This window comes from Conger conger, chromosome 14 (genome assembly GCF_963514075.1).
Source record: "Conger conger chromosome 14, fConCon1.1, whole genome shotgun sequence".
NCBI classification, from domain to species: domain Eukaryota; kingdom Metazoa; phylum Chordata; class Actinopteri; order Anguilliformes; family Congridae; genus Conger; species Conger conger.
Window position 1 is genome coordinate 7,925,684 of NC_083773.1, and position 62,952 is coordinate 7,988,635.

The following is a 62,952-nucleotide window of genomic DNA, read 5'->3' on the forward strand; positions in this document are numbered from 1 at the left end:
TAAGTGGCACATTCTGCAGTTCAGTTAAGAAACAAACAACTATAGCTTGCTTCATAGACTGCTTCATAAAAACTCAGTCAGAATAAAAGATTATCGTGGCAAAATAAAGGTCATCTTTTGTTAGATAAAAGCTCATTTTGGCTATTCCAAAAACAAGAACTAGCTCTTCCAAACAAACAAAAACTGAACAAAAAAATGAATTAATCAGTTCATTTAAAAACATTTCATTTCAATAATTGTTTTTACAAATGGTTGAATGCCAAAAGAGCTGACGCCACGCTTTAATCAGGAAGAAAAGGCGAGCTGAAGTCCGGTGGATGTAACCTTCAGCCAGTCCTGTCTCCGGAAGAGAAGCACAATAAGAAAATGCTACAAAAACAACACTGCTTAGGCCAGAGAATTAAGTGTAAATGTTTCTTGGTCCCATTTTAGTTTTTCCATTATTTGAACCACATTTTTGTCAAAAGAATTCCCTTGAATATCAGTGGTTTTAAGTCTTACTTAATTTTTTGCACATTTGTTAGTTTCTGTATTCAGGGGATGTGGCACTCCCCTGGCCCACATGGGGCCAACAGACCCCCAGTGGAGAGGGGGCAGCAGGGGGCATCAGGCCCAGGACCCCAGAGGCGAGTGGGGGCAGGGGAGGGAGCAGGGGGCAGGGGGCACGGGGAGCAGGGGGCATCAGGCCCAGGACCCCAGAGGCGAGTGGGGGCAGGGGGCACAGGGAGCAGGGGGCATCAGGCCCAGGACCCCAGAGGCGAGTTGGGGGCAGGGGGAGGGAGCAGGGGGCACAGGGAGGGGGCAAGGGGCATGGGGAGCAGGGGGCATCAGGCCCAGGACCCCAGAGGCGAGTGGGGGCAGGGGAGAGAGCAGGGGCAGGGGGCACGGGGAGCAGGGGGCATCAGGCTCAGGACCCCAGAGGCGAGTGGGGGCAGGGCAGGGGGCAGGGGGCACGGGGAGGGGGCAGGGGGCACGGGGAGCAGGGGGCATCAGGCCCAGGACCCCAGAGGCGATTGGGGGCAGGGCAGGGGGCAGGGGGCAGGGGGCACGGGGAGCAGGGGGCATCAGTCGGTGAAGCGCTGGCAGGCTTTCTTCCAGCGGCAGGCTGTGCACCACAGGTCCTTCTTCTCCAAGCCGTACACCTTGCGGCACTTCCTGGCCTCGCCGCGCAGCTTCCTACAGGGAGGAAGAAACCGCTTAAATCACGTCTCCCATCTCCCGCGAGGTCCACCGACGTCTCTCAAAACATCGGAGGCAAGAAACACGCAACGCCGTCGCCGAATCTCGACTCGCAGTTGATCTGCGAGGCCTAGTTTGAAAGTTTGAGCAGAGTCTGGTTTGCCAGGCAAGCTGCATTGACATGCACTGCAAGAAGACATTGCTGAATGCGCCGAATTCTCTTCTCTCTTTGGCTCTGTACTCCAGCCTGTTGGTTTTGAAACATGACTATGATGTGAAAGTGCAGACTTTGAGGGTATGTGCTTCCATATCTGGTGAATCGGGTAAGAATTATATCCACTTTTAGACATAGTCCCCCCATTTTACCAAAAGTAATTGGACAGTCCCAGCAGTTTCTAAATAAAGAAGACTAATCGGTAACAGCTGGGACTGTCCAATTACTTTTGAAGCACATACCCTCAAAGTCTGCACTTTAACATCATAGTCATGTTTCAAACCAACAGGCTGGAGTACAGAGCCAAAAGAAATTATACCAAATTCCAAATTCTAATGGACTTAAACCCTGCACTTGTACCCTGGATTTGACATTTGTGCAGGTACATACCTGCTTCCTGAGGAGGGCCTGGCTGTGGGCAGGGCAGGGGGGTGGGGCTTTGTGACAGGGGCCTGTTGGATTGGCTGTCTGACCTCTGTCACCTTAACACTGCAGATCTGGGTGGGCGGAGTCTGTGGGTGAGTGAAAGGTCAAAGGTCACTAAGGTCCCATGTCAGATCATTTGTGATAACTGTGTGTAACTTGCGATTTTGGTTTTTGACAGTTACAAAAATGCACCCAGAATTCAAGGGTCACAAATTATGCAGTGGCATAAGGGCAGGACGAGAGAGGAAGAGGTCAACGCCAATCCATAAGCACGGACATCTTAACACACATGGACACACTTTGATAATAAATATATGCACGTAGCATTCGGTATGTCAGGTACGTTGGGTGGCGATGGCAGGGAAGCTCCGGAACCTTCCGGAGGGACTCACCGAGGGGGGCGGCTGCCAGGAGAGGCTGGTGCAGCCGTCGTTCGGCCGGAACGCCGACGCTGTCCCGGGGATGCTCACCAGAGCCGTCGCCTAGGACACAGAGCGCGCACACGCATCAGATCTGGGCGACCCGGGAACAGAGAGGTGGGGCGGGGGGCCGCGGTCGGCCTCTTACACACACGCCCTGTATGAGCCAGAGAGCAGCAGGACCCCCCCAGACACGGCCGTCTGGGAACAGGGCCTCCCCGCCAGTCCAAGGGCGTTTCAGGTCCGAGCGAGCGTCAATCAAGCACTCTCTTTCACACGGCACGTTCACACACCAGCTGTCGCACAGCAACAGTTCTTTAGACAACACAAATAACACATCTCTCTTTATATGTATGATGCGAAAACCTGTGGCCCTAACTGAGCAAAAGATTGAATTATAAAATGAAGATCTGAGGCTGGAGAAAAAGGCAGCATACAGACACACCCTGCATGGCAGTTTCAGACCACAGCTTTAGGGTGTAAGATCATAAATATGTGATTAGGGCGTTTTGTCACTGAATATTCTAACACTGACGGAACTGGCTTCCACTCTGGCCTGCACAGGATCTCGAATCTAATTACCAGTAGTTTGAATTACCAGTAGTTTGAATTACCAGCAGTGGTAATTCAAACTTCAAAGCAAGCCCAAGATGGAGAACATCGAACACATTCCAAAACACCAACTCTTCAGATGGTTAAGGGTGACAGAGATCCTGTGCAAGCCAGAGTGAAAGCCAGAGGTCTGTTTCAAAGTGATGTTGAGAAGGCTATAATGCAGGATCGCAACGTCTGCATGAATCCTGCTCCTGCCCACTATTGCCCTGTATCTTTCACCTTAGACACCCCACTGTTGCCCTGTGTCTGTCACCTTAGACACCTCACTGTTGCCCTGTGTCTGTCACCTTAGACACCTCACTGTTGCCCTGTGTCTGTCACCTTAGACACCTCACTGTTGCCCTGTGTCTTTCACCTTAGACACCCCCACTGTTGCCCTGTGTCTTTCACCTTAGACACCCCCACTGTTGCCCTGTGTCTGTCACCTTATACACCCCCACTGTTGCCCTGTGTCTTTCACCTTAGACACCCCCACTGTTGCCCTGTGTCTGTCACCTTATACACTCCCACTGTTGCCCTGTGTCTTTCACCTTAGACACCCCACTGTTGCCCTGTGTCTGTCACCTTAGACACTCCACTGTTGCCCTGTGTCTGTCACCTTATACACCCCCACTGTTGCCCTGTGTCTGTCACCTTAAACTCCCCACTGTTGCCCTGTGTCTTTCACCTTAGACACCCCACTGTTGCCCTGTGTCTTTCACCTTAGACATTAAGATGCCTGCCCTGTCCCTGAAGCAGCTGCCAAACACATCCTCTTTGAAAGTCACCGATCTGTCCCCTTGTAGCTATGCTAGCCATAATTACCATGATGACCAGGCCTGTCGAGCATTTTTATACATGCCCCTGTGCATGCTGGGAAGTAAAATTCTTCATCAATGATGAGTCACACCTGTGTAGAAGTCCCTCCATACTCCCTCATTTATACAGGCGTTTCCATTTTTCATTTTGACGATTGTACGTAACGTTATATTGAATTTCGACAGGAAGCAGGGGTCTGAGCAGTGATGTGCTGAGACAGAACAGGGTGTAGAGGGGCGTTACCTGGTAGGTGTGGTCAGTGCGGATGTGGCAGAGGGCAGAGGGCGCTGACTGGCTGAGGGGGGAGGTGCAGTGGAGCTCGGCACGCTGGGACGGAGGCGGGCAGGAGAAGATGGGCAGGGCCTTGCGGAACGCGGGCGTGGTCGGAGAGGCGGGTGCGAGGCAGGACAGGCCCTCTGACAGAGTGTCCACATTCACCTCCATCTCAGAGTAGTAGAAATCCTCCTCCCCTTCACTGTCCTCCGAGTCTCCGTTCCTCCTGTGGCACGGAAACGCGCGCACACACACACACACACACACACACACACACGGACATGGACACACACACACACACACACGGACATGGACACATGGACACACGCACACACACTTAGAAGAGTTGCAGACTCCAGGAGTCAAGCTAACAGATATTGAGCACCACATTCAACTGTCCCAGTGACTTTACCAACACTTCAAAAGCAACAGAACTACCCCAATCCCCATATCACAGGCAAACAGTGCCTTAAAGACTAGGCCTTGATAGGGGACTAGTGAACCATTTCCCTGCTATGGAGCTCTCTGGCCACCAGATGGTAGCAAAGCAAAGGTTTGTCAGGACACAGAGGGCTAAAATAGACCTTGCCTAAAACACTTTCACACCGACCCCAGGTGAGCACACTGACACCAGGTGAGCCCAGCTGAGCCCAGGTGACCCCAGGTGAGCCCAGCTGACCCCAGGTGAGCCCAGGTGAGCCCAGGTGAGCCCAGCTGACCCCAGGTGAGCACACTGACCCCAGGTGAGCCCAGCTGAGCCCAGGTGACCCCAGGTGAGCCCAGCTGAGCCCAGCTGAGCACACTGACCCCAGGTGAGCCCAGGTGAGCACACTTACCCCAGGTGAAGGGTGCGCACATGTCTCTGGATCCCCGAAGAGGAGCTCAGCACAGTGGAGCAGTTCTTCCACAAACACTTAAACATCACCTTCATGGAGTTCTGCAAGAGAAGACATTTCCCCCGAACGTTTAAAAGGCGTCTCACAGCTCTGCCAACACGCCCTCAGTGGGCTGGATGGGACAGGCCCCGCGCCCGGCCGCCCCCCAGCTGAGCGTAGCAGCTGTGATCACAGGTACAGCGGGTAGTTACACGCACACGCTGCAGACACACAGCGGCGTGCGCCCGTGTTCAAGCTGGGTCCCCATTGTGCGCTCAGATCCATTCATCATTAGCGCTGCCTCTCCGCGCCGCTAATGGGCAGGTATCCAGGCAACCGTCTGCAGCCGATATGACAATACCCCCCCGCAGTACAGCGAACGCCCTGAATCCCGCACGCTCGCGAAACACCGCAACAGCAAAACCAATGCGCTTCTGACCCTGACCACCATAACACTGACTTTAAACATGGGCCGCTCTCATACCCAACCTCCTAACCCTAACCCCCAGCACAGCTCCTAACCCCCAGCTCAGCTCCTAACCCTAACCCCCAGCTCAGCTCCTAACCCCCAGCACAGCTCCTAACCCCCAGCACAGCTCCTAACCCCCAGCTCAGCTCCTAACCCCCAGCACAGCTCCTAACCCCCAGCTCAGCTCCTAACCCTAACCCCCAGCTCAGCTCCTAACCCTAACCCCCAGCTCAGCTCCTAACCCTAACCCCAGCTCAGCTCCTAACCCTAACCCCCAGCTCAGCTCCTAACCCCCAGCTCAGCTCCTAACCCTAACCCCCAGCATAGCTCCTAACCCCCAGCACAGCTCAGCTCCTAACCCCCAGCTCAGCTCCTAACCCCCAGCTCAGCTCCTAACCCTAACCCCAGCTCAGCTCCTAACCCTAACCCCCAGCTCAGCTCCTAACCCCCAGCTCAGCTCCTAACCCCCAGCTCAGCTCCTAACCCCCAGCACAGCTCCTAACCCCCAGCACAGCTCCTAACCCCCAGCTCAGCTCCTAACCCCCAGCTCAGCTCCTAACCCTAACCTTAAACTCCCCCCTGGGGAGAGATTCATCTGCAGGTCGATCCTTTACACAGATTCCACAAAAATACTTCAATAAAGCACACACTGGTGTTTTCTTGCTCAAGAAATCTTCAGGAGCCTCATAACTCTCAGAAGGGACAGTTAACGAGTTGGAATTTCCTTAAAGATGGCGGACCTTTATCGATTTCCGGGTCAGGCAAAGAATAAGAGGATAGGAGGTGAAAGATAAGTGAGTGGACAGAGCCCCTAGTCCCAACAGCCCAGCCTGCAGGCATAACCCCATCCCCCAATCACAGCCCTGCCCCCATCCCCCAATCACAGCCATACCCCCATCCCCCAATTACAGCCATCCCCCAATCACAGCCCTACCCCCATCCCCCAATCACAGCCCTGCACCCAGCCATCCCCATCCCCCAATCACAGCCCTGCCTGCAGCCATCCCCCAACATCCCCCAATCACAGCCACCCAAAACCTGCCTTCCTCTTCCGGGGAATGGGGTCCTCAAACAGGAAGTGCGTGGTCTCCGCCTCCTCTGTGAAGCCGTCGCCCGGAGACAAGGGCAGCGAGCCCCTGCTGACGTCCCTGCACAGAGGGGGCGAAGGCGTGGAGGGCACCGATTGGTCGCTGGCATCCCAGCTCCAGTTCCCACTGGTGGAGCTGCTGCAGCTCCCGGAAAGGCTGCTGGAGGATCCAGGAACTGCAGCTACATGAGGGTTAAGATGCAGCATTTCATAGGAATCAGGCAGGTCAACATAAATGAATGAATAACTCAACAACACTGGTCTGAACTTTAGCATTCAGGTAGGTGGGGGTACCTGTATGTGGGGGTAGGTGGGAGTACCTGTATGTGGGGGTAGGTGGGAGTGCCTGTATGTGGGGGTAGGTGGGAGTACCTGTATGTGGGGGTACCTGTATTTGGGGGTATGTGGGGGTACCTGTATTTGGGGGTAGGTGGGGGTACCTGTATTTGGGGGTAGGTGGGGGTACCTGTATTTGGGGGTATGTGGGGGTACCTGTATTTGGGGGTAGGTGGGGGTACCTGTATTTGGGGGTATGTGGGGATACCTGTATTTGGGGGTATGTGGGGATACCTGTATTTGGGGGTATGTGGGGGTACCTGTATTTGGGGGTAGGTGGGGGTACCTGTATTTGGGGGTAGGTGGGGGTACCTGTATTTGGGGGTATGTGGGGGTACCTGTATTTGGGGGTATGTGGGGGTACCTGTATTTGGGGGTAGGTGGGGGTACCTGTATTTGGGGGTGGCACCGGGGGGTTGGTGCTGGAGAGAGACGTCAGGGCAGCAGCTGCCATCACTTCTCTGTCTGCATGTCCTTCTGTTGCCCTACAGAACACAGACTGAGAGATCACTCACTCTGTACAGCCATCACATGACCTCACTCACTCTGTACAGAGATCACATGACCTCACTCACTCTGTACAGAGATCACATGACCTCACTCACCCTGCACCGAGATCACATGACCTCACTCACCCAGTACAGAGATCACATGACCTCACTCACTCTGAACAGAGATCACATGACCTCACTCACTCTGTACAGCCATCACATGACCTCACTCACCCTGTACCAAGATCACATGACCTCACTCACCCAGTACAGAGATTACATGACCTCATACACCCTGTACAGAGATCACATGACCTCACTCACCCTGTACAGAGATCACATGACCTCATACACCCTGTACAGCCATCACATGACCTCACTCACCCTGTACCAAGATCACATGACCTCACTCACCCAGTACAGAGATCACATGACCTCATACACCCTGTACAGAGATCACATGACCTCACTCACCCTGTACAGAGATCACATGACCTCACTCACCCTGTACCGAGATCACATGATCTCACTCACTCTGAACAGAGATCACATGACCTCATACACCCTGTACAGAGATCACATGACCTCACTCACCCTGTACAGAGATCACATGACCTCATACACCCTGTACAGAGATCACATGACCTCACTCACTCTGAACAGAGATCACATGACCCCACTCACTCCGAAGAGATCACATGACCCCACTCACTCTGTACAGAGATCACATGATCTCACTCTGTACAGAGATCACATGACCTCACTCACCCTGTACCGAGATCACATGACCTCACTCATAAAAGTGATCACAGAAACACACAGAAACACACAGGTACAGACATTGAAATAAAGTTTACAGATATCATATCTTTTCTCTTTCCCCCCCCTCCCCCCATTGTTTACGTAATGCTTCAGCAATGTAATATATATAATATTATCACATCCTTTCAGCTGGGAAAGTCTACAGAGACAAAAGTCTACAGAGACAAAAGACATATCACAAGCATGTATGTAAATGAAGTGCCCCTCCCGACAACCCAACTAGATCAAACCAGTTTAGACCGTGAACCAAAACCACAATCTGCAAATCTGTCAAAGCGAAGCATAAAAAGATCACTTTCTAAAACACAAAAATACTAAAACATAAGAAAAGCAACAAACAACAGGAGAAAAATCTGCAAAGCGGCACACAAAGTCAAACACTGAGTCTGGACTTCAATAAATTGCTGGTTCAGTATGGCTGGCTTAGATTCAACAATCCCACAATGCACTGCTCCCCGTTGTGGTCCTCCGCCTTTCTTTTACATGAGAATAAGAAAGGCTGAAACAGGAACTAAAGGAGAGATATTCCTCATTTACAATCCCACGCACTGCGCTCACTTTTCACCAGCACTTTCGCTTTACCGCCAATGTCAGTACATCAGCACATTTCTCTTAGCATGTTTACTCAGTCTCTCGCAATGTCTCTCGAAAATACACTAAATGAAAAGAAAAAAACCCTTAACTTTTCCCTATTTTTTTCTCGTTATAATAAATACAATATAATTACCTGAATTAACACCAAGGTTAAACGACCATCGGTGTCTAACAGACATACAGTACTGTGCAGAAGTCTTGGCAGCCTAGACTTTATTATATATATGTTTCTTTTTTTGTGTGTGTTAGTATAAAAGAACACATTTCAGATTTCCAAATATTCATTTTCCAAAATATTAAATTTTTAAAAGGTAACATATTACTGTAAGCAATTGACTACTTTTTACATAATAACTTGATCAAGGCTGTCTGAGATCAGAAGCAAGGAGCCAAACAAAGTCTGCAGACGAACTGTGGCAAGTTCTCCAACATGCTTGGAACAACCTCCCTGCTGATTGTCTTATAGAACTGCAGGACAGCGTTGGCTATCTCAGAGAAGTGATGCAGTTTTAACGCTGAAGGGTGGTCACAAAAAATATTGACTTGATTCAGTTTTTAACTATTCTGCCAAATTACTAAAATGTAATATATAATGTAGAGTAAATTTCTTTGGTACCTTTCATTTAATTATTTTTGAAAGAATCTTATCTGTGCAGAATGTTGTACAGGTGCCTAAGACTTTTGCACAGAACTGTAGACTAATAAAGTGCACGTCTGTGTGTGAATGTGTGTGCGCCTCTGTGTATTTGCGAGGGAGAGCCCTGCTCTGTGTTTTCAGGAAGATGTGTCACACTGTTTGGCAGCTGAAGCTGTTTATCATGAAAGCAAAGTGCAGAGTCAGCCAGTATTGCAGTTTAGAGCTTCAACACAGTTTGCTGGAGAAACCCAATTTCTCTCATTCTCCTGACCCTCCTCTCTCACTGAAATCACCAAGCCAAATATGCAGATGGTTTTCCTGCATCTCACAGTAATACAGTCATGAACAGCGCCTTTGAGTTTCCACGTGTTCCACTATGCTTCCAGATCATTTATTTACTGTGTGTTGCAAAGCATTTGTTAATGAATAGAGAACAGCGCCCAGAACAGTGAGATCCCAGCGGGGACACTTAGAGCTACACTGTGTGTGTGTGTGTGTGTGCGCGCGCGTGTGTGAGTATATGTGTGTGAGTGTATGTGTGGGCGTATATGTGTGTGTTTGTGTGTGTGTGAGTAAGTGTGTAAGTGTGTGTGTGTGTATGTGTGAGCGTATAGGTGTATGTATGTGTAAGAGTGTGTGTGTGTGTGCGCGCGTGTCGTGAGAGGTTCTCATTCGCCACGTGCATGTACAGAGTGTTTAGTGTAATATCTGGGGCCCTATGGCTGGTGTCAGTGTTTGAGTGACAGCTGTGTGTTTCTCCAGGTCTCCCCCTCACAGCCCCGTCATCAGCCCCCGCTCACCGCAGCGTCCTGAGGGGAGCTGTGCCAGTTTTCGTGGGCTGGATTTTTATTACTGCGACACTCAGGTTCCCGTAAAATCCAGCTGCTTTGAAGATGGAACTGCAGGGAGAAAACCTCTTCACACTTTCTGCTCTGAAGAATTTTATTGCTGGATGGACACACACACTCACACACAGTTGGCAGGGAGCAGCCATACTGTTGCAGAGGTGAGTGTAATAGTGTCTAATGTTGGGGGGGGGTGGTGTTAGTGACACACACCCTGAAACAAAGTTTAAACATTTACTTGTTATTTTGCAATATCGGGATTTTCTCTCCTGCAATTCCACCCTGCCGTAAGTCAGCTGAATGTCCTTGGAACAGTGCATAAACTGCCCGTTAGAATGCACATTTCCCGGTCCTGAAAAATAAACCAGTTACTCTGCTGTCCCTGCAGTAATGAGCTGGTCTACTGTTATTTTCATCATTATCGTCAATATTGTAATCATCACTAATTATCAATATCTTCCTTGACATTTCTAAAAGGTTATTTACACAGCTGTTGATTACATTCATAAGTTTAAAACTGAGTTTATTACAATACGCTTAGCCATGAAGCTAATTTGTAATAAGCTTAAATGTGAATTTGATTACCACTAATGTTGAAGTCTAAAATATAAGAACCTGGCAGTGTGTGTGTGTGTCTATGTGTGTGCATGTGCGTCTGTTTGTGTGTACTGTACATGTGTCTGTCTATGTGTGTGCATGTGTGTGTGTCTATGCGTGTGCATGTGCGTTTGTGTGTGTGTGTGTATGTGTCCATGTGCATGTGTTTGTACTGCACATGTGTGTGTGTGTGTGTGTGTCTATGCGTGTACATGTGCGTTTGTGTGTGTGTATGCGTCCATGTGCATGTGTTTGTACTGTACATGTGTGTGTGTGTGCGTGTGCATGTGTTTGTACTGTACATGTGTGTGTGTGTGTGTGTGTGTGTGTGCATGTGTTTGTACTGTACATGTGTGTGTGTGTGCGTGTGCATGTGTTTGTACTGTACATGTGTGTGTGTGTGCGTGTGTGTGCATGTGTGTGTGTGTCTATGTGTGTGTGTGTGCGTTTGTGTGTGTGTCTATGTGTGTGTGTGCGCACTTGAACACAAGCTGCCCATAGTCATATGAACACAGATAGAGGAGCAGACATGCGGGTGGTTGAGAATGCAGCTCTCTCTCTGTGGCCATTTCACCTTGGAGTGTGTGACACTGGAGGCTGGCTCCCCCACAGATGTGAGTGTGAATAATCAGAGTTATGATCCGTGACAGAGGCAAGCCGGCTCTGCACTAGAAAAACAAGCACACAATTTGCTTTATTGCTCACATGTTAACTGCAACCATAGCAACAAGCCCACCAATAAAAATGCAGGCGGCTACAATGCTAACTGCATAGGTTTTTTTTTTTTGTGACCTTAATTTTTATAGCAAGACAAATTCATGCTGCATTCTTGGAAAAGTGTACCAATACACACACGGATACACACATCACACGCAAGGACACACATACACAGTTCCACTGGTACAACACGTACGCGTATGTAGACACATACCTACAGTCACACACACAGCTCTCTTACAATCACACACACATACCCACACACAACAAGCCAGCATACACACACACACACACAAACACACAAACACAAAAGCGCACGCACAGGAACACACTTTGATTGCCCTTCCTTCCTCATGTACTCAGCCGGCCTGCAGATGTCCCACACTGACCCCAGGGAAGAGCAGCGACCCTACAACACAGTCAACGTCCCGCCGCTAATAACAGCCCCGCACCACGTCCACTTCTCTCCGCATTCTCCTTCTCTACTCTCATCAGGAAACAACGGGGGCATTACCTTTCAGGCTTGTGTGTGCGCGTGTGTGTGTGTGTGTCTGTGTGAGAGAGAGACAACCATCTTATGCTTATTTAAGCTAGACTCTTCCTTGAGCGCCAACACTCTCTTCTTCTCAAAGGAATCAGGCCCTCCGTCTCCTAAGCAACGGAGCCAGAGGAGCTGCTCTGACAGCAGTGCTACACGGTGACACACCGAGCAGGTCTGCCCAGTCAGAGGTGAAGGGTCAGAGGTGAAGGGTCAGCTGGCGAGAGATGCAGCGGGGCAGAGCCGGGCTGTTCCACATGGTGGGGGGGGTGGGGGGGGGGGGGGGGGAATGCGTTTTTACTGGCACTTTCCAAGTCCACCCAAACCGCAAACTATTATGCTAAACCCTCACAACGGACGCCCAGTTTCTGCAACACAAAACAAATATTGACACCGCGGTAATGTTGTGAGGCGGTGCTCCTCGCCCCAAATGACAGAAATGGTTCATTACCGGCTGCTCTTTTAACCCACGGTAGTGTGCCTGCATGTCAATGTGCACGAGTTCTGACTCGACCTCAAGAGGTTTAACCACCACACACCAGCCCAAACACAAGAGCAGAGCGGTAAACCCCAGCAAAGTACATCTGAGAAAGTGTGGGGACCATTTATGCATTGTAGTGAACGTGCCAATCTTGCAGATATTTTGGCTGATTCAGATGCAAGTTAATATCTGTGAATCAGGTGGGTAATAAATTATGTTTTTAGAAGTTCTAAAGTTACCTCTGCGATTCTTTACCTTTGTTACCACCAATTCTTGCATTGAGGAAACCATTGGGAAATGTTACGCTGATGTATGTAGATGACATGACATCTATTTGGGGAAGGAGGTATTATTACACCATAATATTCAACCTTCTACTGGAAGACCTTTGTATATTATAGTGAACCCCAGGGAAAGAGCTTGATTGGCTGGTCATGTGAAGTACAGGTGAGGTCCCTGCCTGGCCCAACAAATCTTTCCCTGGGTGCCTCTTCCTCACAGACCTGTGCGTGGCTCCTCTCTAAAACAGCAGAGATTGGGAAGAGAGATACAGGTGACAAGCACAGGAGAGAGGGAGGAAGAGTAGGAAAAAAAAAAAGAAGACAGACATGTCCTCATCTCATTAAGTCACACAGCTCCCCTGGTGGATGGGAGGCTAACTGCAGGGCTCAGCACCAGAAATGGGGCAGCAGGGAGACCGTTCGCCTGGGTGCTCAGGGCTGGCACAGAAGCGTCTGAGAGGGGTCTCTAGTGGAGGCCATAGGCCCGGCACACCCACAAAACCCAAAGAAAAACCTCAACGCCTGGTGTGAAAAACCTCAACCTCAACGTGAAGCACTGCGAGCGTGTGAGAGTGCATGTAGCAGCCGAGGCTCACAGTGGTGTGCAGCTTTAATGCATTTCCTGGCAGGCAGAGTGAAAGGAACTGGCTCGATCATGCTCTTGTGCGCTCTCTGCATAAACGAGACCGCACCGCAAACTGGGAGCAAGTGCAAGATAAGGGGATAAGACAATGCGCCAAGCCCATAGGACCTGTAATCCAGCTCTGCCCCGCTATCCTATCAGAGCACCCAGAAAAGCTAGGATCACACACCCCGCTTTGGCTCGGCAACAGAGCGAGGGAGTCTGGTTCCATTCGTCATGTCTGGGCTGGCTCGACGGTCACATGACCTGCCGAATCCCAGGGGCCAATCAGAGCGCTCCCCTGCTCAGAGTGCAGTAACATCCATCCATCCATTATCTTAACCCGCTTATCCTGAACAGGGTCACAGGGGGGCTGGAGCCTAACCCAGCATACATTGGGCGAAAGGCAGGAATACACCCTGGACGGGTCGCCAGTCCATCGCAGGGCACACACACCATTCCCTCACACACTCATACCTACGGGCAATTTAGACTCTCCAATCAGCCTAACCTGCATGTCTTTGGACTGTAGGAGGAAACCGGAGTACCCGGAGGAAACCCACGCAAACACGGGGAGAACATGCAAACTCCACACAGAGAGGCCCCGGCCGACGGGGATTCAAACCAAGGACCTCCTTGCTGTGAGGCGGCAGTGCTAACCACTGCACCATCCGTGCCGCCTAGTGCAGTAACAGTGCTCGTCAAATACACGGTGTAAATGTTACCTGTGGCTAGACCTCCTGGGAGTACATCAAAGTGTCTGTATTGGCAAATAGAGAACAGGCTGGGTAAATATGAACTGTGCCAACGCTGGCAAGTGGACAGAAAAAAATCTATCACAGCACAACACAATCGCATATTCAGTGAGTTTTCAGCTGCTGGGCGGGCAAACATAGTGATGCAAGAAAATATTGGAACAGTATTTCAACCATCATTACACACTTGCAGAGAAGAAGTCTATAATTAAATGGGTGGGTGTCCACTAAAATAAAGTAGATCCCAGATCTGGGAGCAAACCAAAAGCTTCCAACACATGGTGAACATCTATAACATCTACGTACAAATCAAATGCTACCACTGCATGGTGAATATCTATAACATCTACGTACAAACCAAACACTACCAATGCATGGTGAACATCTATAACATCTACGTACAAACCAAACTCTACCAATGCATGGTTGAATGATTTACACGCCATGGAAAAGCTGAAATAAGCAAAAATAATTGAGAAAAGGAACAAGAATTAATAAACATATGGAGGTAAATTAAATAAATTTGCACTGATTTAAATTTAAACACGTATTTCAATATTTAGATATATTTCCACAGTGACGTTTACATTTCCTTGGATATTTATTTATTTATTCTTTTTTATTTGCCAGTTGAGGCCAGATGCTTCAACATAATTTAATTTCCAAATCACTTCACGAACATTGCTCACGAAAGTATGCATGTAATTTGTGAGTAATTTGCCAATTTCTCGCACTGGAAACATTTGAATAACGGGCGGGAGCAGAAAAACTGCTGTGGGCTCAGAATGTTTGGGAGTCCTGGGACAAAGAAGCAGGTTTAAAATGCTCCACTGTGTCCAATAGATCTGTATCAGACATGTTTAACAAAAGCATGCATATTAAATAAATTGCAACACTCGTATTAGCAATGATGCACACAGCTGACAAGGTTGCAGTTATCTGCCTGTAGGCTAATTTTCACATGTTGCAGCAGGTTTGTCTAAATCAGCTCATAGTGGTATACTGATTAACAACTGAAACACACACATAGACACACAATGCTTAGCTGTTGATAGAAATGATCATTAAAAACTGAACACAACTGGAAAAATGCTTTCCCACATCTAAAAGAGAATATGGTGTGTGTTCCACATTTGGTTTCATTAGCATTCCTACCCCACTGAGTTCCCATAGGACAGCATTCCTACCCCACTGAGTTCCCATAGGACAGCATTCCTGCCCTCCCTTCCAGTAGCACAGCAGTCCCAGAGGGAGCTCACTCAGTCAGGCTGCAGAAGGTGTCAATGAAGATTTACAGCACTTCACCACTAATTCCACACAGTCACTGTATTGGACAGTGTGACAGCAGTGTTTGAGCTGAATACTCCCACAAAATATCTGTAAATTACGCACTATCTGCGCACCTCCAGGTAGTGTCTTCGGGGTTAGAAACACCCCGATCATGCACAGTCTGGAGCACAAACTGTACAGGTACAATCACGCACACACATACAAGCATGAACGAACGGTGAAGACTCAGTGAAGTCATCGCGTAACAACTCAGCCTGCGTCTGTGCTCATTCCTGCACCAATGAGACTACAGGACCTGTCAGATACTCTCTAATGGCAGAACACAGGTGATGTTATGATGTCTATACAGGAGAGGGGGCCTACCTGTGCACGGGCACGAGGATCAGCGAGGAGGTGCACGTGCGGAGGCCACGCCCTGCTGGGTGCTGACCCCTGACCTCCGCGTCCTGTGGCGACAGGTCCCGTCTCCTGTCCTGGACTCCCCTGTCCGTACCCGGACCCTGTGGAGGAGTCAGCACCGAGTCACACACACGCGCAGAAACACGCAAACACACACACCTGAAACCCGCAGAGTCAGGACCCAGTCACACACACGCGCAGAAACACGCAAACACACACACCTGAAACCCGCAGAGTCAGGACTCAGTCACACACACGCGCAGAAACACGCAAACACACACACCTGAAACCCGCAGAGTCAGGACTCAGTCACACACACACGCAGAAACACGCAAACACACACACCTGAAACCCGCAGAGTCAGGACTCATTCACATACACACACACACAGAAACACGCAAACACACACACACACACCAACATGGACGCGCACGTACACAAACGCGCATGCCTGAGGGAGTTCACAAACTGCCGACCAGGGAGGGGCAGAAAGCCTAATTTGCTCAGAAATACAACGCTTTGGCCTGCTTTATGTTTAAATGTGCCTGGACTACACACACCATCTAACACAGCACAAATTAAATTGAAGGCAATTCCTCAGTAATGTCAACCTGAGCATTCAGATATTACTTAATTACCAATTCAACGTATTTCATATTTATTCTTAAGGTGTATGCTTTGGAGTGCAGACTTAATATGGCCACTGTTTTAATGAAAATTACATGTTATTACACATCACAGTGTATGATTAAGTCAGAAGTTGTTTTTCACTAACACTGGTGAGTGGTGACTCTTTTTTACAACTTTGAGAAGCTAATAGAGAAACATGAATCAAATTTAAATGCGTTATAATTCAGATCATAATTCCATAATCTTGTAGTGGTGAGGTTCTGACTGGCACTGCTAATGTGACATCAATTATGTTAAAACATATTCTGCAACATGGGCATGGCGTTGGTAATGGGAAGACATTGCATTTTAACATAGGAGGGGATTTTGGCATGTGCAAAATTGCCAATATGTGTAAAAAAAATGTGTAAATAATGAAGTGTAAATTCATTATCGGTAAATGTATCCCAACTATTCTACAGTAGGCTGCCTGTTAAGTGTAGCCATCTATAAAGTCGCCAGCTGCATTTTGCCGAACTGGGCCGTGCAGGCCACCATCAGTTGGGGGTGAGGTTGGCCATGGAGCCCCGCTTCCCCCTTCATAAAAAACAAAAATCAACAAATTCAAGGCAATAAGGCTGATGCATTATAACAAGCTAATAACAAACTGGCTTACTTCAGTAACACTGGCCAGCTCCTTACTATCCAACCTATTTAATGGAATGGGCAAGCGACACAAACAGTGCAGCTTGCTAACCAGATAGCTTACATTAGGTTGTTTGTTCACTGTCGGGTTTTGGAATACAATTAAGCCACTGTTGCTATGCCTGCAAGCTAACTACTGAAGCTCGCCAAATAAAATACATTGGCTCTACAGTTACCCGCAGTTACCCGAAGCTAGAACTGTATGAACGCACGCTAGCAGCAATTACGTACTTTATTCAGTCGTTCTTCTTTGCCCTCTGTCGTTACAACAGTTCCACTGAACGCGACGTCTTCGCTGCGGTACTCCTTCGCAGCGCCTCCGTTGTCCAGAAATAGTGCACATAAAAACCGTCCAGTGGAAGCAGCACTTGGTAATTTGGGAGAATCTACAGTTGCAGCAAACTTGCAATTTGCCTTCCTGGCTCCAGCATGCCGACAGTCGTTACCGGCAAAATCAGGCACAATGGTGCAGCCGCTTATTCCAACCTTCAAAGACTTGTTGAGAAGACCTTCCGAATTCATCTTCAGACTGTAAGCTCCACCGAAGACCACAAAAGCTGTTTTTTTTGGAAGCGAACTTGATTTCTGTTTAAATAAACGAGCCTATGTGTTTAAAAATGATTGGTTTAAGTTGACTTCCACTTCTGGATTGCCATACCGCTAAAATATTTTATTCCATTCGACTAAATTGACGGATTACCCGGCAAGAGAAAAATATTGTTTTTCTTGCAACACAACAAAACGACACACCCCCTCCTCGCTCCTGTGCGCGTGCTGCTACAGCCCCGGGGAGTTCGAAAAGTCCCGCCTTCCCTTCGTTGCGATTGGTCAATGGAATACGTAAACACTTGTATTCTGGCACGTGGTTGTATTTGTAAAGCCTCTTATTGGTGGATTCAGAAAATGTCATCCATTTTTTGGTGGAGGATTTGCATTTGCCGGCCGGTGAAGAAAAGAAAGATAATCTTTACGGGGCGGCTGAGAGCGCAGCTTACGTGGTCTACGTGTGCTCCATGACGATCGAATGGCCGCCTTGTTGTCTGATCGCAGTAATACCGTGCTGCCGAATTTAGAACAACGGGGTCAAGCCAAATGTTCCGTGTAGGCCGGCACGACAGTTAGGCCTACCAAAATAAAAATGTTTTCGCAACGTGTGGATACCGGTTACCTCAATAATCCACAAAGCAGGACTACACCACCTTTTCTCATATTTAAGCATATTGCGTATATCCCAAGTCGCGATTTCTTTTTTTTTTCTTTTTTAAAAACGTTAATTTCAGAAATCACGCTCAACAAAATAATGAAATATTGATTGGAATAGCCCTAGGTTTATCACAGCTTATGGACTGCATGGACACCTTTAACCGGAAAAAAAGAAATAAAAAAATAGTAGCCCTTCAGTATACCACATTCACTGTGAAGTTAGCTATTAGTACCAGTTCCATCTATTTTACTTTAGCATTGCGCTGGACTCCCCCAGTCTAATTTATGCCATAAACGGGACAGGGATTGCGAATTAGCTTTGGCTAGAAACGGGTTTCATATTTTGAACCTGTATCAACGTCTACTTTTATTGTCCCTGATAGACGAATAAATAAAATATCTACAAGAGTACATTTATATAGAGTTTTAAAGAGTTGAGTATTGTATTTAACTTTTGATTTCTGCTTACTGAAATTCCCAGATATATGCAGGAGGTGCCATACATCATAAAATGCAGTTTTTCTTTTCTCCTGCTGTACTTCCACATTCAGCTCAAGTGAAAACGACGATCATTTCAAGGTGCTTCTTTATTACAAAAGTATAAACTTGACTTTGACATTTTTATGAATAATAATTTAAATATAAAAACATTACAATCTTTTTTTTCACATTAGCACTCAATTACACCGCTTGATTAAACACAACCCTGTTATCTTAGCAAACATACAACATAGCTGCCACATTAAATTCAGTTGGGCTTTTTAAACTGTTGCTCTGAAGTATAATGATACTTGTAAAAAAAGAAGAAGAAAAAAGCACATGATCAGAGTTCACCATTTGTAATTTTTCACCAGATAGTCATTCCAAACACAAACCAAAATTAATAGATATCTTTTGACTCTCAAAAAACATCAAGGATATTGTTGTATATTATAACATACATATGCACTTTGCATTGATACGTAAGCATAACGCGTGCTAAAATCATAGATTCCTGTTAATATATTTGGTCTCATTGTGCCATATTATGCTTCAGTCCAGGTTCAGCGTGTGAAGAATAGTTAACTAAGGCAGACTGGACGTTAGTTAATCCTTCTTGCGAAGCTGTTATCTAACATGGTGAGAGCTGGTGGAAGACTCAGTGAAGTCACGATGTTCCTCCTTCAGCTTCAGCCACAGTGTGTAACCTGTCCCAGCTGAAGTTGTGACTACCCTCACTTACCTTGCCGAAGCTAATGCCTGCTTTGCTGACACCGCTCAGCTAACGTCTCATTTGCCTACTCTGCTTCATTTAATATCCGATTCGCCCCCTTAGTTTTGGATGGTAGGTACAGCTGTCTGTCAATCAAAGACACAATCGACAGCATCAAGTGGTCTTGTGCTTTGCCTTGTTCTTATGCCCTATACCCTGCAGAGCGTAGCCCTGTCCTCACCAGCAGAATCATTGGGTGGGGTCACTCTGATGTGCTGCTGCTACTGCAGTGTGCTTCAGTGCAGCTAGTGCTGCCCACACACGTCAGCTTTTATTAACTGTTCATCCAGTCCAGTCACCTGTCACTGGTGGTTCCTCCAATCCAGTCAACTTTTGGTGGCAGTTGTGCAGTTACCTAGATGGACTATGCCCATGCAGAATTGCATTAGTCCCTATTGCCAAGCAAATAATTTATCCTGAATTGAGGATGACATTGTGCTCTCTGACTGAAAAAAAATAAATACAGTTAAAAATACAAAACAAAACATTTAAAAACAACAACAACAACAACAGCAACAACAGCTACAATGACAACAACAACAGCAGCAAAGAAAACATTCTTGGGTACCACGACGGAAATATCCAAGGCATGCATGTTCAAGGCAGGCAGACTGCTTCCACAGGAACGACTAAATAAAACACTTACACGTGACAGTGATTGACCCTTTCTGTCACGTTTAGCTCCCAGTAGTTACTACATTTAAAAACAAAAAAAACAATGAAACCCACCCCCACCCCACCCCACCCCAAAAAAAAACTAAACAAACATAACAAGAGCAGAAGAATAGAAAATATAGACAGTGCATTTGTGACTGAATAAAGTGGCACATGTTTTGATTTTAATACAGCAAAGGAAACCTTTCGGTGATCCAGTCTCTCAGGAAGATCGCCCGTGTCTGTGCTAGACTCGTTCCGCTCAGTCCCTGAGCCGGCTCTCTCTGCGTGTCCCTGTCAGCCTTTTGAAAGTGAGGACTCCCGCCTTGCTGCTATCGCCACGCTCTCAGTCACCGCTCCTACTGCACGTGGAGAAAGCGTTTTTATTTTTGCAGTGTTCCAGCAACCTCTTCCTCGTCTGACGCCGTTTCAGCCGCCCCCCGTTTGCTGTGTGCCGTGCTGTGTGCTGTGTGTGCGCTGTGTGCCGTGTGCTGTGTGTGCGCTGTATGTGTGTGCTGTGTGTGCGCTGTGTGTGTGTGCTGTGTGTGCGCTGTGTGTGTGTGCTGTGTGTGCGCTGTGTGCCGTGTGCCCTGTGCGCTGTGTGCCGTGCTGTGTGCCGTGCCATGTGCCGTGTGCTGTGTGCCGTGTGCTGTGTGCCGTGCTGTGTGCCGTGCCATGTGCCATGTGCCGTGTGCTGCGTGCCCTGTGCTGTGTGCCGTGCCATGTGCTGTGTGCCATGTGCCGTGTGCTGTGTGCCGTGTGCTGTGTGCCGTGTGCCCTGTGCCGTGTGCTGTGTGCCGTGTGCTGTGTGCTGTGTGCCGTGTGCCATGTGCTGTGTGCCATACTGTGTGCCGTGGCCGCCGATGTCTGAGCCTCCGCGTGAGAAGAGAGTCCCTGCAAACCCAGCGCTGCACAACGCTCCGGAACATCCCCCGGCCCATGTGTGTTTTTCATATATTGGAATCAGAAGGGTAAAGTGTGAGCATGTACAGCATGCGTATGTCTCTTGTGTGTGTTCATGTGTGTGTGTGTGTGTGTGTGTGTGTGCGTGTGTGTCTATGTGTGTATATGTGTGTGTGTGTGCGTGTGTGTGTCTATGTGTGTATATGTGTATGTGTGTCCGTACATGTATATGTCTATGTGTGTAAGTGTGTGTGTGTGTGCGTGTGTGTGTCTATGTGTGTATATGTGTATGTGTGTCTGTACATGTATATGTCTATGTGTGTAAGTGTGTGTGTGCGTGTGTGTGTCTATGTGTATGTGTGTCCGTACATGTACATGTCTATGTGTGTACGTGTGTGTGTATGAATGTGAGGCAGGCTGATTGCAGAGATTTCTGAAGGTGATGAAGCGGTCGTTCCCCAGGAGGGAGGCCACACACACACACAGGTATATTCAGGGTTCCTGCAGCCAGGAGCTTCCAGCCCTCCGGTCCTCTTCCCCAGACTCATGCTCATCGGTGAGAGCAGCCGTTCTCCTCTGGGTTGACCTCCTGTGCTGCAGACGGGGGGGGTAAAGCAGACCCGTTCGGTCCGTCCTGCAGGAGGGCAGGAGGCTGGGGCGAGCAGGACAGGTGAGCACAGCTGGCAGACGGCAAGCCACAGTGTAAACTCCCACTGAAGACCGGGAGCGCACGCCAACGGGCACCAGCCTTCCACCGAGGGGGAAACGGGCAGAAAGGTTGACCAATCAAAGGCAAGGGGCGGGGACAGCCGACACCTGAGAGCAGAACCGAGCGAGTCTCTTCTTTTTCCTTCTTTATTTCCGTTTATTTTTAATTTTTTCATTTTTATTATTACGACGGAAGGGAGGAGACGCATAACTATCGACAGGATTTACAGTGTGGAAAGAGTCTGAGCTACACTCTAGGGCCGGGGGGGGGAGGGGCGAGGTCAGGGGCGCGGGGTCGGGGTGGGAGGGATACAGGGGGTGCGGGTTGGAGGACGGCGGGCAGGGGGCGGGGCGCGGGAGTGCTACAGCCCCGTGACGTACATCTCCATGCCGTCGTTGAAGGTGAAGATGGTGGTGGTGCTGGAGCTGGCGGCGCCGTGCTTCAGGTCCCCGATGCTCTCGTACAAGTTCTCCGGCGCCAGGGCCTTGTTGGGCAGGCTCTTCTGCGGCGGCGGGGGCGGGGGCTTCTTGTCCTTCTTGCGCGGCCGCAGGGTGGCGGCCGTGTTGGGCAGGGGCGGCCGCTCCCTCTTCCAGCCCACGCTCTCCGCCTCCTGCGTGCAGGTGGGGTCCCCCGGGGGCCAGGCCTTCTCCCCGGAGATGGACTCGTAGCAGGGGTCCTCGGCACACCGGCCCCCCTCCTGCTGGGCCCCCGTGGCCCAGGACTGGGGCTTCACCACCACGCTGAACCCCGCCCCGCCCCCGCCCCCGCCCTCCCGCTCCGCGGCCCCCCCGCACCCCCGCGCCAGGGTCCTGTGCCCGTTGTTGTCTCTGCCAGCAGGGGGCGACCCGGGCACCGCGCGCTTCTTCTTCAGGGGTTTACACACTTTGGAATACATGTCGGAAACCTGCGCAGTACAGAGAATAACATGCACGGGTTGCCTAGTATCACTTTGAGAAGCCACGGCAAGTGCAGAGGACTAATAATCAGAAAACTGAATATACTCAAATTCAATGTAACATGAATTTTAGTGTAGCAGTACATCATAATGGTTAGGGACCTGGCCTCTAGGGTAGGAGCTCCCATTGTACCTATAGGTATGAGCCGGTACTCGAACCGCTTCAGTAAAATAGCCTAATGGATGGTATGTGAAGCAATTCAAAATCTGTGCAAAGTCACTTACATGCTTGAATATCATTAATGTAAAACATATCAAATACCATTTTGGATGTGTTAGATGAATGAATTGTTATCTATGTATGGTACAGAAATGTATCGTATCAATTTTTCCTAATTTCTCTAGAGCAGGGACCAAGTGAGAGTGAGACCAAGTGTTTGGGCAATTCTGACTCTTGGAAAACAAGCGTCCAAGGTTTACCTTTCAGAAGAGACCAGGAATATGCCTGTAGTCAAGGATTCAAGAATAGTAACTGTTTAATATTGGGTATGTCATTTTCAGGCTCTACAGTCGGGGTTAAAGTGGGTGTTGCGTGTGAAACGCCTGTAAAACTGACCTGTGTCTGTGTTCCAGCCTCTACCTCCTGGGGGCCCATGTGTTTGGGCGGGAACATGGCCATGTCATCATCTTCTGGAGGTTTCCATATGTACTGTTCTCCATTACCCATGAACACAGGCTCCTGCAGAGTGCAGGAACAATTAGAGCATGCACACACACACACACACACACACACACACACACACACACACACACATATACACCCGCACACATGCATGGACACACACATACGCACGCAAGCATGCATGCACACACACGCACACACACATACAGATGCACATGCACACACACACGGACACACACACATACACATGCAGACTCCCATGCACGTGCGCACACACACACACACACACGCACCTGCACCTGCACGAATGCATGCACACACACACACACACACACACACACACACATATACACCCGCACACATGCATGGACACACACATACGCACGCAAGCATGCATGCACACACACGCACACACACACATACACATGCAGACTCCCATGCACGTGCGCACACACACACACACATGCACCTGCATGAATGCATGCACACACACACACACACACGCACACACACATATATATGAACACACACATACACACGTAAGCATGCATGCACAAACACAGGCACACACACATACACCCGCACACATGCACGCACATGCATGGACACATACACACAGCTGCATGCGCGCACACACACACACCCATTTAACATGACTAATTATAGGGATGTTGCTTGAAGACGATCAGAATTACGAAATGAAAGTGATGAATGGTATTATGTTTAGCGTTTATCATGGCTAAAGCAGTAGACTAAATCTGTTTGCAGCTCTGAAACACCACTACAACTATTCAACTTACAAAAGCAGGAAATGGTGTGTGTGCCGCGCTACTTCATCAGCAGTGCTACAGGATGTATATTTATGTTCATGATCATGATATGAAGAACGCAATTTACAACTATTCTTATTATTATAGAGCACCCTTTTTCAGAGACACATTATCATTTCTAATGAAGAAGCAATTTTAGAAATTGGCTAATCGCTTGCTTGCCTTTGCAGCAATCTTGAGCCTGAAAATAATGCTAAAGTCAATTTCTTGATGAAGCTTGTAGATGGTAAAACAAACGCACACACACACACACACACACACACGGGTGCACATAAACCTGCCACTGTGAGAATTATTATTATTATCTCTTAGTACAGTATGTATAGAGGTTCCTAGATTTGGGTGTTTCACTGCAGGGCTGCTCTGCCCTGTTCCTGGAGATCTAGTGTCCTGTAAGTTTTTGTTTCAACACTAACAAAGGGCACCTCATTCAGCAGCTAGATCTGGTTGAGCTGCTAATTAGTACAATCGGGTGAGCCAAATTAGGGTTGAAATGGAAACCGACATGATGGTAGATCTCCAGGAACAGGGTTGGGCAGCGGTTTTGCTGAAATGCAAATAAAATGAAGGTGAATTACTGTCCTCCAGTGGTTATTGGGACACACTGCAGTCACAGGGAAACGGGTTCAGCTGTGTCTTGTGATATATGAACAAAGAAAGCCTTGCTACAAACAGATTTGAAATAAGACGGGCCATACTGAACGGAGTAGGCCCACAATTTCCTTCACATCAGCACGGTTTATAGACGTCTAGACAGCTTTGGATAAATATACAATTGCTAAGTGCTGTAGTATAATATAACGGTAAAGGCACAAGAACAATGCGTTCTGGATGCATTCTAAAATCAATACACAAAGACTGGCATACATTCAGGATGTGCACAGGATGGCTCTGCACTTTTTTTCTTTCTTTGACTGTTAAGATTTCAGCCGAGATAAGGTTATCCTGCCTCGATTGAGATGTGCGTTTTGATACAGTTCCAACCGTATTTCACCGAATCGCTCCTAGAATACACTGACTTCAGTCAGAGTGGCTCCTGCACACACACACACACACACACAGACAGCGCGCATGCCCGTGCCTTTCCCTCGCCCCGCTCAGGAGGAAACGGCGCGGTTTCAGACCGTTGCATCACCCGCGCGAATGTGAAGGCATCTCCTGAATGACGAACAACAAGAGCTGCTGCCAGACCGTCCCCTCCCTTCAGACAGATAATGAAGAGGTGTTCTTAGAGTCGGAGTAGGGGGGTCCCCAAAATCAGCGCCCTATGAGGGGGACCCCCAGGCTCACTGCCGACACCTTTACCCCACCCACACTACAGATTGCAGTGCACTGGCTGCAGTGTGCAGACTGCAGTGTACAAGCTGCAGTGTGCTGGCTGTTTCACGCACTGCGAAACGGACTATGTTGTGACATCATCACCCGACGGATATCAATGGGATACTTTTTAGTAGAAGCTGTTTAGTAGAAGCTCCTTGTGCATTTCTAGCCGGTCTCCCAGCTTGTGCCATCAAGCCCCTCCAACTGGTCCAGAACGCTGCAGCCCGCCTGATCACCAGTCAGCCCAGGTCGGCTCATGTCACCCCACTCCTCATTGGCCTCCACTGGCTTCCTATTGCCGCACACATCCGATTCAAGGCCCTAGTGTCGGCATTTCAGGCTGCTAAGGGGACTGCCCCACCTTACATACAATCCTTAATCACTCCCTACTCCCCAGCTAGACCACTCCGGTCTGCCAGCTCTGGTCGCCTTATGGTTCCCTCACTACGAGCACCTGGCGGTCGAGCTGCACGTTCACGCCTGTTTTCCGTTCTGGTTCCTCAGTGGTGGAATGACTTGCCTACCACTGTCAGGACAGCAGAATCCCTCCCCCTATTTCGATGCAGACTAAAAACACACCTTTTCAAACTGTACCTTAGTCCTACCTCCTGATTTCCCCCACCCCCCTTTCTGATATCCCTATCCCTCTTGTCTAACCCCCAAAAAAAAAAAGTATGTTTAGAACAACACTTCATGTGTACTTTACTAGTTATGGATGTGATGCTTTAACTTGTGGAAGAACCTATGCACTTGTAAGTCGCTTTGGATTAAAAGTGTCTGTCAAATGACAAAAATGTAAAAAATTCAGACATAGACGCTAAATATTCTTCAAGATATACAGTATACCAATATACGTAAGAAATACTGGTACAAATGTGAGTAAATGTTAGCGCTCAAAGCTGTCCTCTTCCCATGCCGGGATGTAAAAGCGGTGTGGAACAGACCTCAGCCCTCTCCCATCAGACAATCCCGCCACGCTTATTCTAACGCTTCTCGTAGAGACAGCGTGCGCTCGGTGTCTTTCACGCGTCCTGACGGCGCACGCCCTGAGGAAACACCCCGTGTCACAGCGCGCACACGCCCCAGGCACCTCGCGAGGCCGCGCCCAAACTCTCTCGCTGTGATTTTAACGATGGTCGTCCGTGATGAGTCACTGATCACCGCTGATGACTATAATACTCATCCTTCAGCTGGAGTGGAACATACCTGGACTGAACTCCTTCTATCTCTCCCTCTCTCTCTCCTTCTATCTCTCCCTCTCCCTCTCTCCCCCTCTCTCTCCTCTTCTATCTCTCCCTCGCTCTCTCTCCTTCTATCTCTCCCTCTCTCTCCTTCTATCTCTCCCTCTCTATCTCCCCCTCTCTATCTCTCCTTCTATCTCTCCCTCTCCCTCTCTCCCCCTCTCTCCTCTTCTATCTCTCCCTCGCTCTCTCTCCTTCTATCTCTCCCTCTCTCTCCTTCTATCTCTCCCTCTCTATCTCTCCTTCTATCTCTCCCTCTCTCTCATTCTATCTCTCTCTCTCCAGCTCTGCCCCACACAGCTCTGTGTTTGCCCTTTTTTGTCGACAGGAAGGGGACATCCCACAATTCCCCATCAGAAGGGGACACCAGCAACGCCCACCACCTTTCCCTGTACACACGCACTGTGCACAATGCATTCCCAGTCTATGAGTCTTGGACAGACTCTGGGTTTCACTCCTGTCTGAAGTTCATTTGTCTGCTCTGAAGGATACCGTGATCTTTTCCTGATCGCTGTTGTGGGTGATGACGACGAATTAACAGTAATGATAAGTATGAAGATGGTGATGGTGATTATTATTGTTGTTGTATTAACTATTCAGGCCGTTGTGAACGGCGATGCCGCAGACCAGCGGTCCTTTCTCCTGGGCAGGAGCGAGAGAGCCACAGAGAGAGCCACAGGGTGAGCTGGTTTCTGTTTTCTCCTTAATATCAGCAACCAATTCAGACCCAAGAAGGTGTGTTGTGTTAAATGTGTAATTAACTGCTTTAATTGATCAATTAAGTGCTGATACCCTGCGGCTCTCCAGGACCAGGTGTGAGGCCCCCAGCACACCCTGTGGCTCTCCAGGACCAGGAGGTGAAGACCACAGCACACCCTGCGGCTCTCCAGGGCCAGGAGTGAGGACCCCAGCACACCCTGCGGCTCTCCAGGGCCAGGAGTGAGGACCACAGCACACCCTGCGGCTCTCCAGGACCAGGAGTGACGACCACAGCACACCCTGCGGCTCTCCAGGACCAGGAGGTGAGGACCCCAGCACACCCTGCGGCTCTCCAGGACCAGGAGGTGAGGACCACAGCACACCCTACAGGTCTCCAGGACCAGGAGTGAGGACCCCAGCACACCCTGCGGCTCTCCAGGACCAGGAGGTGAGGACCACTGCGTTAGACCTCCAGGCGGCTGGGGGCCGGGCGTACCTTGGGGAAGGAGTGCAGGTGGAAGGGCTCCACGTGCTTCCTGGGGACCTTCTGACTGAGGGGGTGCGGGGGCGGGGCGCTGAGCGGGTCGGGCTCGGGGACCTTGTCCACCTTGCGGACCTTCCGTATGCAGGCGTACTCAGCGGAGACGGGCTCCTGGGGGCCCATGGCAGAGTCCGGCAGGGGGGCCCCGTTCCCCCCCGGCAGGCCGTTACCCCCGCCGGCCTTCATCTCGGCGGGCGGCGGGCTGGGGGGGGCGGGCGTGTTGGCGGGGGCCGGGGGCGCGGGCGTGTCCGTCTCGCCGGCCCGCCCCACCATCTCGTACAGCGCGTCGTCCTGGCAACGGGGCGGGGAGCCCCGCCCGCCCACCTCGGAGTAGGTGTGGTCGCGGTCGGCGCCGGGCGTGGTGGGGATCTGGGGCAGCTGCCGCGACTGCGCCCCCCGCAGGTCGGAGTTGGACCGGCGGCTGGGCAGAAGCAGCAGGTCCATGCTGGCTGGCCGGTTCTTAGACGCCTCTGCAGGGAACACGCCGGAAGACATTATTTATTTATTTACTCATTCACCTCTATTTATGCAGGGTAAGTTGACTGAGTGCGCGTGCTCTTTTGCAGCAACGCCCTGTTAATGCCCCCCACCCCAAGTAGCCTAACCTGCATGTCTTTGGACACGCATAATTCATATGCAAACACTTTATCTCAAACAATTGACACATTATGGATAGCATAAAATACTGAAAATAAATAAAGGTAAAAGATTTATAAACATTTTTTAAATGTGTTTTACAATTTTTTTTAAAGGGTATACAGCTGGATATTTTGCGGAAGCAAGGATAAAATAGCAGTACCACACCTGGGAATGAACCCTACAATCACTAAGGTAAAAAGCCCAGCTCCCTGACTGCTATACCATACTGCTGCCAAGATGATAACAGCAGATGAAAGCATTAACCAAAGTCAAATCAAATCAATTTCACTGCATTTCGCAAAACATGTCACAATATGTTCCACAGCAAACCACAGAAAATCTTAGGGCCAGATGGATCCTCTCTGATCGATTAGAAGTAGTAATGTGTTACTGTTGGATGGAATAACTCCATCCAACAGTATACTCCTGTCCATCTCAGCAGAAGGAGAGACAGGTGAGAGAGACAGGAGGAGAGACAGGGGGAGAGACACAGGTGAGAGAGAAAGGTGAGAGAGACAGGGAGAGAGGTGTGACAGAGACAGGGAGAGAGACAGGAGCAGACACACAGGTGAGAGAGACAGGAGGAGACACACAGGTGAGAGAGACAGGAGGAGACACTCAGGTGAGAGAGACAGGAGGAGACACACAGGTGAGAGAGACAGGTGAGAGAGTCAGGGAGAGAGGCAGGGAGAGAGACAGGAGGAGAGTCAGGGGAGGGAGTCAGGGGAGAGGGGAAACTGTTGGACTCACTCTTGCCGTTGCAGTTGAGCCGATTCATCTCATGCAGCTTTGTGTCCGATTTACTGATGGAACGCAGTTTGGACTGTCTGAGTATACTCTACAAATAGAGAGAACAGATTGAGTATAACACACACACACACACACACATATCTCTCTCTCTCTCTCACACACACACACACAAACACACAGACGTACAGTTAATACAAAGGGACATCATTATACACACCATGTCCATGATCCTGTGCTTGGTCCCTTCTGATGGGGAATTGTGGGACTTCCCCTTCCTGTAGACACAAAAGGACAAACACAGAGCTGCGTTTAGGAGAGAGATAGAGAGAGGGAGAGATAGAAGGAGAAAGATAGAGAGAGGGAGAGATATAAGAAGAGAGATAGAGAGAGGGAGAGATAGAAGGAGATAGAGGAGAATAGATGGAGAGAGGAAGAGTTGGAGAGGACGCCCTGAACTTGTTTATCTGTGTAATGTTTGATCAGAGCTTATGCATCCACAGTCAGCAGTTTGCCTGGGCGTTTCTGTTCCTCTCAGAGTCAAGGTGAAAGGCTCAGGAAAGTTTCCGTGCAAGGAGGACGAGGCTCATCTACATCAGGGATGGGCAACTCCAGTCCTGGAGGGCCGCTGTGTATGCAGCATTTTGCCACCATCAGTTACCCTAGCTCAATCAGCTAATTAGCTATATCCACCATGATCGATTCACTGATAAATTGGACCACAATGAAACGGTAAAACACAAGAACATTCATCAACTGCTGTTCATATCACGGAACATGGCTATAAATGACAGATCATGTAAAAGATTGGGCTAATTAATGAATTAAGTGCAGAAGTTGGTGTGAAATCCAGAAACAGATACGGCCCGGCTTGTCCGTCCCTGATCAACACGAAAGCGTGATTTATGGAGGGCAGAGAGTTCGGTGGACGGTTTCACATTGGATGTTTATCCCATTTACTGAAACACCTCTCCTCTCTCCCTCCCTCTGCACTCACACTAAAGCCCTACTGTGCACAAATTGACCAGACACACTAGGATCCCGCAAACCTGCTCTGCAGCGATAAGACCAGCACAGGACCAGAGAATATCACAGCGTATTTCCAATCAAGCACCGGGTGAGAAAGCAGAGCGCAGGAGGCAGCACAAGAGGGAGGGGCTTTTTCAAAATGGGGTTTTTATTCATTTTTCTTGCAGGACTAATACACTTTTTACATTTTATTTACCATTATTAAGATCACGGCGGCAGGACTGCGGTTTTTCTCGAAATTTCTTATTTTGTTATCTGCGGAGGGGGGAAAAACGAATGAACGAATGGAGAAAATGTCAGGTTCCTCTCTTAAGCGCCGCCTGGTTTATGGCCTTTCGGGTGGTGGTTTTTTTTCTCCGGTCAGACAGACGGATGCTTTCCGAGCGATAAGCAGAGCAGAGGAACGGCTTCAGACGAGAGCTGAGCGGCGTCAGGCAGCCCCGGAAATCTGCCACCTCTACCCCTAGCAACAAGGCCGGGCGAAAAAGTGTGATTGGATCCCGGCTGTTTATTTGTTTAAAAAAAACAAAAAAAAACGAACGTGTCCCCCTTTTGTCTTTTGTCTGGTGGAAAATCCCCCCTCTCGACAGAGGAAGGATCAGCCACCGGTAACGAGGACGCCGGGCACCGCACAGAAGACGTCTTATCTGTTCTGACAACGCGCGACATTAAAATTCATCCCTTTCTCCCTCCGCAAAAGCGGGGATGAGAGACTGAGAGTGATTGTGAGAGAGGGAGAGAGAGAGAGAGAGAGAGAGAGGGAGACAGAAAGAGATGGAGAGAAATAGAGAAAGAAAGAGAGAGGGGGATGGAAAAAAGAGGGGAAACGGCGACGGATATAGTGGGAGGGGAAAAAGAGCGAGAGAGAGAGAGCGAAAGAGAGAGCGAGAGCGAGAGAGAGAGAGAGAGAGAAAGCCCCGTGGAATAATCTTCAATCGCAACAAATAATTGGAGACAGATGTTTTAGGGCCACTGCTTCAGACGGCTGAAATGTGAAATGTTATTAGCGCCGAGTCTTCACTAACGGGCGTGACCTCCCCGTCCCCAGGGACGCGGTGCAGAAACGTGTTGGGTGGGGATGGGCACGGCGCGGAGGCCACAGCATCTGCAACCCGCTAACATCCCCGCTGTCTGCTACACACACACGTTCAGCACAACTGAGATTACCTCATCGGTAATTATCTAACGCACCAGTAAGATTATAATTACGCTATTTATGAGTTCGCCACATGACTGTATCCAGGTGCTTTACTGGAATCCATAGATTCGTTCTCATTGTTACTGTGGGAGTTCCAGGTTTAGTATCTTGCCACACCTGATATATAAAGCTGCAACCACAGTTACTAGCCAACTTCACACTGGAAGGCATTGCCTGCCTGCATTATAAAATCTGTGCAATTCCTGTCAGAATATTGTCATATTATTTAAAAAGTATATGTGTTTGTATGTGTGTATTTTATTTAACCTTCATTCATCTAGAAAAAAAACCGGTAAGACCTTTTTGCCAAGATCGGGCCAAAGCAGTAAGGGGAAAACAAACAACAACGATAACAACAATGACATTAGTACTCAACAATAAGCAAAATATAACAATCAACATAATGAAAAATATGCTGCAGTTACAAGGCGCTGTCATTACGATTGAGGATATGAAGCAAAAGCAGTTAACAGAAAGCATTTCCATTATCCTTTAAATTCTGGTAATGGGACGAGATACTCGTGTTTAAGTTTCAAACATCTTGACGAACAGCCTTATCTAACTGAATCCGACGTGATATTTCCATGTTTTACAACGTGTGATCATTTGGAAAGATAGCTCTGGAACCACTCCACTGCATGCCAGCCTGAAGTAGTGTGCCAATAAGGCGGCAGTGGCCCACACTATCAAAAGCCTCACTGAAATCAATAAACAGAGCAGCGCAAATGGACTTATGATGATTGGATACCTTTATGTCTAGTACCTAGACATAGCGTTTAGTCCTGAAACTAAATCGCATATCAGTTGGAATACAGTGTGAGGCCAAGTGTCCTTTCAACTGGGATGCAACCCATAACTCCAGGATTTTTGTAAAGATTTGAGATGAGTCTGTGATTGTTCATGTCAGATGGGTCACCAGCTTTCAGCGATGGTGTGACATGAGCTTTTCTTGCATGCAGCTGGTACCTCATTTAGAACAATTGACAAATTGACAAACTGAAAACAATGACCAGGGCTGCAGTTTTTTTAATAAAAACCATCCATCAAGACCAGCGGTTGTGTGTAAAGCATGCGGCACTTCTGGGACATGAAAATATTAGAATTCAAAACTGCGAATTATGTGGAACATCACTGTTCCCCCCTGAATTGTGTGTGTGTGTGTGTGTGTGTGTGTGTGTGTGTGCGCATAGTAGACAGCATAGAATGCATAACTGACTGCACAGAATAGCTGATTATTCTACATAGCTGGCTGCTCATTATGGTCTGTATAGTATTATTATAGGTAGTTATTATATTATTCTGGTTACAGTAGTCTATGTCTGCATTGCACAGTATTGTGAGGTATAACAGAGCACAGTATAGCACTACTGTATATAAGAGTACAGCACAATATAGTGCAGTATCACACAGTACATCTCAGTATGAAGCCACAGGGTGTCGTGAAGCGTTTAGTGCAGTTAATCCATCAGCAAATGCATGAGTAACTGCCTGTTTGCTTGCTTGCATGCATGCCTGCCTGCCTGCTTAATAACCCGTTTGTTTCTGCTGCCGGGGGCTAGCCTAGCCTAGCCTAGGTGAAACTGGAAGCTGAGTACACAAGTCTTCCATGCCAGTACAGAGCTAAGTCACTAAGACTGTATCTACTGCATCTCCATGTTGGCAGCCCACTCTAACTGGTTTCCACTCATGGCACCAGGCTAAACCAGTAGGGGATCTTGGAGCTGCAGTGGTCCCCAGAGGTGTTATTAATCACACAAACCACTGCCCCACTGCCATGTGGGTTATCTCGGGAGGATAGAAAGCTAGGGCAGTAAACCCTGATTCCAAATCTGCAGATGAGGATGCTACCAGAACCTTACTACTGAATTACATCCCAGAACCTCCCTTTGGCATCAATGAGAGGCTGATGACCTGGTGCATCCCGCTTGCTGAGGGGGTGCTCCATAACCCTCATCAGTGCACACACCCCCATGGGTGACTCAGGCAGTGACAGAAAGGTAATCTTCTACAGGTCCCTAGATCTGCTCATCCACAATACACCCAAATCAGACAAGCTCCTCCTCATGGGAGACTTCAATGCTAGGGTTCAGAGCACTGTCGCTCGATCTTGGTACAAGGCAGGCGTGGTGTGGGTAAACTGAACCACAACCGGTTTCACCTACTTTCATTCTGCTCAGAACACCGCCTAGTTGTAACAAACATCCTCTTTCAATTGAGAAGTTGAAGAGCCTCCTGGCAACATCCACGCTCCAAACACTGGCACCTACTGGACTACATCCTCATCACCTACTGCCAAAGTGACAAACAAGAGGTCCTTGCTACCGGAGCCATGTGTGCCTTTTGGACTGACCATGGAATGATTAGGGCCAAACTCCACATTGAAATGCCCCTTCACCACAACAGATCAGCCCCTTCCAAAAGGCTCAATCTCAGTGCCTTCAAAAACACTGACATCATACAACAACAACCGCCATCTTCCCTGAGGTCCGGAGATGGCGCCCTCCTCATCAAGAACAAGCACAAAATCCTTGACGGATGGGCAGAACCTGTCAGTGCCCTCCTCAATCACACCAACCCCGCCATCCCCCTCAACGGACTCCCTGACCTTCCTAATGCCCTCCTTCTTGACTCTCCACCCAAATTCTCAGAGGTTTTCCAATTGATCAGAGAACTGAAGAACAACAAGAGCCCTCAAGTCCTTAAACAAGGTGGATACCTCCTCTGCCACCATATATTGCAGCTCCTCGGATCCATCTGGCAAAACGAGAGCATAAGAGCATAGTTTGGAAGGACTCCAATATTATTGCCATTTACAAGAAAATATGTGACAGAGCTTCCTATTGCTAGAGCAGAGGCATTTCTCAGTTGCTGGAAAGGTTCTTGCATGGATTATGCTCTACAGACTAGCAGAGCACATATCTGAAAACATATTACCACAAACACAATTCAGAAAAGGGAACTGTTTAACAGACATGGTCTTTGTAGCCAAACAGCTTCAGGGGAAATGTTGTAAGCAAAGATCTGGACTTGTTACATAGCTTTTATTGACCTGGTTAAAGCCTTCGACACATCAACCGGGGGCCCACCAAAGAAGCGTCGGCGTTCCCAGAAAGTTCCTGAACATGGTAATGGCCGGCATTTATATAGTGCCTTATATAGTGTCTCATGCACCCATTCACACCCAATGGTGATTGGCACCAACTAGCTCGTCAGGTGTCTTGCTCAGGGACACTTTGACACACCCGGGGAAGAATCGAACCGGCAACCCTCTGACTGCAAGACAACTGCTCTTACCGCCATGTTGTGAACATCCTTCAGGAACACCGTGCAGGAACGCAAGCCACAGACCGGTCGCAGCCTCCAATCAGAGCCATTCAGCGTCACAGCCGGGGGTCAGGCGAGGCTGCGTTCTCGGCCCTGTCATCTCCAATATTGCGTGAGCCACAAAGCCAAAGCCTCGGCTGCATGCCTGCCCGACCAAGGCCTCCGTTTACATGAACGGTCGGCATCTCCACTCTCCTATCGGGCTGTGAAACACGACTCCCATACAGGCAGAAGATCCGGCGCACATCCCGGGACTGACCATGTTCCCCGTAATGAAAACGTCGCTGCCGCCAACATTCTAGTATAAGATAGATAAGATAGATAAGATACACTTTTATTGAACCCCGTGGGGTAATTTGTCCTCTGCATTTGACCCATCCTAGTTACCTAGGAGCAGTGGGCAGCCACAGTGCAGCGCCCGGGGAGCAATGTCTATCGAGGCCCTCCATGCCACACTCCTTACCATGTAAGCAGGACGCCAGCCCATCAGCTAGCCAGGAGTGCTGTACGGAAAACTCTGAGCTGCGGGAGGTCAGAGGAGAAGGTTCGCGGACTACAGCGAGGATCTGCTGAAGAGGTCTGGAGTCAGGCCCTTCTGAATTTGAGTCTGCTGCCCTCTGAAGGCCGGCCTGGCGGGCTCCGGTCACGTGGGCGGGCCAGCTAACGCGGCGCACAGCACTGCAGAGACGAGACGGCGCGGATGGGCTGCAGGGACTGACCCGTCCACATCTCAGCCCACGTGCCCCACCTGCAGCAGAGCGACTGTGTCTCATGCGTCGGCCTTCACGGCACTATGAATTGGCATCGATGGCACCGGCACTGACCTACATTCCCCTAACTCCCCTTCCCCATGGAGCAGACGTCATCATCGCCTTACGATGCACAGCCATGGTAAATGGTAGCCATTTTTTAGGCCTTTTTCAGCTTTATTGGACAGTATATAGTATAGAGAGACAGGAAGAATGGGAGCGAGAGAGAGGGGAAGACATGCGACAAATGTGGGACGGTCGGATTCGAACCGCCGACGTCGCGGCTCGCAATGAGCATCCGGTCAGTGCTCTACAGGCTGCGCCACCGAGACACCCCATGGTAGCCATTTATATAGCACCTTCATCCTAAGCACTGCAAAATTGATGCTTCTCATTCACCCATTCATACACACACTCACACACCGATGGCGATTCGCTGCCATGCAAGGCACCAACCGGCTCGTCAGGAGCATTTGGGGGTTAGATGTCTTGCTCAGGGACACTTCGACACACCCAGGGCGGGATCGAAACCTGCAACCCTCCGACCGCCAGACGACTGCTCTTACCGTCTTACCTCCTGAACCAATGTCGCCGCCGACAGTTGTAGTACAGAATAGCACAACAACGTACAGCATTGTGTAGTGTTGTATAGCGCAATATAGCAAAGAATAGCACAGCACAGTTTAGCATAGTATATTACATCATAGCATAGCATAGCATAGCACAGAGAAGCCTCACCTCTGACAGCCCACACATAGCAGGACGATGAGGATGGTGACAACGAAGGCAGAGGCTGCGGCGATGGCCCCCAGCACCAGGACCTTTCCATACGGAGGAGTGCTGAGGTTCAGTCCGTCCTGCATGGAGGCCATGGGGGAGTGCCGAAACACACACTCACACTCTCACACACGCGCACCCGCACATACGCTCACACGGGCACGCTCATCGACACGCTCACGCACACGCGTGCGTGCACGTACGCTCACACGTGCACGCTCAACGACTCGCTCACACGCATGTACTCGCACGTGCGCTCAGACACGCTCAGACATGCGCGTACACACGCACTCACTCTCACACACACACACACACACACACACTCACTCACTCACTCACTCACTCACACAGTCCGCTCCTGGAGATCAGGGATCTGGGGGGAAAGTAAGAGAGGTACTATCAGAGTGGAGCCAGGGTAACACGTCGTGAAAAGCAGAAAAAAGACATCACTACATACAGTACGAGAAGCTGTGATGAAAATTAAGTCAACACAACCCACTCCTTCCACTGAAATAGCCAAAGCCAAGTCTTAGAGAGGTAGGGAGAGAGAAATAGAGAGAGCAATGTACAGGTACATGAATGAAAAAATACAGAAGTAAGCAAAATATAGCAAAAATATTCTATGTGTGACTGAACCAGGCACCCCACGTAGCAGTAAGTTGAAAAATGCTCAAAAACGAAAATATACTTGTAAACCCTCAAACTAGAAAGCCGGGACGATTTAGGACAACAATGATTAATACTAAACATCCAGTAAAAATGCAACGGCATTTTAAAACCTATAAAAGTCAAGTCAGCGATGTCCTCTGTAATCACCATGAGGTCCAGCAAAGCTGAGCTGAGCACAGACCGCCGGCCCTTCAGGCAAACCCAGAACATTACCCAAACGTTCACACAACATTGCCCAAACGTTCGCAACGACATTAGCCAACCTCATCGCGGAACATTACCCAAACGTTCACACAACATTACCCCCACACCGTCGCAGAACAAACAGATGGCGCATGACAAACGAAAGTTCCGCGATCCCCCCCCCCCCCCCCCACATATTCACTCTCAGACCCTGGAACAGGGAGAGCAAGTCCACGCAGTCTGACAGTGGCACCGGTGACACATACAGAACAAGGAACCAGCAAAGCGAGACCCTGTGAACACGGCCTGGAGCTGGCGCCGGGCATACGCGAGCAGAGAGGACAGACTGCGCTCGCCCTGCAGTCTCGAGCGCCTGAGACACGACCGCTCCTCGTCACACACGCAAAAAGTGCAACAGGAAGGAGGGAGAGAGTGGGGCTCTCCCCACACGCACACTCCCATCACACTTGCACACTTGTTCGCGTTCTCATGTGCGTGGCGTAGGTGTGTCCCGTAGGTTTCTCGAATATTCAAACGTCGGAAAGGTGCCACCAAAGAAACAGCAATGTGAGAAAAATATTTTGCAAAGATGCGAATGGGGTAAATTTATATTTTCTTCGTATCATTATGGTACTGTTAATGCTAATGTAGTGTCAGCAAGCTTGGTTAATTCGGAATTAGTTAGCAAGCCCACATCCACCATGGAACAAAAAGTGTTTCTCAATCGTTTTATCCCCGCAGACTTGCTCACTATATGCAGATTTACGTACCACATCACAATACGTAACCAAAGTGTGTAAGTACCCAAGCACGCTTAGCCGAATGTGGAGGAATAGGACCGCCCAATACAGTCCTCCAAAGCACACAGCTCTGCAATGCTACCCAACATTCCCTGCTCTGCAGCTATAACCACAGTTGACTCAAAGTGCAACGACCGAGAGAGGCTAAACCTAGAGGCTAAACTGCTCCGTGCTTAAATGTGCTTATGCAGACCTCAGCTGCTGTTTTTACAATGGGCCCCTATGGGAAAGGTTTTTTGTACAATGAGCTGTTGACCCACAGTTTTTGAGTCCTTACTGGGTTTGTACAAGTTTTTGGGCAGCCTAAATTGTTAGGTACAAAATTGAAGGTTTATTTGGGCAAAATATATAGCTCTAAGGCAGAGAAAAAAGCAATTTATCTCACAGTTGCTCACCATCCCACAGGCGCAATGTCTTGAATTCTTTCTCTGGCCTGTCTCAGAGAGGAACACCTAACTACACAAGTGCATGGCACTTCCCGGCCTCAGCTAGGCTAAAGCAGATTCGAAGGTTATAGGTCAGAATGCCATCTTTCTCCTTCTCCATCTTTGACTGCCTGTTCTGCAACTAAACCCATGATGATCTGCTCTCCAGCTCTACCCACAATCCCCTGCTCTGTTACTGTACCCACAATACCCTGCTCTCTGACTACCCAAAAATACCCTACTCTGTACCTGTATCCACAACACCCTGCTCTGTGACTGTACCCAGAATACCCTGCTCTGTGACTCTGCCCACAATACCCTGCTCTGTGACTATACCCACAATACCCTGCTCTGTGACTCTACCCACAATACCCTGCTCTGTGACTATACCCACATGGCTGCCTGACCTGCGGATCTCCCCAAAACCCCCTGGTGTGCAAACTTACCCACAATCCCCTGCTCTGTAGCTCCACCCACATTCCCCACCCTCCTATGAGAAAACACTACAGCCTGAGAGACAGCGAGTGACACAACACCGCCTCTCTTGCGTCTTACAACACTCACGTCTCTACGTCAATGTATTTATTTCAACTATAATTATTGTAATTTGTAATTGTAATTGTAATTGTATTGTCATTTTTTTTTTGTAAATTATTATAGCTGCCGTCATAGTTGTGTTTATGTGAAACTGCATTATTATTGATCCACCTGTTCCATCTATTCATTCATGTTATTCAATGGAAATGGGAGAGAGAAAGGGACAGTGGGAGAAAGAGAGAGAGCGAGAGATGGAGTGGGAAAGTGGGAGGGAGAGAGAGAGAGAGGGAGAGAGGTTTTATGCCTTTGAACTTCAGCCACCCTACAGACTGCACCACATGTTCCGCCAGGCTGAGTATTTGAATCTGTCACAGAACAAATGCCTTTACATGCCAACATGCCAAAAGTGCAGAGTCAGCTTTTTTAATGGGAGAAACTCTGCACACTGAATTCCCATGTACAAATGAAACAGAAAATGGGTGTTATATAGAGGACAAAATGTCACAGTAAAACCTTATAATCCAATTTAAAGGTGGCAGCTGCATTTTGGAAAACATGTAAGAACAGACCCCTCCCAATCCTGTCACGCCGAGGCCCAGCACTGCCAAGAGCTGAGCGCAGTTACAGAACGAGGGCCCCCCAGCCAGAATCAATCCCGTTAAAACACGGCAAAAAGGAAAAACTATATTACCTATTGAAGAAAATTCACACAGGCACCAATGTGGAGAACTAAAATAGCACTAGTCTGTGGACACACTAAGCAATACTGTGCTATGCTATTCTACACCGTGTTGTGCTATGCTATTCTACTGTATGCTATGTAATACAGTGCTGTACATTATTGGCATTTGGCAGACACTCTTATCCAGAGCGACGTACAGTTGATTAGACTAAGCAGGAGACAATCCTCCCCTGGAGCAATGCAGGGTTAAGGGCCTTGCTCATGTGCGGATCTTATTGTGGCTGCACCGGGGATCGAACCTCCGACCTTGCGTGTCCCAGTCGTGTACCTTAACCGCTACGCTGCAGCACTGTATGACGCAATAAACTGTGCTATGCTATAGACCAGGGGTCTGCAACCCTGGGTTCTGGAGAGCCAGAGAAATGGTCTGCTGGTTCTCATTGTTACTCGGCCACTTAATCAGTGACAGCGGTCGATTACCCAGTGGCTTCACCTGGTCACCTGCGTCTGAACCGGGGTGCAGACCACTGCTACAGACCCCGTGAGCGCAGCCTGCCCGCGGGGACCAGATCTGGACCAGAACTCAGGACTGGCTGCCCAGAAAGGACAGGCTGCACTCACAGCATCATTAGCAAGGCAAGCGGCCCCCAAAAGGCCCGGTCCTCATCCTCAAAAGTGCAAGCATAAGAAAGAGCAATGTCCCGATGAGACCAGGACATCCAGCACATCGGCGTGATGCCATTTAGCCTGGCCATGGGCACAATGGGGGCCTCTCCCCCTGGTAGTCTCCAATGGCCTGCTCCACACACTGAGACCAGAGCACAGTTACTTCCTTTAAATTCCTTCAGATTGAGATTCACTAAATTAAAGTGAAATTGTATTGCCCAAGTTCACGTTGTCTGATCTTATTTACAATAATTAATAGGGCTGCCAATAATGTTGGCAGCTGTGGTTTTCAGAAAAAATGAGATTATACTAAATAAAAAAACATTAAAACATATGAGAGTAAATGTATTGAAATAAATATATGTAATTCCCGTATGTTCGAACAGGAAATATACATCATTATCGATGTTGTTTTTATATGCAGCGTTTTTTGTTTGCATTGTGTGTTTTGCCATGGTAACGCAGTGGAAAACCTACACAGCCAAGATTCCGCCAGTATTTATGGCATAATAACTGACAGGGAGGATGCACAATAATCAACACATCTGCATTAGTGTCAGTGCAAAGCCCCAGATTTAGCTCATTTCCACCCATCTGTAGATTAAATGCTTTTCTTCTAGTTCGGTGAGTTCAGCAATTAACAACATTATCCGTCTCATAATTTGTAAACAGTAATATTACAAAGACAATAAGCAATAAGGAAAATGAGAGCAGATAATAGACAATAATAAAATGTGTGTAAAATACAGTAAAAAGTATTGTCTTCATAACAAAGAGAGAAAAAAAAGCATTAACAAGAAAAATCCGCAAAGTAGATAAATATACAGTCCCTCTAAGGTTCCCTCCAAACCAAACACACAGATATAGGACATGGAGGAAACAGGAGTCACGGGGATCAGAGGGATATGAACACTGAGGAGGAGGAGGAGGAAGAGGAGAGCAGAAGAGAGGAAGAGGACGGCAGATGATGAAGAGACAGATGAGAAGGAGAGGGGAGAGGGCAAAAAGAGGGGGATGACAGAAGGTGGGTGGACGATTAGCCTGTAGAACCTGTGGCAGTGCGCAGACAGCAGACTCACACCAGCAGAGGCCAGCAGGGTTTCATTCCACAGCTCCACGCTGCACCGCTTCATTATTATATGATGATTATTATTATTATTACTCCCTGCATTTATGTGGCTCTTTTCTCACACTCGAGGGGGAAACTCGCCTCAACCACCACCGATGTGTTGCCACTCAGGCACCCGCTTGGGTGATGCGAAGGCAGCTATTTTCAGCCAAAACGCTCGCCACACACCGGCTGAGCTGGAGAGGGAGAGAACCGTGTTTTTAGCCGATTAAATCAGGGGGTGATGAGGTGGCAGGTTGTGAGAGAGAGAGAGAGAGAGGGGCATGGAATCTAGCCAGGACACCTGCAGCCCGAGTCACTACAGGGCTAATGCCATTTGAGCCTCACCTGGACAACCCTGAGCGTCCACATCGTACGACTTGGAAGAGTGTGTGTGTGCGTGTGTGTGTGTGTGTGTGTGTGTGAAAGAGAAAGCTTGTGTATAACTGTGTTTGTGTGTGTTCATGTGCGTGTGTGTGTCTAAAGGCCTGGAAGCAGTTTGAGACAGATTAATTAGTATCTGTCGACACAGCAGTGTTCTCAATGGAGTAGAATGAATATTTTAAAGAGGATACTGACAGTGCCACAAGCAAGAGAATGCTATTTGTGCGTGTGTTGTGTGTGTGTGTGTGTGTGAGTGTGTGTGTGTGTGTGTATGTGTTGTGTGTGTGTGTGTGTATGTGTTGTGCGTGTGTGTGTGTGTGTGTGAGTGTGTGTGTGTGTATGTGTGTGTGTGTGTGTATGTGTGAGTGTGTATGTGTTGTGTGTGTGTATGTGTGTGTTTGAGTGTGCGTGTGTATCCCCAGTGTTTAAGCAGGTGGAAGAATGAATGAGGTGAGAGTTATTGCAGCAAAGCTTCGCTCTCTCCGAACATAAAGCTCACATTCACCCAGGCGTTTATGGTGATCGAGAGGGGCTTTTATTGTGAATGGTTTAGCCTGGCCTCCAATGTTTGTGAAAGAGAGATGCTTATTGCGAAGGATCTTATTCAACATGAAAGCGAGATGCTCTTATCCCAAGGGAATGTGTTCCTCACCGTCACTCCCGCTGGCTCAAGCACTTTTAGAGATTTGGCGTTCTTTAGCCAAACATGGAACAGTGTCTCCCTGGCCTTCAGACATTGCTGTATAATAACTTTAAAATTAACCTACGGCTCAGAACTGAAGGAGGGAGAGTCTCACAGCACAGTGGGGTCAGGAGGAGGAGGTGAGCTCTCTAACTCCACCTGAACTGCGGTCAAGATGAACCGATGCTGCACAGAAACACACTCCCAGACGCCAGACTCTGAGTCTGCGCTCCGGGAGAGCAAACGCTGCACCGCTGTCAGAGTATCAGGAGGCCAGAGGCCGCAACGGTGGCCTGAGGTTCCCTGAGCCAGAGAAAAAGAGGATTCTTTGATTTAAACCAATTCCGATGTGCTGCTGTACAGAGCAACGCCGTTTGAGTCATCCAAATACAGGTCAGCGATTGGCAGCAGACGGCTCAAGGTGACGTCATTGCCTACACACAGGAGACGAACGCGATTGGCCCCCTTACCCCGGCGACCACAGTCTTTAGGCAATCTCATTGGCTGCCGATGGAAACGTGCGCACACACACACACACAGCAGATGAAGTGCTGCCATTGTTTGTCGCATAGCGCCCCGTATGGCGGAGAGATGAGTGGAACGGCCCTGAATAATCAGCACAGTCATCGTCCCCAACCCGGCCCACTGACACGCGCTTGTCATTTACCGCTAATAACGTCAAGGCTGAGCGCGCCGCGGCCTCTCTGAGAGAAACTCCTCGCATGCGCTGGACATCCCCTCTCGCTAGCACAACACAGCAGAGACGCAGAAATCACACTGCATTATGGGCGCCACACAGACACATAACATTAATAGCACTGGGCAGACACTTTTATCCAAAGCGACTTACAGTTGATTAAACTAAGCAGGAGACAATCCTCACCTGGAGCAACGTAAGGTTAAGGGCCTTGCTCAAGGGCCCAAAGGCTGTGCGGATCTTATTGTGGATCCTACACCGGGGAATCAAACCACCGACCTTGCGGGTCCCAGTCATGTACCTTAACCACTACGCTACAGGCCACCTGTATGAAGACACCTGATCCAGGACCAACCATGAAGCATGAAATACCAGGATTCAATCAGGGTTTGTGTTTAACCATGGCCCAATGACATTTTTTTGCATTGTTTTGTGATGGATTCAGTAAAATGGTCTCATAAGATGACTTAGCAATTCAAGAAGTAATCTTATGGGATGTTACTCAGAGCTAAAGTTGAAGGTCAAAAGCCCTGGCCCAGTCTGCCTCCTCCTCCTCCTCCTCTTCCTCCTCAGACTGGGGCCCATCATGCTTCACAGGAGGCCAATCCAACCGGGACCGTGATCGGAGTGCGCGCTGCAGTCTGAAGGAGTCGGAGAGCCTGTTTTCACTCACACAATCCCAACATTAAGGTTTCACTTCCCAGAGGCATGAGGCTCTTCTGCCATTTAATTAGCTGAAATTGGTTATAACAGTTTTTTACGGTACACCCAGGTTTTTCATCTTTTTTTGGAGTTGCTCCTGGGCAAGATTCTTTTTCTTTTTCCCTCACACGGGCAGAGATTAAAGCCGGCTTTTAAACCGTAATGATGCAGAATTTACGCTGCAGTGTAAATAATGCAGGGGGCCGTTCTAAATAATGAAGGCAGCGGAGAAAAGGATCCGGACTGACCTTCTCAACCCACGGCGATTATTATTTATTTTTTCTTTTGGCAGGCGGCTCGTGCGCAGCCATTTGCAGGTCCGTGACGGTGTGACGGATTCACCGCATATCAGACGAGTGACAAGAACAAGGAGGGCACCTCTTAATGCAGTGAATCAGGCAGGAAACCACGAGCCGAAAATGCAGTCAAACAGGAAAGCACAAGTAAAATATGAGCGCACAGAAAAAAATTGCACAGCATTCAACAGCGGCAAAATGTCTTCATACACAGAGAAACATAAGTCTAACAGTACCATTAGCTTGTACAGTAATATGGTAGCCCCCTAAAACTGCATCTGTATGCTCCTTGGTATAACAAGGCTGTGTCCAAGCCAGACATTCCATAAAACATGAAAACCACTCTGCTTTATAAAAGTATACCTTTTGTCTAAAATATAGCAGATATTCATTCACCATGGGCAGTTTAACATGCAACGAAGTCTTCTGTGGTATATTTGTGTATGGTTAAGGTGGACGTTTAAGGGTCAAGGGTCATGGCCATGTTGTCACCAGGGCAAACACACCTGTGTGAAATTCCCCTTGCTCTGAGCCATCGCACAGCTTGAAGCAGTGTTTCGGGTGGTGGGAAGATAGGCAGCACTGCTGGTGCTGTAGGATGGTCGAATCACAGTGGCACGTCAGTCAGAACATAAGTCAAACCGCAGAGAGGAGTTGTCTTTGCGCTGATTTATTAAAGGACTGGGAACAGGGAAGTGGGTAGGCGCGTGTGCGGTTTATGAATAAGATTCCGCAGAGGATTAAGAAGGATACCAGCGACGACACAGGAGTTACAGGAATTACAGCGGAATCTTTAGGATTTCCGAGCAAATCAACAGCGCATCATCACAGTTGAGGACGTGACCGCGTGCGTGTGAAACGGGGAGGTTTATAAATAGCGTTGCGGGATTGTTTCAGCGAAATTGCGAATCAGAAAGTGACAGTCCATTGATTGGTGGAGGCAGGAGCCCACAATAAGGTCAAAGGGACAGCCTGTGGCAGGATAAAGGACAGAGGAAGTGTGTGACATTCATTTTTATCAAAAAACATCTGAGCACACCTCTTACCTATATGTCTCTCATTAGAAATACCTCAAAGCGATTAAAAAACAATCTGGAGTTTCCCCTCACCTTGTCAGACTCTTTCTGTCTACTCTGGGCCAGAACAGCACAGACTCAGCACTTCAGATAGGTGACACTGTTCCCCAAACTTTATCCCAACGTAGAGTCAAACTGGGAGCGTAAATCTGCATTCTCAACAGTGGGGTACAAAAACGTGGGCACCCCCAGTTTAAATGTGTTACAATGAATCTGTATGTGACTGAAAGCAAACCTGAACTCTAAATAAGACATGAGACCTTTCTGCAAATTATGAAGTAAAATTGCTTTATATTTTCATTGTTTACTGTTTAGAAATGATAAAAACTGGAAAAAGGCCCTGTTTGGGAACCCTTATTTTTGATGATTACTAAGGCCCAAACCCAGGTGATTTACTCGTTAGGCATTCAATGAGCCTGAAGTAACTTTTTCTAAAATATCCAACAGCAGTGGCTGTTCTGTCTGGTGTTAACAACCATGGGTTCCTCTGAACAGTTGTCCAATGATTTCAGATTGAAGATGGTTCATTTCCACCAAGAAGGAGAAGGCTACAAAAACTCTCAATGTTTCAAACTACAGATTTCCACTGTCAGAAACATTATGAGAAAATGGAAGATAAATGGAATGACAAGGCAAGGTCTGGAAGACCAAGAAAGGTTTCAGATAGAATGGCCCGAGACCTGTTGAGAAATGCCCAGAAGAACCCACACATCACTGCAAAAGAGCTGCAAAAATAAACAATAAACAACAACAAAAAGCTTTCTTTGCACACTACTGTATATTATAATATTTCCATCTAAGGTGTTTATGAATGCCTTGGGAGAGAGGGTTTAATCAGCATAGGCTTGCACCAAGATGGCTGCAAGTGCATTTTGTGATGCAGTGCTGCAATGTGTCAGTCTGAAAGAGCACCTATGGGACACCGTTTGCCAGCCTGAGCCAAGATGGCACCAACTCCATTTTGAGTGTGAGGTGCGACTGCTACGCAGTTGAGATGAAAAGGGTTCCTTATGAGAAGACGTAAAGCACAGACAACCTTCAGTAGTCTTCTCTTTCAGTTTCTGAATGAGGACCGCCCAGTCCACCGTTAAAAAACTTGAGTCTGTGCTCTGGACTCCACGATGTGTGAATTCCTGCTAAACACATGAATCTTTCCCACTGTAAATAGGAGGGAAATGTTTAATTTCTCCGTTGACTCAATGGGTTGTTGAAAGGCCCTTTTTCCCAGGGCCATACGCTGTTTCTAAAATAGATTATGAGATAGTAGGGGGGTCCTAGTTGAGTATCATTTTCTAAAATAATAATCGTAATTGTGACAGCGCTGTGGAGAGGGTGGCAGAGAGCGGATGAACTGCATTCTGAGCCGGGGACTGCTGCAAACGCAACCCACTCACACGCTGAGAAGTGTGAGCTCTCACAACTAGAGTGGGTCACGTTATAATGGAGAGAATGTGTGTGTGCGCGCGTGCGTCAGAGAGTGTGTGTGTGCGCGCGTGCGTCAGAGAGTGTGTGTGTGTGCGCGCGTGCGTCAGAGAGTGTGTGTGTGCGCGCGTGCGTCAGAGACAGTGTGTGTGTGCGTATTTGCGTGAGTGAGTTTGTGTGTGTGTGTGTATGTGAGTGTCTGAGTTAATGTGTGGGCATATGTGTGTGTGTGTGTGTGTGTATGTGAGTGTCTGAGTTAATGTGTGGGCATATGTGTGTGTGTGTGTGTATGTGAGTGTCTGAGTTAATGTGTGGGCATATGTGTGTGTGTGTGTGTGTGTGCATATTTGAGTGTGTGAGTTTGTGTGTGTGTGAGTGACTGAGTGAATGTGTGTGTGTGTGTGTGTGTGTGTGTGCGTATTTGTGTGCGTGAGTTTGTGTGTGTGAGTGTCTGAGTTAATGTGTGTGCATATGTGTGTGCATGTGCGTATGTGTGGGCGAGTTTGTGTGGGTGTACGTGAGTGTCTGAGTGAATGTGTGTGTGTGTGTTTGTGCACGGGTATGAACACACACACACACACACATACACAAAAGGCTCTTCACACGCACGTAAACCGCTGTGTTCCGCCAGGCGGGCGTGAGCATCTCCAGCCCCGTCCCTAACAGCGCAGAACCGGAGCATCTGGAGCGTCGACGGCAGACGCACAGGTGCGCTCCGTTCGTCTCTGCGTGTCGTCCCCGCTCTCGGCCCGGCAGCGTGGCGGATCCTTCTCCCGCGGAGAGAACGCAGGAGACGTGCCGCGCGGAGAGCAGCGGAGACAGGCGTGCCGCGGCGACGAGGCGCGGCCTCTCCTCTCTGTCCCTCCCTCCCTCCCTGTCCACCTGTGTCTCTCACTTTCACTTTCACTCGAATTAAAACAAGAGCACTGCCGGTAGCTTTCTCTTGCGGGTACAACAGGTCATTTTGGACTTGATTTCAAATGGTCAAGAGAGGAATTGCAGCAACAAATACGCTCAAACCGCAACACTGTTTATCCATGACATTACATTACATTACATTAATGGCATTCGGCAGACAGTCTTATCCGGAGCGACGTACAGTTGATTAGACTTAGCAGGAGACAATCCTCACCTGGAGCAATGCAGGGTTAAGGGCCTTGCTCAAGGGCCCGGCTGTGCAGATCTTATTATGGCTACACGGGGGATCAAACCACCGACCTTGTGTGTCCCAGTCATGTACCTTAACCACTACGATACAGGCCGCCCCTTCCCTGTGAACGCGCTGACGTTGAAGCGCCATTGGCTGTGGCAATTAGAACCAATTTTCAACCAATGAGCTTGAATTATTGTACAGTTATACAATGTTTTGGTACAGAGAGTCGGGCCGTCAACTGCATATTTTCAAACCCGAATTTAAGGACTATAAACGCAGGCAGACGGTGAGTCAACATGTCAGTGAGCCTTTTTCAACAATAGGAAGGGATTTACAATGGTCTTGTAACAATGTTTTAACACAAAAATCTTACCTATTGTACCTTTAATGAAGACAGAGAAACTGAAATATAATGAGAAAATAAAAGTTTCAATTGTACCAAACAATGTACCAAATTGCCAAATTGTATTTGTTAATTGCCCAAAAGATTAATTCAAATAAAGTTAAAAAAAACAACACAACGCCCATGCGTTTTCTTTCGAATGCTTTCAGTATCACTCAACTCTCTCACTCTTGCTCGACTCTGGGCCTCATGTTGACATACACCAATAACCGACTCCAAAGGCATTCAAAAGCCTAGACTAGATACTGAAAACTTCCTCATACCAGCATTAAGGAAGCGATCGAATATCCCGTAAAATGGGGGGTGTATTTATAAAAAGGGATGCCGGTTCAATTGCGCCTTGGGTGTGTCAAAGTGTCCTCCAGCACGATACCTAACCCCTAAAAAATGCTGACGAGCTGGTTGGTGCCTGGCATGGCAGCCAAGCAGTGTTGGTGTGTGTGTGTGTATGAATGGGTCAATGAGAAGCACCAATTGTACAGCGCTTTGGGTAAAGGTGCTATATAAATGCCAGCCATACACAGATCACCCAATATGGACGTACACAACCTCAGATTAGAGGTGACAGTCTGCACTTTGGCCTCATGTTCACGGATTCATTTCTAAGAGCCAAAGAACAGGAATGCTACCACTGTCCAAATACATATGGGCTGCACTGTAAGTGACCTTCAGGGCATGCTGTGGGATGATGCAGAAATATACCACAGTATAAACGCATTCCGGGTAACTGCATACATGTTTTTACTGCATGGTACACAGCATGGCACTGACTTGACTTCTGTATATTCTGGATGAGAGCATAAAATTACAACAGCCCTGGGGGTTTGCAATCATTGAAATAATTCACCGACGCAATGCAATGGCTGAACACCAGGGGTGCCAGTGAGCCAGGCTGGGCTGGACAGGGCCCCCAGGCCCGGAGACACACAGTCACACAGTCACACAGTCACAGATCACACAAACCAGCAAGCTACTCCTGTATCCTTCTGTCCTCTCTGCTTCTTAATAAAACGAGGTTCTGGATGGTGCTACACTACAATACAGAGCGTACTACACACTTGGTCACACCACTGCACAAATTGTCGTGGTGGGGGTGGTGAGTGTGCATGGGCGTGGGGTGGGAGTTTTAGGTAGCTGGTATTTTGGTTGTGGGGTTTGCTCAGGCCAATGGGAGCCCGTGCCCGTTCTCTTCCACTCAGCCAGCACTCTGTCACGGCTGGATAGGATGTTTCTCTTTAATTAACAGCTATTTTAAGTCTCTGTGTTCCTCTGAGAGCCAGCTACCTTGAGGATATGAGAGCTCACAGATTATTTATCAGGGAGAATTAAAACGGGGGAAAAGACAGTCGTAGCATCACCTGACTGGTAGAAATGAGAGTGATCCACCAATCAGGGTGAAGGTTTTTTTACAGCCAATGAGATATCACAGTGGATACTACTTCCCACAGAGCACTCAGACTTAAATCCACCAATCACCATTGACATGTCCATTGACATCAGTTGGTACCAGTGTACTCAGTGACTGGTGGAGCTCCTCTGTTTTAGATACACTCAGAGAGCACTTTATTGGGTATTTATTAGACTTATTAAGTCTTCTGGTGCTGTAGCCTATCTACTTAGAGGTTTGACACTTTGTGTGTTCAGAGTTGCTCTTCTGCATACCACTGTGTGTGGTTATTGTTACTGTCACTGTCCTGTCAGCTTTGGCCAGTCTGGCCTCTCTCATTAACAACCATTCTCTGCCTGTTGTGCATGACAATCCCAGGAGATCAGTCGATTCTGAGATATTCAAACTACCACATTTCTTCCCCATTTAGACATTTGGTCTGAAAAACAGCTAAACCTCTTGACCACGTCTACATGCTTTTTTCGCATTTAGTTGCTGTCACATGATTGGCTGAATAAATATTTGCATTAACAAGCTGGTGTACAGGTCTACTGAATAAAGTGATCACTGAGTGTATGTCAGTCTGTGCCTGTCCCATTTTTATGATCCATACTATTTGGACATTTCTGGTACTTCACAACAGTAGCAGAATTCTAAACAAATAACACCTGCAGCATCTTCCATGTATATCTACAACAGTGGTCCCTTAATCTGGTCCTGCAATGTTGCACCGTCTTAGTAAAGTTATGGTGGAGTTACGCTACGTCTATGGGCTGAACGCAGGGCGCGTGGTCAGAACATTGCTCACTTCAGTCCAGAAATGTGACCCAGAGCAAGAAACTCAACTCAACTCAACTGTGTTAATCTTCGGCTCCATTTACCCAGCTCCATAAACAGATAAAAATCAAGGCTTTGTAAGTCGCTCTCAGTGAGAGCGTCTGTTAAGCAAATCAATACGAGGATGTTGCATACAAATAAATGCACTTCCTGTTATGAACAGTATCTTCATTTAGAGCATAAATTAGATTGCCCTTTGTCCACATTTTACTTGGGAATGAAAGCCACAGACTAACAGCCCCTATAAGAATATAAAGAGAAGCACAGGCCATTACACACAGCCAGGCCCTCCTGCTCATTATCTCTGTACAATAAAGTATTCATTACCCTCTTTCCTAAGTCTTTAGATACAGACTGAAACTTCAACCCATTGACAAAAAATATATTCCGTAAAATATAACCAAGTGCCAAGTGTGGCTATCTCTATGACAGATACCACTGTGGAGTTATGTCTGGGTCAAGCTTGGACTTGACTCTGGTCGTGTAGGGCCAAAATCCAGCTGGAATTCCCCATCAAAACTCCTAGAGCTGGAGGCTGTCTGACTTGCAACCCCCCCCCCCCCCCTGCCCTGCCGGTACTGTGGCCCTCCAAGACCGGGATCGAGGAATGAACATAAAATCAAAAGAATTTAAAAGTTGAAGCGTTGAGCCAGGCGACTCCCCAACAAAGCTAATCAAGAATATCCAGCGGAAAGGTATTCTATTGACACTTTCTCCTCACATGAGCGCAGATTGGAAAGCATGAACTGTTGTCTTGGAAACAGTCTTGCAGTTGGCAGCTTGGCGTGTTTTTCAATGGAATGCATATGGCAGGCGTGCTATGTGAGGAAATTCCCTGCCCTATTTCAGAAACAGAGATAAACAGGACAAACACACATACCACATGACATGCACACGCCATCCTCCTTACACAAGGCGAGAGCACAGCACATCTAGTCACTGGAACCTCAGACTTGAGTGGGATTTCCCACAATTACAGAACTGCCTCACTGACTGAGATGCCACACATCAAACCTGAGACTCAGACTCCACACATCGAGACTCAGACTCAGACTCCACACATCGAGATTCAGACTCAAACTCAACACAACGAGATTCAGACTCAGACTCCACACATCAAACCTGAGACTCAGACTCCGCACACCGAGACTCAGACGCCACACATCAAACCTGAGACTCAGACTCCGCACACCGAGACTCAGACTCCACACATCAAACCTGAGACTCAGACTCCACACATCAAACCTGAGACTCAGACTCCACACATCGAGACTCAGACTCCACACATCAAACCTGAGACTCAGACTCCACACATCAAACCCGAGACTCAGACTCCACACATCAAACCTGAGACTCAGACTCCACACATCGAGACTCAGACTCCACACATCGAGACTCAGACTCAGACTCCACACATCGAGATTCAGACTCAGGTTCCACACATCGAGATTCGGACTCAATCTCTACACAGCGGAGTAAAGACTCAGGCTCTACACAGCGGAGTAAAGACTCAGGCTCTACACAGCGGAGTAAAGACTCAGGCTCTACACAGCGAAGTAAAGACTCAGGCTGTACACACCGAGACTCAGACTCAGGCTCTACACATCGAGATTCAGACTCAGATTCCACACATCGAGATTCGGACTCAATCTCTACACAGCGAAGTAAAGACTCAGGCTCTACACAGAGGAGTAAAGACTCAGGCTCTACACAGCGGAGTAAAGACTCAGGCTGTACACAGCGGAGTAAAGACTCAGGCTCTACACAGCGGAGTAAAGACTCAGGCTCTACACAGCGGAGTAAAGACTCAGGCTCTACACAGCGGAGTAAAGACTCAGGCTGTACACAGCGGAGTAAAGACTCAGGCTGTACACAGCGGAGTAAAGACTCAGGCTCTACACAGCGGAGTAAAGACTCAGGCTCTACACAGCGGAGTAAAGACTCAGGCTGTACACAGCGGAGTAAAGACTCAGGCTCTACACAGCGGAGTAAAGACTCAGGCTCTACACAGCGGAGTAAAGACTCAGGCTCTACACAGCGGAGTAAAGACTCAGGCTCTACACAGCGGAGTAAAGACTCAGGCTCTACACAGCGGGGCTTGAGGACTTGACAGCCCCTCGCCTGCTCCCCAGGCTCAGATACTAGCAGGGCCAACACGTTTTAATCAAGAAGCAGCCCCAGATTCCAGAGAAACTAGCACGTCTTCCTCAGCGCCTCTATCTCTCAGATCACAGTCCCGACAGGGAATATGGGTTACTTTCATGTAGAGGAGAAATAAATAAATAACCAAATGAATATGGGTAAGTGAATAAATCTCCTAAAACAACAGAACATTTGACATATTTTTAAAAAATCAACCATCTGTCTCTCTGTGCATTATCTGTGTCCGCACATAGCCAAGCAATAGTGAACTGGGTTTTAGAGGAAATTACAGGAATTAAAATCTAATTTTCAGAAAGACCCTGCTATTCATTTTCACCAGAATGGTCTTGTTCCAGCAGCACACAATGTGGGAGAATTGTGTCCAACCAGGTTTCCATAAGCTGCCTACATCTTAATTAACACAAACAAAATCTTCAGCTGTGATTCAAAAATGGAGATTTACATTTCCAATATGTTATTAACCTACATTTCAAGCTGTTTACTATAAATTTAAATAACAAATGAGGCAGAAATAGCATATAAAGAGTTACCCCAAACTGACCCTCTTCACCACCTCACTGTTCAGTTCTCATAAACCTGTGACTCCAGTCGACGGCTGAGCCCCTGTACAGACCGAGCCACTGTGTGGATTAAGAAACCAGTATGCGTTTGTGTGTGTGTGTGTGTGTGTGTGTGTGTGTGTGTGTGTGCGTGTGTTTGTGTGTGTGTTTGTGTGCGTGTTAGGGTGCGTGTGTGTGTTTGTGTGCATGTGCGTGTTTGTGTGCATCTGTTTGTGTGCGTGTGTGTTTGTGTGCATGTTTGTGTGCGTGTGTGTGTGTGTTTGTGTGCATGTTTGTGTGCGTGTGTGTTTGTGTGCGTGTGTTTGTGCGTGTGTGTTTGTGCGCGTGTGTGTTTGTGCGCTGACTGTTCCGCCAGATCAATTAATCTTTTTTTCTGTGACAAACTCACAGTCGTTTTGTTCAGTAAATCGTAGTATTTTCCCCTTAAAATTCAGCAGAAAGGATCATTTCAACAGCCATACTGGGCCTCCTACATGGGTCCTGTGGTCTAGGTCTAGGTCCGAAATATGAAAAATAAGTTACGTCCACGTGATTTTCATGCTGCTCCTCGTTGCTAGAGTGATAGGCTCTGATGACTCCTCATTGCCCATAACTGTCAAATAACATCGTAAACGCACCCTCTCTCAAACATCTCCCTGTGGCTGCTTCATTGTTGCTATAGAAGTAGGGTGGGATGGGGGGGGGGTTAGGGTTTTGTTTCTGGTTGTGTTCATATATGAAGCATGAAATATCCACAAGGAATTTGAAACAGAATATCGTCACATTGGAGACTCCCTTTTTGACAGGAAGCTTAATATTTATGATTATTATATTTCATCCTCATTACCATGGTAGGCTTAAGCCCGGGTTATGCTTTCCGCATGGTTGGATGCATGTTATTTCAATGACGTCCAATTGCAACGAACATGCGTTATTTATACTCTTTGCAGTTGTGTCTCCACAGCACTCATTTCAGTTCCCTTTACTTAAACCCAGAGTACCAGCTTCAGCTGGCACTGATTTGGTGATCAGCTTCAGCTGGTCCTGATTTGGTGATCAGCTTCAGCTGGTGCAGATTTGGTGATCAGCTTCAGCTGGTGCAGATTTGGTGATCAGCTCAACTGGTCCTGATTTGGTGATCAGCTTCAGCTGGTCCTGATTTGGTGAGCAGCTTCAGCTGGTCCTGATTTGGTGATCAGCTTCAGCTGGTCCTGATTTGGTGAGCAGCTTCACCTGGTGCAGATTTGGTGAGCAGCTTCACCTGGTCCTGATTTGGTGATCAGCTTCAGCTGGTCCTGATTTGGTGAGCAGCTTCACCTGGTCCTGATTTGGTGATCAGCTTCAGCTGGTCCTGATTTGGTGAGCAGCTTCACCTGGTCCTGATTTGGTGATCAGCTTCAGCTGGTCGTAATTTGGTGAATAGTTTCAGCTGGTACTGATTTAGCCTCAGCCTGTACTGAAGATGGACATGTGTTTCAAGTCAAGGCCTCCAAGGGTATTTAAACCAGGTCATACGATCAGTGAGTTGAAAGTTGCTGTGCTGCAAACTTTAATTTTGTTTTGGGTTCTAGTGATCTTCCCGCTAGCCGGCGTGACATGCAATAAACTTTCTCCAGTGAAATGTTTGTTGACTTGGGTGAGTTGGAGTACATACCCTCTGCCTTGGGGGGGGAGTGGGAACTAAGGACGTATAATCACTGATCATAACAGAAAACTGCCAACCAATTACATAAAGAGCTGAGTCAATCCAGCACATTATCACCAAGACCCACCTGGTTTCTTAGGACTAATTAAAACAGCATGATCAAAAGTATCAGCCTGCACTGTGAGTTAATAGAGCCAAAATGGTGGCCTCATTAAAGTCAGCATTCATCAGAAGACCACTACTGCTCTTTCAGGGGCAGTGTTGTTTCCATGCCCAGAGAAGAAGCCTAAAGGAAATCCTAAAAAAAAGGCTTCTTTTCAACTGAGAAAAGAAGTTAACTGCCAGAAGACAATTTGCATTAAAGAAACCTTCCTTTGAAAAGCAGGTTAACCTGCAAATATAATCAAGTCTTTGGGTAGTCGGGTTGTATTCAATTGAATTCAATTTTATTTGTACAGCGCTGTTCACAGGAGACTGCCACAAAGACACTTTAGAGTAACAGAAGGAAAAAAGGGTCCCCATGAATCCCCAGATTAATCTCTTATAGAAATGGAATATATTGCAATATAGCTTTTATGTGGACATTATTATGCAAGTACAGTATATGTATGTGTGAAAATATTTTTTTTTTTAAACTGTATTTGCCCATATATTGACATAGTCGGAATATACATCTGATCTTGAAAATATATCTCTGGATTAAACAAGTTTTCGTGTTCAATTCTACATCGTCTTCCTCTGAACTTCATTTTACACATTCGATATGTGGTCCAAGCCCACATCGCTCACGGCTATGTCCACATTCCCTGCGTCGTCTGTAGCAGTGACACGGCTTTTCCAGCTTCCGTTCTTAAACAGCCGATTTCAGCACCTCCCCCCCGTGTTCGCTGCGGTACGAGAGACAGACAGCGGACGGGTTTGCGATGCAAAGCTTCCCATTTCCCAGTCGTCATGTTTGGGGCGGGCTGCGATTGTGACGTAGGACTGGGAGGTTCAGGAGGTCCAGCCGTCGGTCGATAGCGAGATGTATTTGGCGGCACTGAACCTCTGAGTTACGTTTTGTTCTGCATCTCGGGAAAGGGCTGGAACTACTTCACGACTGAAATGTGCGCTCCAAAGTGTTAATTGGCTTCTGAAACCCTTTGTTCTCAAGAACTTTAGATTATGGGTCAGTTAAATGCCTATGCATTTGCCGATTTCCTTTACTCGTGCACTCGAATGGAGGCAAGGCGTTGCAAACGGTTGATGTAAAGTTGTTTGCCCTTTGGCTAATTATAAATGGTGTGGTTATGTGAATTTGTGAATAGTGAATTTGTCGTTTCGCAATCAATTTTTAAGCTGCACAATCCATATTGTCATGTTTTCGTATTGCGACGTATTGTGTCACGATATTTCATGTTACCCCTATTTAACCCCTTACTTAACCCCTTGGCTAATCTTCACTGATCTATGTAGCGCCCTATTAAAGGCTTTATAACTCTGGGTGTGAGCATCACAGAGACTAGGAAAATGGCATGAATTCAGCAAGACACATTGACCATTTACCACTAAACCCATTTAGATTATTTTTCATAATTTATGTATAAATAAAGTGCCTAGTTGAAAATGCAACAATGAAGTTGTTCTTCTTTAGTCTGCAATATAATACTGAGAGTCACACAGGTAATTATACCTTCCCTTGACCACAAGTATGCAAATTCTGAGGGTGACATGTAGAACTAATAAAGATCTATGAAGCACAATGGAGGCAGTGTACAATTGTTTTGATTTACTGCATTATTCACAAGTGGGAATTCCCATCTTTCCATCACTCTAGGAGTCCAAAAACCTATCCAAAATCTCTTTGTAAATGAATAAAATGATTTTTGTCCATTTTGAAGCATGCCCCTTACGGTAGGTTAAGATGAAACATTGATATCATATAAACAATGATGTATGGAAATGAAATGTGAAATGCTGTGGAACACAGACCTTAGATATACACATTTGCAACACACACATACCCTGGCTTAAATGTATCTGCATGAGATCATACACAAACCAAGGTGATTCACTCGTTAGGACTTCAATGAGTCAGGTAAATATAATTCTAGGCTGAACCAAGAAAAGTTTGAGATAGAGCGGTCCGAGACCTGGTGAGAAATGCTCAGAAGAACCCCACACATCACTGCAAAAGAGTAACGCAGGTCTAGCTGTTCACAGGACAACAATACAACATACTTTGAACAACAAAGTCCTACATGGCAGAGTTGCCAGGAAAAAAAACTACCTCAGCACAAAATTAAGCAGATGTCCAATGTGTTTGGATTTAACTTTTAGGCCACTACCAAAGAATGTATGTTTGGAGAACAAAGGGTGAAGCCTTTGTAAAAAGAACACCTTGCCAACTGTTAAGGATGGAAGTGGATCCATTATGCTTCGGGGTTGTGTGGCACCTGGGGGTACAGCAACTATTGTATGAGTGGAAGGAAGAATGGATTCCACCAAATATCAATAAATTCTAGAGGCTAATGTTAAAAAAATCTGACCAGACACTGAAGTTGAAGAGAGGTTGGGTATGTCAGCAAGACATCGATCCAAAGCATACCTCAAAATCAACCATGAAGTACCTCCAGAAAAGACAGATAAAGGCTTTGGAATGACCACCACAATCACCAGACTTGAATATTATTGGAAATCTGTGCAGAGACTTCAAAAAAATGTTCCCTGCCAGGAAGGATGGGGAAAAATTCCAAAAGCGAGAATTGAAAGACTCTTACAGGAAGCTACAGGAAGCGTTTGCAAGCTGCTATAGAAGTCCAAGAATAAGTCACAAAGTATTAATTGACAGGGTTCCCAAACTTTTTAATATTTGTATTATTTTGAACAGTAAAAAATAAAAATAAAGAGTAACCTTGCTTTAAAATTTGAAGAAATGTGTCATGTACCATTGTACCATTTAGAGGTCAGGTTCGCTTCTGTTCACTTAGATATTAATTGTAAAAAGGCTTTTTGACCAGGGGTGCCCACATTTTTGCACACCGCTGTGTTCTCAGTTACTACACAGACACTGCACAATTTACACATTCATTTGTACATGTAGAGAGAGAGAGAGAGAGAGAGAGAGAGAGAGAGAGAGAGAGAGAGAGAGAGAGAGAGAGAGAGAGAGAGAGAGAATGGTATAGGGAGAGAGTTTGATCGGGGAAATCCTGATTCTCCACCACCTCATTAGCATTGCTCTGTCTGAATTCAACCGCACACTTAATGATGCCCACTGAATTCTGCAACAGGGCGCTATACGCTCCTCGCATACTTATCGCACTTACATTTTTCACATACATGCAGGAGGGTAATGCCACGACGATGCATGTTCGTCAACAGTCCTGAACATCACATGCATTAAGAATGAACATAATTTAAGCAATTGTGAAACGGACACAGACCAGGTAGATGTGTTAAGAACGTATTCGCCATAACCTATATCTGGAGTGATGCCTCGTGCTGCTTCCTTGCCAGCAACATTGCAGGAGCAAGCCACAGTAGCCTATACTCGCGCGTGGTACAGGCTACAAAACGCAATCGATCAATTCCTGAATATTAGTCATTCTTTACTCTCGGTCCACGGGGTGTATCCCCCCGGAACACAGACCATTAAAGCTTGGAAAAGATTTTTCTTAAGATCAAAGTAAAAAAAAAAAAATATTACGTATAGAAATTTTGCGGCAGAAACAAAAGAGAAATAAAAACCGGAAAAGGCAACTGGCTGCAGTTATTAATTTTTTTTGTGGATGGGGAATAACGAAGATTAATTGTATCGAAATAAAATGACTCCCGCGATTCGACGAGCACTGCTAATTGTGTTCATTTAAAACTGACACGGAGGGCGTTGCTGGAAAAATTCGGTCTGTAATTAAACAAAACTTCTCGACTGAATTGAGTAATTAGCTAATCACAATGGGGGGGCGGATACGATATTGCGGTTTTCGTGCACATGCAGAAAACGTCTGGGACGCATAAAATGCACAGGAACATCACATGTTATTGAACTAAACAGAGCGCGCCTTGTGTGCAGCCTCTGCCATTCGCACCTACAGTAGGCTACCGCACATTAATCAAACAGGTAAAACGGGCACAACGATATGTATGCACTATGCGAACTATTTGCCCACAGACGACCGTGTAATCTTAACCCGTATTAAAAAATTACGAAATGTTTTTTTTATTTTTAAATGAAAGACAACGAGCAGATCACATGAAAGGAAAGAGACGTGCCTCGGGCAGTAGATTGCGCCAAGACCCTGTACTCACACAGCTTCTCAAGATCTCGTGCCCAAACAGCTTCGCAAAGGTTTCTGAGGCGCGACGGCACACGGCATCTCGGGGTTTTATTTCAATCTGCTTTTCTCTTGCCTCCCGTAGCCCGCAGACTCCGCTACCGTGATCATTTTCTGAAGTAAGTTCTAATTCGTGAGGACGGAGAGAAAAAACGAATGCAGCATGGTGTTGCTCTCGTGTCACACCCCTCTGCCCGCCTTCCCCCCCGCGCCCTCCCTGTCTGTCACTCAGAAGATGCGGTTGATCTATTTTTTTTTTTTCGTTAACGCTTGATGTTACCAACTGCGTGAGGCACACCTCCTCGACTCCTCAAGCTTGCCTGCTCTCGGGTGCCTCGGCTTGGTGCTACCACGTGACGGAAAGATAATGCGCCCGTGTGCAGGCTTTTGGACTGGCTTGCTGTCCAGCGCCTCCCCACGGAGCGAAGGGGAGACGTCGTAAAATGAATAATAAGGTTCGCGCGTGGAAAGATATCTCTACGAGCTTAAGAAGGGCTATATTAAATAGTTTTAGTCTTTTTCTTGAAAAATTAGCATGCGCTTGTATGCCTATGGCAGCCCACGGTCTTTCTTCACAGTTCAAATTATTATTATTATTTTTATTATTATTATTATTAGTATTATTAGTATTATTATTATTATTAGTATTATTATTATTAGTGTTGCTGTTGTTGTTATTGTTGTTATTATTGTTGTTGTTATTATTTTTGTTATTATTTCTATTGAAACGTACACATTTTTACCCTTGTAATGGCAGGTGCCAAGGCTCACTCTTGAGCAAGTATGTGGGACAACTATGCAGAATAATGACGTCAGCAGATCGCTGTATTATTTAACACGCTTCCTGCTGCCGTTTCCTTTAATCATCGGATAAGATGAGTGAGGGCGGGGAGGATTGGGGTGGGATCAAAGTCACCTCAGACATTTCCACTTTTGTTTTTTGTTTTTACAGAAGCAGGCTTGAAATGTGAGTTAGGGGGCAGGCACAACATTTTTATCAACACCCCCCCCCCCCAGCTTTCCTCCACCCTCCCCGTGCTTCTCATTTGTAGTTTTGGTTTGTGAATTCCCACCCCACCCCAAAATTTCAACCCTCATCCCTCTGCCCCGCCCACCACTCCGCTCAGACGGAGCAGTGCCATTGGTCAGCATCGCTTTTGTTACCCGCGGGAGAAGCCGTGTCTTATTAATCCTCGCCCGGCTGAAAGCTGGCCTTTGTGACGTTTGGGGCGTGAAGCAGGTTCAGAACCTGCTCCGTGCAGCTGCAGCAGGCTTGTCAGGGCAAATAACCGTCAGCTCTGAGGACAGCAGAACAGACACCGTATAACGATCCCCACTTACCTTGGCCCAAGCCATGGCGAGAGAGAGGACAAAGCCAACGGGTTTCATCTGCATGTGGATGAATCTATGGAGAGGGGGCGCGGCGGGGGGGTGAATCTGGAACGATCTGGAATAATAAACCGACAACGGTGTGTCTTCGATTGAGTGTTATTCAGGCAAGGCACACAGTGAAACCCCATACATTTGTTCTTTTGCTCAGCTCATGGGCTGACATACAAACCCCACTCACTATGGATTACTCACCTCCCACTGGCCCTGTGTGTGTGAGTGTGTGTGTGTGTGTGTGTGTGTGTCTGTGTGTGCATGTTCCTACATATGTGGGAGTGTGTGTATGCATAACTCTGTGAATGTGTATGTAATGTTGATGTTTTGCACATTTGCACATCAGGCCACGAGGGCATTACAATAATCCAATCTGGATGTAATAAAAGGGTGGATTTCGGTAAGTTTTCCTATACACCTCGAGTGAAAGAAAGCAATCATAGAAGTGTTTTTTTATATGTGTATCAAAAGAGAGCTCAAGATCAAAAGTGACACCAAGGTTTTTGATGACTCCACTCAGGGCCACACCATCAAGGTGTAATGTAATGTAAAGTCAGACATTTTGTTTCTGAGGGACAACCAATATTTCTGTTTGAGAGTTAAGGGCGAGAAGATTTTGGGCCATCCATTCCTTTATGTCTTTGAGGCAGGCTTCCATGTTTGATAGTTTCACAATGGTGTCAGGTTTGGCTGATATGTACAGCTGGGTATCATCTGCATAACAGTAGAAGTTAATGCTATGGTTGCGGATGATGTTGCCAAGAGGTAACATATATAAGGAGAAGAGCAGAGGTCCGAGCATGGATCCTTGTGGTATTCCAGAGTGCTATTGTAGAATGGAGCAGAGTTGTTTTGTTACCGCTTTTTCAAAGATCTTTGACAGGAACGGGCGGTTTTAGATAATTCATTTGCATCCAGATTGGGCTTCTTGTGGATTGGCTTGATAACTGCTACTTTAAAGGGCCGAGGTATATGTCCAGATGTTATGGAGGCATTTGATAAGATTAAGCAATGGTGTATCAATTGCAGGAAGCAGCTGTTTTAAGAATTCTGTCAGTAAAGGGTCGAGCAGACAGGTGGCGTTTTTAGATGAATTAATTAAGCAAGAGAATTATTTTAATTCAAATGGAGTGAAATAATCTAGGCATATGGCTGGCATAAAAGATATATCCACTTTATCAGAGACTAGAGAAGCCATGCTGGCATCAGAAGAAGAGGAAAGATTTTATATTGTCTCTTTTATTTTTAAGATTTTAGTGTGAAAGAAGTTCATGAAGTCATCACTACTGTAAACAGCCAGAATGCAGGGTTCAGCTGATACATGGCTCTTTGTTAGTCCGGCGACAGGTATCTGGGATTGTCTTTATGTTCCCCTATTAGGGTAAAAAAATATGAAGATCTGGCAGCTATGAGGGCATGTAACTTTTTTCCATGCCAGGAAGAAAATTGTAGTTTGGTTGAATACCATTTTCTTTCAAGTTTCTGCAAAGTTTTTTGAAAGTATTTGTATGGTCATTATACCATGGCGCAAGTTTTTTGAAAGTATTTGTATGGTCATTATACCACAGTGCAAGCTTTTTGTGGCAGATTTTCTTCCTTTTAAGGGGTGGCAACTGCATCCAGGGTTTTGCGCCGTGTGAAATCAATGCTGTCCGTAAGATGTTCAATTTTAACCAAACTATGGTTTGCAGTTATGGAGTCTTCATTGACCAGACTGTATGATCCAGGGAGCACATCAATAAAGGCGTTAGCAGTATCAGAGAAGATTGCACGCATAAAGGACAATCTGGTATCTTCATATTAGAGGCTAATGGTGATTAAAAGTGATGAGATAATGGTCTGAAAGTATAGGATTGTTGGCCATAGTAGCTATATGGCTCATTTCAGCGCCAAGTCAAGACCAGATGAAGAGTATATTGCAGCAATGCGTGGCTTCTACAACTTGAGAGAATCCAATGGAGTCAACAATAGACAGAAATGCTGACATTTTATTGTCCATATAAATATTAAAATTGCCTACTATCAGAACCAGTTCTGTGTTGACAACCAGGTTCGGTAGGAAATCTGCAAATTTAGATAAGAAGATGGAATAAGGCCCAGGTGGCCTATAAACTATTACAAGGGTAAACAATTTAATCTTTTCAGGATGTGCAAAGCTAAGCTGGTACGTAGTTAAGTACGTTAGCAATTAAAATGAATTAAAGTTAGAGCAGTGTACGGCAGCAACACCGCCACCTCCAGTACATCGAGGGGCCTGACTGTAGCAGTAGCATTTAGCTGTGAAAGGGATAAGCGTTACTCAGGCTGCACGGCAGATCTTGACGATTCTGCAAA

General features: G+C 47.4%; 2 protein-coding genes across 2 annotated transcripts; both read right to left on the minus strand.

The window, feature by feature from the left end:
• Window positions 1-1,051: 1,051 nt before the first annotated feature.
• On the minus strand, window positions 1,052-17,814 carry LOC133110656 (zinc finger protein 704-like). The gene is made up of 9 exons (XM_061220905.1): window positions 17,306-17,814; window positions 15,725-15,861; window positions 7,082-7,176; window positions 6,311-6,537; window positions 4,761-4,861; window positions 3,895-4,150; window positions 2,212-2,301; window positions 1,784-1,905; window positions 1,052-1,176 (listed from the first exon to the last, which is right to left on the minus strand). Exons 1-9 carry the CDS (start codon window positions 17,594-17,596, stop codon window positions 1,065-1,067), a joined length of 1,431 nt encoding a protein of 476 aa, XP_061076889.1. The 5' UTR covers window positions 17,597-17,814; the 3' UTR covers window positions 1,052-1,064.
• Window positions 17,815-22,156: 4,342 nt separating this feature from the next.
• Window positions 22,157-59,407, minus strand: si:dkey-70p6.1 (uncharacterized protein LOC570575 homolog). Its single transcript, XM_061219996.1, has 7 exons — window positions 59,210-59,407; window positions 36,428-36,839; window positions 29,610-29,667; window positions 29,447-29,480; window positions 27,959-28,473; window positions 23,292-23,429; window positions 22,157-22,699 (listed from the first exon to the last, which is right to left on the minus strand). Exons 2-7 carry the CDS (start codon window positions 36,559-36,561, stop codon window positions 22,157-22,159), a joined length of 1,422 nt encoding a protein of 473 aa, XP_061075980.1. The 5' UTR covers window positions 36,562-36,839; window positions 59,210-59,407.
• Between the last annotated feature and the right edge of the window lie 3,545 nt (window positions 59,408-62,952).

Bases quoted from the DNA above. Each gene is read 5' to 3' on its own strand.
- LOC133110656 (XM_061220905.1), bottom strand. From the start codon at position 17,596: ATGAATTCGGAAGGTCTTCTCAACAAGTCTTTGAAGGTTGGAATAAGC. The intron at 4,862-6,310 runs GCAGGTTTTGGG...CTTCTCTTGCAG, and splicing joins CCATTCCCCGGAAGAGGAAG to AACTCCATGAAGGTGATGTT. The intron at 4,151-4,760 runs GTAAGTGTGCTC...TCCGTGCCACAG, and splicing joins GTGCGCACCCTTCACCTGGG to GAGGAACGGAGACTCGGAGG.
- si:dkey-70p6.1 (XM_061219996.1), bottom strand. From the start codon at position 36,561: ATGGCCTCCATGCAGGACGGACTGAACCTCAGCACTCCTCCGTATGGA. The intron at 29,481-29,609 runs GTGTGTATAATG...CTCTATTTGTAG, and splicing joins AGCACAGGATCATGGACATG to AGTATACTCAGACAGTCCAA. The intron at 22,700-23,291 runs GTTTCACACGCA...TGTACTGCGCAG, and splicing joins CACAGGTCAGTTTTACAGGC to GTTTCCGACATGTATTCCAA.